General features: G+C 45.5%; 2 protein-coding genes and 1 long non-coding RNA gene across 5 annotated transcripts; all 3 read right to left on the bottom strand.

Moving 5' to 3' along the window:
* Positions 1-37,773: 37,773 nt before the first annotated feature.
* On the bottom strand, positions 37,774-49,952 carry LOC120937848. Its single transcript, XR_005748761.1, has 2 exons — positions 49,518-49,952; positions 37,774-37,967 (listed from the first exon to the last, which is right to left on the bottom strand). It is a non-coding gene; the product is annotated as an uncharacterized LOC120937848 (long non-coding RNA).
* Positions 38,524-40,575, bottom strand: LOC120937846 (neurofilament heavy polypeptide-like). Its single transcript, XM_040351360.1, has 2 exons — positions 39,357-40,575; positions 38,524-39,302 (listed from the first exon to the last, which is right to left on the bottom strand). The coding sequence occupies exons 1-2, from the start codon at positions 40,463-40,465 to the stop codon at positions 38,744-38,746; spliced, it is 1,668 nt and encodes a 555-aa protein (XP_040207294.1). The 5' UTR covers positions 40,466-40,575; the 3' UTR covers positions 38,524-38,743.
* Positions 49,953-51,162: 1,210 nt separating the features above from the next.
* Positions 51,163-71,384, bottom strand: LOC120937847 (regulator of G-protein signaling 3-like). Of its 3 annotated transcripts, none has more exons than XM_040351361.1 (2): positions 70,166-71,384; positions 51,163-51,459 (listed from the first exon to the last, which is right to left on the bottom strand). In XM_040351361.1, the coding sequence occupies exons 1-2, from the start codon at positions 71,206-71,208 to the stop codon at positions 51,192-51,194; spliced, it is 1,311 nt and encodes a 436-aa protein (XP_040207295.1). In that variant the 5' UTR covers positions 71,209-71,384; the 3' UTR covers positions 51,163-51,191. The 3 variants fall into 3 exon arrangements, with proteins under 3 accessions (XP_040207295.1, XP_040207296.1, XP_040207297.1); XM_040351362.1 differs by lacking the exon at positions 51,163-51,459 and having other exon boundaries at positions 68,522-70,626; positions 70,681-71,378; XM_040351363.1 differs by lacking the exon at positions 51,163-51,459 and having other exon boundaries at positions 68,522-70,572; positions 70,681-71,377.
* Positions 71,385-72,089: the final 705 nt, after the last annotated feature.

Below are 72,089 nucleotides of genomic sequence, written 5' to 3'. Positions count from 1 at the left end.
TAGATATTTCCCCTTCCTTCTTGTTGTAGCAGTAAAGCCCTGTACACACGGCCCGGAATCCCGTCAGGTTTTCTTGAAGGGATTCCTGGCAAGCTTGCTGTGCATACAGACGGCCATTCAAAAGAACCGCCGTTCTTTTGAATGGCAAGAACGCGGTGACGTCATCGACTACGACAAACTGTCGCCGCCATCTTGCTACACCCTACACTACCCTTGTATGCTACCGCGCATGCGTCAAAGTCTCATCGAGCATGCGCGGGTTTACCTGGGGACAGGTAAGCATACTGATGAACTGTTTTCTCGGCAGGTAACACTCTGCCGAGAGTCCCGAAGAGAAAATAGAGAGCAGGTTCTCTATGTTACTCATCGGGATTCCCGGCAGTTTTCTCGACGAGAAAAGCATACACACACACACGCACGATTTTCGTGGCAAAAAGCTCTTCCAGCAGCTTTCTTGCCGAGAAAACCGGTCGTGTGTACGAGGCTTAAGACATGAAGTAAAGGGAAAGCTCCTCAATTGGCCGAAGACAGCAAGAACTGACATATTTTAAAAGGGGTTATAAAGGTTCCTTTAAGCTAGTGCATTGTTGGTTCACTAACCTTTTCCTTTGATTTCCCTTCTAAATGTTTTTTTTCCCCACTTTGTCTGAATTTCTCGCTTCCTGTTTCTCCTCAGTAAACTTGCCCCCATCATCCGAGCAGTTCTGGGTGGGGGTTAGTCAGCCAGAACAGCTTACTGAGGAGGAACAGTAAGGGAAATCGAAGGAAAGGGTAAGTGAACCAACAATGCACTAACTTAAAGGAACCTATTTAGAAAAGAAAAAAACAAATCTTTACAACCCCTTTAACCTTTCTCTATTCTGTCTAAAAATGTGAAAATCAGTTTGGGCTATACATACACTTTAGGAAACAAATGAATTCAAACAATAAAAAAAGTGGAGTTTTCACTGCATGACATGTTAGAGAACAATGACAAAACTATAGAACTCAAGCTATATAGTTGTAATTGTATCACAAAGGGAAAGAGTTTGAAATCCAAACAAGTTTTAAACATATGTACACTGTACAGATCTACAGTGTGATTACTCTGTTATCATTCACCAGTTGGTGGACAATGCGGTTGAACATCGGCTACAACTGTTTACATTTATCCATCAATCCAAAAGGCTGAGAACATCAAAACTGTATATGTGGTCAACTTAAAATGACAGCCCCTAGAACAAGAACATAAAAACTGCTTTGGGCATTAGGCTGCTCTGGTGCCAAAAGCTTGCCTGTCCTTTCTTGGTCCCTGCACATTTCTACTGGCCAGTGAGTAGGGTCCATCAAAAGCCAATAGGAATATGAGGAAACAGGACCAAATGGTCTGACACTACAAGGAAACGCCAGAGCTTTGCTTCTGAAAACAGCCCAGTATTTGGCCAGATCTGTGCAGGAGACATTAAAGTAGAAGTTCACCCCAACACTAAAATCTGCAGCCACCCACAATCTAAGACTTACCGTATTTATCGGCGTATACCGCGCACTTTTTTGCCCTGAAAATCGTGGGTGCGCGATATATGCCGATTTCCAGCGCCGAGTTTGAACACTGCGCCGGCATATACCGAGCGCAGTACACTCGGGTATAGTCGGGCAGGCTTGGTTCCTCTCGCGCTCACGTCCTGGACATACAGGACGTCCAGGACGTGAGCGAGAGAGTAGCCGAGCCTGCCCGACTATACCCGAGTGTACTGCGCTCGGTATATGCCGGTGCAGTGTTCAAACTCGGCGCGGGAAAGCGGGGAGGACACCGCAGACGGACCCGACGAAGAGGACACCCGAAGCCGCAGACGGACCCGACGATGAACGCTGCGCAAGACACCAAAACTGTAAGTACTAAAATGTTTTTTATTACAGGAATGCGGGTCCACTTTAGGGGTGCGCGCTATACGCCGGAGCGCGCAATACCCTGATAAATACGGTACCTATATAGCCCTCTAAGTAAGAAATTGCTATACATACCTTTTCTGCAGCCGTTCTGGTCCAGTCCCATGCTGAGAAGTCAGCTGCGGCTTCACTGTGGAGGCAGGTGCAGAGGAGGCAGCCCCATAGTAAGTCTATGGGTGACGTCACTTCCCATTCATTTCCCTGACGTTGTCAGCTGTCTCATCTGCAGAGCTTCCACCGCTGGAGACCAGAACGGCTTGAAAAAATGTATGTATACCGATTTCTCCTTTACAGGGCTAAATAGGCTAGTTTTAGTGGATGCCAGTAGATTTAGAGATTTTAGCGTTAGGGTGGACTTCTACTTTAAAAGGAGGAAGTGGCAGCACTTTGCTTGTTAAAGCAGCCTGCCATTTGCCAGTATACACAGACTAATGCCCCATACACACGAGCAGAATTTCCACCAGCAAAAGTCCGATGTCAGCTTTTCATCGGAAATTACGACCGTGTGTATACTCCAGACTTTTGCTGGCGGAATTTCCGCTAAGCAAAAGTTTGAAAGCAGGTTCTCAAATTTTTCCAACGAAAAACATTGCCATCGGAAAATCCATTCATCTGTATGGAATTCCGATTGGGAAAAAAAAAAAAAAACACATGGATGCTCGTAAACAATGCGACACATGCTTGGAAGCATTGAACTTTATTCTCGTCTCATTGTAGTGTTGTACGTCACCGCGTTCTTAACGCTCAAAAGTTGAGAACTTGTGTGACCGTGTGTATGCAAGCCAAGCTTGAGCGGAATTCCGTCGGAAAAAACATCCAACCTTTTTCTGACGGAAATTACGCTTGTGTGTACAGGGCATTAAGCTGCGACAGGTCTGGTCCGGACCCTCTAGGACCCGCTTTATACCTGCTGCACTTGTTCTCATTTTTGTTTTTGCCCCCAACACTTTTAAATTCCATGTTGTACCCTTCTTTAAAAATAATTCTGTCTCTGCTTCATTTCAACAGTCACACTCTGCACGGATTCTACAATGAAATGATGAAAAAATAAAACGTTTTTTTTTTCTAAATAGTGGAAAAATAAAAGGGAAAGGAAAACCTTCCTAAATCATAAAATCAAAGTTTCTCCTATCCAAAACCCCTCCCAGAAGACATGTCAGGAAAGTGCGTGTCCAGCCAAAATTCTTTATGGATGGATTGGGGAGAAATTAGAACCGCTGTTATTCAGGACTGCATCAAAGTCTATGCTTCTGTCCCAGTGACAGCAGCTCATCCAGACAGGAAGGGAGGGGGTAATCTGAACAGCAACACAAATAAAAACCTTTTTTCTAATAGAATGAAGGTTTTTTTTATGACTATAATGCTATTGAAATTTTTTACCTCACTTCATGTCTGGTGAACACTTACTTTGAGGCTAAGGGCTCTTTCACACGGAGCGGACCGTTTCTGGGTCCGCTCCGTGTGTCCGCCAAAGCTCAGCGGGGATCCCCGCTGAGCTGTCGGCGGATAGGGCGGTCCCCGCACACAGTGCAGGGACCACCCTGTCTCTGCTCCGCTGTCCCCTATGGGCGACTGGATGCAGACGGACCGTCTGCATCCATTCCGTTCCGCCGAACAGAAGAAAAATAGGGTTTCTTCAGTTCGGAAAAGCGGATCCCGACTGATGCGGACGCTCCATCCGCTAACGGACGCGTTCCCATAGGGATTCATTACAAGTCCGTTAACGGACTTGTAATGAACGGACGAACGGTCCGCTCGTGTGAAAGGACCCTTAGTTTACACCATCGCCGCATGCAGCTTCCAGCAGGAGTTCGGTGCGTCCTGGTTCACCACTTCAGGTCCGATTTCAGCCCGAACATTTGGCTGAATTTGGAACCGAAATTAACCAAAAGACGCATAGGACTCCTGCGCAAATTCGCACCGAAGCAGCAGTGGAGCTACATGAACCAGCTCCCTGTCAAAAATCTCCTGCTACTGCGAATTGGATGTGGAGAAACCGCATCCATTTCACAATTGTGTGAACCCAGCCTGAAACAGTAAAACAAAACTAAAAAGGTGATTTTTTTTTTCCTAAGAGTAAGAGGAAACCCATCAGCTTTTCATTATTGAGTATTGCAAAATGTTTCCTCAGCTCATGACGTCTCCAGGACAGAAAGTGAGGGAACTTCACACCAACGGAGCTCCAGGTTGCAGTAAAAACATAACAGGGCTTCTAATCCCTCCCCACTCTATCCAAAATGAAAACAATCATTTGGCTGCACATGCCCTCTAAGTAATAAAGAACAATTGGATGGCCTCAAGGCTTTAGCCTGCCTGTGTCCTTCAGGTACTGAATCACACTTGGGATATTGATTCCTCGAAACGCTGGGTTCGTGGCTGCGATCTTATGAAAAACATGGACCACCTCGCCCTCCTCCATGTTTTTAATACTGTTGAAGAAGATCTCTGTGGCTGCGCTTGCGCTCGGAGGGAAAGGGCTACGGATTGGATACGAGGGCTGCCTAGGCATAGGAGCCTGGGAACCCGACGCGTACGGATCCATCCTGTTCACAGGAAAACATGGGCCCTCTTGACGATTCCAGCCCGGATAACCATAGGCAGGTTGAGCAGAATGACTCCTGGCCGAGGGTGGAGGCGGCGCTGGGACGCTTTGTATACCGTCTTCCCTCGCTTGCTGTTCACGAAACCTATACAGCGCTTCTGTGCAGTTGCGGATGATCTGCTGGATGTAGTGGGCGTCCCCGTCGCTCTCGATCTTGTAATTCCTCAGATAGTTCAAAAGGTCCTGATTCCTTCTAAATTCCAGTTCCTGTATGGACAGCGACCAGTCCGGATCTCGCTCAAACTCCCTGGACTCCGGGCGCTCGCGTTCTCTCAGGAGGGCACGCTTAGCTGCCAAAGCACCATTTCTCCTGGCGGCGACGGACAGCCGAGCCACCTTCGCCGCAGTTGCACTTTCCACTTTGTTCCTCAGCGGGGCTCTTTTGCGAGCGAGTCTCCTACGGGCCTCAGCCGCCCACGATGACTCCTCTTCCTTCTTCGGGGAACCCACGCTGTCTTTTTTCTCATTATCACTCTTGGACGGCGAATAGTCGCTTTTGTCACCACCCTCGGCATCGTCAGCGTCGTCGTCGGGATCGCGGAGGTTCGACATGTGGGCTTGGAGTCTTTTACGCCCGCTCAGCTTCAGGATCTTCTTGGAGATGTCCCTGAGAACTCGGAGGTGCTCACCCTTCCTGGAGTAGGTCTTCTCTCCCAGGGAGAGCTCGGGGTGGTGCTTATCAATGTAGCGGGTCATGTGATCCGTGTCCACAACGTGGCCCACCACCTTGCGCCAGTCGCCCTGCACTTCGCACAGGTGGCAGTTATATGCGTAGGCAGAGTCCACCAGCGTCTCCACAACGTACTCCAGACCCAAGATGGGCTCCCCCTTCATGTGCATGTCCAGAAATAACTGCATGGTGCCCAGCCTCTTCACCTGATGGGGGGCAGCGAGCATCAGCTTCATCTTATGCTTGCTCCCGGTCACATGCTCGCACAGCTGCACTATGGACGAACAGCACACGTTACAAATACGGCACTTGCGCTTGTTCTCGGCCTCCATGGCGCCCGGTGGTGCAGAGAAAAAAAAAAAAAAAGAATCTCAAATAAGCTTTCGGCGCTGACCTCGCCTGCGCTGTCTACCGGAAATAGGGGAGGCGCGCAGGCGCAGACACCTAAGAGGACCGGAAGAGTGGAAGCACGCATGCACCTCAAGCAGGGGGCGCGCTTTTTACGTCATGCGTAGTATCGCGTGATTTCTTGCACGCATGCGTTGTTATTCCAGGGTGATGTTTATGCGCATGCGCAATAGCGCCTCTGCTGCTGGCGACTTGAGCGTTGTGTTAGTGGAGGGAAACATTGTAACGTTTATATCACTTACAAGGGACGTGATTGGCTAAGAAGAAGGAGATGGCTGCAGGCGTTTAGCACCCATTCATTTCATCAAAAATTGTTTCTGGACCGTCCATCAACAGGGCACCTTAACCCTTCCATTTCCAGGCAGTCCTTTCCATTTTTTGCATGCTTATTTAACCACTTCAAGTCAATCTTTACACTTCGCTCCTACATGTAAAAAATCTACTTTTTTTCTGCTAGAAAATGACTTAGAACCCACACACATTATATATTTAGAGGCGTTGCAATTTTTTATGTCACACAGTATTTGCAAAGCGTTTTTTTAAACGAAATGTAAAAAAAAAAAAAAACACGCTCATGATTAAAAAACATAAAAAAACTTTCATGAAACAAAAGAAAAAAAAAACTTTCATGAAACAAAAGAAAAAAAAAACTTTCATGAAACAAAAGAAAAAAAAACTTTCATGAATAAAAAAAATCAGTTAAGGTAGCCCAATCTTTTCCTATATTGTGTAAGATAATATTATGCAATAAATAGAGAATGCCCAACATGCCACGCTTTAAAATTGCGTCTGCCCGTGGAATGGCGGCAAACTACGGTGCTTAAAATTCTTTATCTCACCGCTGGATGTTTTTTTTTTCTCTTCTGCATGGTAAAGCCATAATGTGCTAGTATGTATCACATACTAGCACATTATGTGAAACTTACCTTGAAACTAAGCTGTTCTAGCGGCACAATCTCAGCGCTGCCGCTGCTTTCATCTTCACCCGTCTTGCTTCCAGGGTTCGCCAGCTACGGATCTGTGACTGGCTACGATGATGTCACTCCTGTGCAGCCGCCGTTTACAGCACCAGGGCTCGGAAGGAATGGCGGAGGTGGCCGTTCCTTCAGAGCGCATGTTTAGGAGATATTTACACTACTTATAGGTAAGCCTTATTATAGGTAAAAGTCAGTAAAGGGAGTTTACTTCCCTTCATTCCCTATTTATACTTTCCTAGGTGGATGCTGCATCTGTCCCCCGGAACCTCTACACTGAGAACCGAGCGACCGAACATCACCCATCATTCGGTTTTCAGAGCTCCGTGGGGGAAAAGCGGGGCCGTCTCAAGCTCTCAGCGGCTCAGTCCAAAGCGCGGACTTCACCTCTCCTTTAACCACTTAAGGACCGGACCAATATGCTGCTAAATGACCCAAGGGTTTTTTACAATTCGGCACTCCGTCGCTTTAACAGACAATTGCGCGGTCGTGCGACGTGGCTCCCAAACAAAATTGGCGTCCTTTTTTCCCCACAAATAGAGCTTTCTTTTGGTGGTATTTGATCACCTCTGCGGTTTTTATTTTTTGCGCTATAAACAAAAATAGAGCGACAATTTTGAAAAAAATGCAATATTTTTTACTTTTTGCTATAATAAATATCCCCCAAAAACATATATAAAAAAAAATTTCCTCAGTTTAGGCCGATACATATTCTTCTACCTATTTTTGGTAAAAAAAAATCGCAATAAGCGTTTATCGATTGGTTTGCGCAAAATTTATAGCGTTTACAAAATAGGGGATAGTTTTATTATTTTTTTTTTTTTTTACTACTAATGGCGGCGATCAGCGATTTTTTTCGTGACTGCGACATTATGGCGGACACTTCGGACAATTTTGACACATTTTTGGGACCATTGTCATTTTCACAGCAAAAAATGCATTTAAATTGCATTGTTTATTGTGAAAATGACAGTTGCAGTTTGGGAGTTAACCACAAGGGGGCGCTGTAGGAGTTAGGGTTCACCTAGTGTGTGTTTACAACTGTAGGGGGGTGTGGCTGTAGGACTGACGTCATCGATCGAGTCTCCATAAAAGGGATCACTCGATCGATGCAGCCGCCACAGTGAAGCACGGGGAAGCCGTGTTTACATACGGCTCTCCCCGTTCTTCAGCTCCGGGAAACGAATAGCCGCGCCCTCGTCCCGGATCACTCGGACAGCCACAGGAACTGCCGCATGTACCGGGGGGGGGGTCCCGATCAGACCCCAGACCCACGTCTAGGCAGGGACGTACAGGTACGCCAATGTGCCTGTCCGTGCCATTCTGCCGACGTATATGTACATGCGGCGGTCCGGAAGTGGTTAAACGCCTTTACAGGTTACCAGTTTAGAGTTGCACAGGAGGTCTGGTGCTAGAATTATTGTGTTCACTCTTATGTACGCAACAATACCTTACGTGCGGTGCTATCACCGTTAACATATATGTACGGGAGTAACTTATGCATTCGCTATTGCATTTTTTTTTGTACTAACTTTATTGCTATCACAAAGGATAAACAACATCCCTTGTGACAATATGGGCCGTGACAGGTCCTCTTTATGGAGAGATTTGGGGTCTACTAGACCCATCATCCTGGTATAACCACTGAAACCCACAGATGTCCTACGAGCGGCAAGTGTTTAAAGTGGTTGTAAAGCCTCAATGTTTATCACCTTAAAGCGGAGTTCCACCCACAAGTTGAACTTCCGCTCATCTTATTCCTCTGTTTTTGACAGGTATCCTTTCCCACTTCCGGGAGTCCCTGCCGCAGAGCTGTGACGTCACCGCGGGGCTCCCTCCTCCTCCCCCGGATGCCGGGCGGAGAGGAGTGGGGCCTTGCGCATGTGCAGTAGAGTTCCCGGTGTGAAGCCGAAAAGGCTACACTGCTGGGTTCCCATACCCGCAATGGTGGCGGAGCACCCGACAGCTGATGGAAACAGCTGCAGTGTCTACATCGCTGGACTCCAGGACAGGGAAGTGTCCATTTATTAAAAGCCAGCAGCTGCAGTATTTGTATCTGCTGGCTTTTAATGTTTTTTTGGGGAGGAACCCTGCTTTAATGTATTCTATGCATTAAGGCGAAAAACCTTCTGTGCTGCAGCTCCCACCAAAACCCCCTTTTTTCTTACCTGAGCCCAATCAGATCCAGTGATGTGCACGAGCGCAGGGGCTCCAGCCGCTGTCTCTCTCCTTATTGAACAGATTGATAGCAGCAGGAGCCAATGGCTCAATCAAATCCACTGACACGGGAGCGAGGGTGGGGCCAAGTGCCGCTGTCTGTGTCAATGGGCGCAGCAGCGGGACTCGGGAGCAAGCCTGCACGGGTGCAACCAGGGAAAGCGGCACATGATGAAAAGGAGGGGCCTGGAGTGCCAGCAGGGGACCCCAGAAGAAGAGGATCGGGGCTGCTTTGTGCCAAAGAACTGCACAGAGCAGGTAAGTATAGGCATGGTTGTTATTTTTGTTACAAAAAATAATCTCTTGCCAACCCGATCACAGTAAACATAATGCTAGTGGGCGGCAGGTGCAGGCACCTGGCTTGCTTCCGGTTTGGGGCACTCATGTGCGTGCCCTCTGCTGACCCATGCTGTAATTGGACACAGCACAAGTTTGTCTCAGTTTCAGCTGCTTTGCTGTTAATTGAAATTAACAACAGGTGCACTAGATGGGCAACAATGAGACGACCTCCAAAACACGAATGGTTTTTCAGGTGGAGGTGTCTGACATTTTTTTTCCCTACTCATCTTTTGCCCTGGTTCACACTGGGTACGATTTGAGATGCGATTTGACATGTCAAATCGCATCTCAAATCGGCGGCATTTGCCGGCAATGGCACTGTCCTAATCAGTGCGACGCTGCATCTGCGATTTCAAAAAGTAGTTCCTGTACTACTTTTTGCGATTTCGGGCCGCGATTTACATTAAATTGCGGCCAAAATCGCGGCCGCGAAATCGCGGTAAAATCGCGCATTTTACCGCGATTTTGAATTCGCAGCAGTGTGAACCTAGGCTTTCTGACTGTTTTTCACTAGTTTCACATTTGGCTAGGGTCAGTGTCACTACTGGTAGCACGAGGCGATACTTGGACCCTATAAAGTTTGCACAGGCAGTCCAACGCCTCTAGGATGGCACATCAATACGGCAGGTTTGCCGTGTCTCCCAGCACAGTCTCAAGAGCATGGAGGAGATTCCAGGATACAGGCAGTTACTCTAGGAAAGCTGGACAGAGCCATAGAAGGTCCTTAACCCATCAACAGGACCGATATCTGCTCCTTTGTGCAAGGAGGAACAGGATGAGCACTGCCAGAGCCCTACAAAATGACCTCCAGCAGGCCACTGGTGTGAATGTCTCTGACCAAACAATCAGAAACAGACTTCATGAGGGTGGCCTGAGGGCCTGACGTCCTCTAGTGTGCTCTGTGCTCACTGCCGGACACTGTGGAGCTGGATTGGCATTTTCCATTGAACATCAGAATGGCAGGTCCACCATTGGTGCCCCATGCTTTTCACAGATGAGAGCAGGTTCACCCTGAGCATATGTGACAGACGTGAAAGGGTCTGGAGAAGTCGCAGAGAACTTTATGCTGCCTGTAACATCATTCTGTATGGCCGGTTTGGTGGTGGGTCAGTGATGGTCTGGGGTGGCATATCCATGGAGGGACACACAGACCTCTACAGGCTACACAATGGCACCCTGACTGCCATTAGGTATCGAGATGAAATCCTTGGACCCATTGTCAGACCCTACACTGGTGCAGTGGGTCCTGGGTTCCTCCTGGTGCACGACAATGCACAGCCTCATGTGGCGAGAGCATGCAGCCAGTTCCTGGAGGATGAAGAAATTGATACCATTGAATGGCTCCCATGCTCACCTGATCTAAATCCAAAAAAAAAACTCTGGGACATTATGTTTCAGGCCATCCGGTGCCGCCAGGTTGCACCTCAGTCTGCAAAATGGACTAGCTTGCTGCATAATTTTTTCACTTTGATTTTCGGGGTGTCTTTGAATTCAGCCCTCTGTAGGTGGATAATTTTAATTTCCATCAAATGATGTGCCATCCTTTCATTCCCAACACCTTTGAGATCTGATATGTTTTCAAATAAATGCATGCTAGGCATGTGGAAAAACCAACATTGCCAGAAATGGTGGGGGTATGACTTATGTTCCTCAGAGGTAAAGAAAGATAAAGATGAGGAGAACTGGGAGGTTGGTGGCCTTGTTAAAAGAATTTTCAGCATTGCTTGATTTGCTTAGCCCATCATTTTCTTTCTGCAGGCTGTATGTACAGCCTTTAGTACATCACTGGGGTTTTCCAGACTGCCATAGCCCTGGCCACAATCCCAAAAGAAGGGAAAGATTAGGATGATATTCCGAAGGAGACTTTGCATTGATGGTGCCTTACTAGTGGCTGTTAAAGTGAATGTAAACCCGATTCGGGAACCCTGCGAATCCACACATCGCACCCGACTCTCACGGCAGTTCACACTGCCATATGCAAACTGCTGGGGAGTGACATACAATGGTAATGACACCCCCATTTCAGATCGTATATCGCACTGACAGTTTGGACATGAATCCGATCGCATGGATTCTGATGTGGACCAAAAAAAGGGTCCTGTGCGTGTTTGGTCCAAATGAGATGCGATTTCAGCCATACAGTTTGTATGTCTGAAATCGCATCGCACAGACATCGCATGTGATCTGAACAGCAGTGCGGTGCAAATCACTTGCGATCTCGCACAGCACACTAATGTGAACCAGCCCTAAGTTCATTCAGCCTTACTGGGTGTAAGTATAAAAAGTGAGAAATCCACCCCTCCCCCACATAACACATCCTGGTAATATAGGAATGTTGCATATGTGATCATATGACCTCAGACACACACACTGCAATAGAACAATAATAAGAAGATCACTCAAGCTCTGACTAAATACATCTCCCCTAATTACTTGTCTATGTATATTCTGATGGCTGTTTACTGCAGCATACATTTCCTCGTCACACTGAACTGTGGATCACACCCCATATTATGATAAACATCCAGGCAAAACGCAAGAAAGGCAGCCAATCCTGGGAGAGCTGGAGGGGAGAGGAGGGGAGGCTAGTGCACGAGATATGTAAATAACCTGTCACTCGAAGCAAGGGGGCAGAAAGGACTTCAGTTTTTCTCTGCAAATCTTTTTATTTTCACTGAACAATAAAAGAGGATTGCTCAGAGCTGGATTAACTCTGTGTGGCAAGACTGGGCACAGGTCATAGGAAATATTATTCTCTACATTGTGACATAAAAAATAAAAAAAAAGAAATTTGGGGTTTACATCCACTTTAAGGATGTTATTCATTGGGAAGTCCCTGTGAAAAAAAAGGAAATTAGCATTTTTCTTCTTATTAACCGGTTAACGCCCGGCGCATGTACATATACGTCCACAGAATGGTACGTACAGGCATATGGGCGTACATGTACGTCCCCGCCTTTCCGCGGGTCCGATCGGGACCCCCCCCCCCGTACATGCGGCGGTCGGTAACCCGCGGGGAGCGATCCGGGACGAGGGCGCTGCTATTCGTTTCTAGCCGCTCCCCGAAGCTGAAGAACGGGGAGAGCCGTATGTAAACATGGCTTCCCCGTGCTTCACTGATCCCTTTTATAGGGAGACTCGATCGATGACGTCAGACCGACAGCCACTCCCCCTACAGTTGTAAACACACACTAGGTGAACCCTAACTCCTACAGTGCCCCCTGTGGTTAACTCCCAAACTGCAACTGTCATTTTCACAATAAACAATACAATTTAAATGCATTTTTTGCTGTGAAAATGACAATGGTCCCAAAAATGTGTCAAAATTGTCCGAAGTGTCCGCCCTAATGTCACAGTCACGAAAAAAATCGCTGATCGCCACCATTAGTAGTAAAAAAAATAATAATAATAAAACTATCCCCTATTTTGTAAACGCTATAAATTTTGCGCAAACCAATCGATAAACGCTTATTGCGTTTTTTTTAACCAAAAATAGGTAGAAGAATACGTATCGGCCTAAACTGAGGAAAAAAAATGTTTTATATATGTTTTTGGGGGATATTTATTATAGCAAAAAGTAAAAAATATTGCATTTTTTTCAAAATTGTCGCTCTATTTTTGTTTATAGCGCAAAAAATAAAAACCGCAGAGGTAATCAAATACCACCAAAAGAAAGCTCTATTTGTGGGGGGGAAAAGGACGCCAATTTTGTTTGGGAGCCACGTCGCACGACCGCGCAATTATCTGTTAAAGCGACGCAGTGCCGAATCGCAAAACCTGGCCTGGGTATTTAGCTGCCTAAAGGTCCGGGGCTTAAGTGGTTAAAGAGATAAAGGCACTAGTCCTTGAGGAGTGGAAACAAGTTCTTAAAAGAGCAGCTTTCTACTACAGACCTTCAAAGTTATATTCTTTGTTGGAAGCAGATGCGCAAATGTACGATTCCCATTCCGTTGTAGATGCATCCATAAATGAGGTCTGATCAAAATATTACAGAAAACAACGGAAGGTGCTAAACACCATATGAACACAAATGCCTGTCGAATGATTCCAAACTCGTTAGAAAAATAAAAGTAGAAATATACAGATTAAAGTCCATATGAATTATTCAAGTCCCCATGCCAGTGACCAATCAGTTCGGACCATCGGCATCATTTGCGGTACCTATTGACATCACATCCAAGCCTGAACCTCCAGCTTATTGGAACGCACGCTGGGCTCCAGTGAGTGAAGCAGTGGGGTTAAATTATGGAGAAGGCTGTACACATTGATGCCAATCTGGGGCACCAGCACATGGGAGTGGGATTTTTTGGGTTTTAAATGTGCAATGGTATAAATAAATACTACGCTATAAGATATTTTTCAGATAGATTTTCACTAGCATGTGTGACTGAATTTGGAGAATTGATAGAGTGAAGCAGTGAGAAAGAAGACCACTTGATCCTTGACAGATGACATATTTGGTTTATTGAACAGCGCTTGTAGATCTTTAAAGGGGTTGTAAAGGAAAACATTTGTTTCCCTAAATAGCTTCCTTTACCTTAGTGCAGTCCTCCTTCACTTACCACATCCTTCCATTTTGCTTTTAAATGTCCTTATTTCTTCTGAGAAATTCTCACTTCCTGTTCTTCTGTCTAACTCCACACAGTAATGCAAGGCTTTCTTCCTGGTGTGGAGAAAGCCTCTTGAGGGGGCGAGTAGGAGTGTCAGGACGCCCACTAACACACAGCTCCTTTCTCTATCTGCAAAGTAGAGAGTGTTCTGACTTGCCTGCTCGCCCCCTCCACAAGAGGCTTTCTCCACACCAGGAAGAAAGCCTTGCATTACTGTGTGGAGTTACAGACAGAAGAACAGGAAGTGAGGATTTCTCAGAAGAAATAAGGACATTTAAAAGCAAAATGGAAGGATGAGGTAAGTGAAGGAGGACTGCACTAAGGTAAAGGAAGCTATTTAAGGAAAAAAATGTTTTCCTTTACAACCCCTTTAACTTATTAGAGGTCATGGCCCTGTGGTGAGTGTGCATCTCTGTGGTGGTGGTCATTTAGTGCACAATTTGAGAAAAATATCTGGAGAGGGACTTGAATAATTCACGTGGACTTTAATCTGTATATTTATTTTATTTTTCTGATGAGTTTGGGATTATTTCACAGCCATTTGTGTACATATGGTGTTTAGCGCCTTCTTTCGTTTTTTTTTTTTGTCATTTTAATGGTGTAGCTATACTTAAAGGGGTAGCTTCATACTTTTAGTCATTAAGATTAGCATTATTTAAATATTTATTTTTTATAGGTTCTGGGTTTAAGAGAAGTGCCTTTATATAATGTATATGGATCGAAACATTACCTTATTCATAGAAGATGCGGTTTCCTTTAGAGATGTATTAGACCAGTGATGGCGAACCTTGGCACCCCAGATGTTTTGGAACTACATTTCCCATGATGCTCATGCACTCTGCAGTGTAGTTGAGCATCATGGGAAATGTAGTTCCAAAACATCTGGGGTGCCAAGGTTCGCCATCACTGTATTAGACTGTCACAGTGACTTAAATCTAAAGAAAGTGTATCAGGTTTAAAAAAATGGATTGAAAAACCTTCTGTAGTGCTGCAGCCCCCCAGTGCCCCCGTTTTACTTACCTGAACCCAGTTTTCTTCTCCCAGGGGACAAGCCCAACAGCTCTAGCTGGTGTCCTTATTGGATAGATTGATAGCAGCGCAGCCATTGGCTCCCGCTGCTGTCAATCAAATTCAATGATGCGGCCGCCGGGGGCCGAGTCCTGCTCTCTGTGTCAATAGACACAGAAGCAGGACTTGGGAGTGCGCCCACACGGGTGTCCCATAGGAAAGAGCTTTTCCGACGAGTCACTCGATGCGGGAGCTACTAGCACCGCTGAGGGACCCAGAAAAAGAGGATCAGGGCCACTCAAAACAAACTGCACAGTGGAGGCAAGTATGACATGTTTGTTATTTAAAAAAAAAAAAAAACATGAGAGTTTAGTAACCCAGTCTCCAGAGACGTACAGCATGGATAGGTAGTACAGGGGCTATTGGTGAACACAGAGGACATTCAGACAAAGGACACTATCTTAACATTGAAAAAGCTCACAGTAACCTATAATTTTATTGCAGAAACCTCTATCAAATTCATTCAATGTTCAGTCAGGGCAATGTTGTATGCAGCAACTGAAAAGAGAGCCTCGAGATCAAAGCCATGATTTGCAGTCTTTCATCCAAGCAGATATGGTGCCGTTTTCCTTTTGACGGCAAGGCCTCATTTGGTGAGAAGTTGCACACTGCTATAACCCCTGTCATGACACATAAGAGATGGACTGACACTGCAGGATAGAAGTTGGATAAGTAGATATTCATATAAACCATCCTTTAATCAAAGGAAGACAGGTGCTAGATCGTATTGCCCTGGAAAGGAATTCAGAAAAGGGTAGAAGGATTTGCAAGCTACATTAAGGTCAGAGAGAGCAAAAGCCAAAACATTTTCGCAAGATAACCCAGAAGTTCTTTTGATGGTTTGCCCATCCAAATCAGCAGAGAAGGTGCAATATTAAAGACTAGTAGCTAGATTCAGGTACATGTGTGTGTATCTTTGCGGCGGTGTAGCGTATCGTATTTACGCTACGTCGCCGTAAGTCAGAGAGGCAAGTGCTGTATTCACAAAGCACTTGCCTCCTAAGTTACGGCGGCGTAGCGTAAATGGGGCTGGCGTAAGCGCGCCTAATTCAAATGAAGATGAGGGGGCGTGTTTTATGTAAATGGATGATGACCCGACGTAATTGACATTTTTTACGAACGGCACATGCGCCGTCCGTGTACATATCCCAGTGTGCATTGCTCCAAAGTACGCCGCAAGGACGTATTGGTTTCGACGTGAACGTAAATTACGTCCAGCCCCATTCACGGACGACTTACGCAAACGACGTAAAAATTTCAAATTTCGATGCGGGAACGACGGCCATACTTAACATTGACTAGGCCAGCTATTTGTTCGACTAACTTTACGCCGGAAAAAGCCATACGCAAACGACGTAAAAAAAATGCGTACGTTCGTGATTCAGGGCGTATCTAGTCATTTACATATTCTACGCCGAACTCAACGGAAGCGCCACCTAGCGGCCAGCGTAAAAATTGCACCCTAAGATACGACGGCGTAGGAGACTTACGCCGCTCGTATTTTAGCCTAATTTAAGCGTATCTGGTTTCCAGAATACGTTTAAATTTACGCCGGCGTAGATTCAGAGTTACGACGGCGTATCTATTGATACGCCAGCGTAACCCTACCTGAATCCAGCTATAGATTAAAGGATTGTGGGTGCAAACTCTTGCTCTGGCTCCCTGCCCGTATTACTGGAAGGGTAGCCAGTTGGAGAGCTGGAAGGAGATTTAACCACTTAAGACCCGGACCTTTAGGCAGCTAAAGAACCCGGCAGTCCTTAAGTGGTTAAGGAACTGCAAGTGTGCCGATTACTGCATTAATAGAGCATTGACAACTACTAAGTCAGTGTGCCATAGTTGATTTTAAATGTGATAGCGGCTGCGGGGAGAGTAACCCCAACCCCCACCAACTGTCCAAATCATTTGGTGGAGGAGGGATTTTGATGTGGGGTTGTTTGTCAGGGGTTGGGCTTGGCCCCTTAGTTCCAGTGAAGGGAACCAGGACATTTTGGACAATTTCATGCTCCCAACTTAGTGGGAACAGTTTGGGGACGGCCCCTTCCTGTTCCAACATGACTGCACACAAGTGCATAAAGCAAGGTCCATAAACACATGGATCAGTGAGTTTGAGGTGGAGGAACTTGACTGGCCTGTGCAGAGTCCTGAACTCAACCCGATAGAACACCTTTGTGGGATGAATTAGACTGGATACTGTGAAACAGGCCTTCTTGTCCAACATCATTCCTAAACCTTGTGGACAGCCCAGAAGAGTTGAAGCTGTTATTGCTGCAAAGGGTGGGCCAACGTAATATTGACGCCTATGGACTAAGACTGGGATGCCAAGTTCATGTGCGTGTAAAGGCAGGTGTCCCAATACTTTTGACAATATAGTGTATACAGTATATACTGTTTTTATATTGATATGGGTGGGCAACAGGACAGGAAAATTACAGAAAGGTAAGTATACAATTTTCCGGTATGTATGGAGGGGCAAAGATGTTGGGTCAGCTCAGAGAGTAAAGCTGGCCATAAACTGATCAAAATTCAGCTTTTCCAGCAGCTTGACAGAAATGCTTACTTGACATCTGTTGAACGGATATGTTGAAAAATGTTCCATCAATCAGCGACTGCAGCCAATCACGTACCACTGTCATAAAATACAATATCCCGATGAAGGGGGGGGGGGGGGGATTTCTCCATCCTCCTCGCTGGCTGCATGAAAAAAAACTAGCCAGCCTACTTACAGACTTTCAGATAATGAGAGCGATATGAAAAGCAAGGAAGGAGATAGCTGAGCTAGAGAAGTGAAGTGAAGATTTTTTGCGGGACTGCAGTGGACAAATCTGACCCCAAGTGACACTTTTTGGGGACCAGTGACATTATAACAGTGAACAGTGCAAAAAAAAAAATGCACTAATCAATGTATAAATGACACTACCAGGGAAGGGCTTAACACTAGGGGGCGATCAAGGGGTTAAAGCAGAGTTCCACCCATGTTTTAGTTCAGGGGTGTCAAACTCAATTTCATCGTGGGCCGCATCAGCATTATGATTGCCCTCAAAAGGGCGGGTTGTATCTGTAAGATTAGATGTTGAGCGCATCCCCTCCCCTTATCATAGATGTCAAGAGCCACCCCATTATCAGAAGTTGAGTCCCCCACTCTCCCTTACATCAGTGTACCCCCCTTTCCTTATGCTGCTGCTGGGAAGAAGCTGGATGCATGCTTAAAAGCAGAAAGTAAGGGTCTGGAGGAGGACCAAATGAAGGCTGGAGGTGCGAGGGCCACATGAAATAGCCTGGAGGGCCGGATTCGGCCCACGGGCCTTGTGTTTGACACCTATGTTTTCGTTTATTAAAAGTCAGCAGCTACAAAAAGCATAGCTGCTGAATTTTAGTAAACCGACACTTCTTCCCCCTCCTCTCCTCGGCGCCGTCATCTAAACTGTGGGCACCCAGCTGTGACAGCTTACGTTTTCCATTTCCGGGCACGCACTGCGCATGCAAAAGACGCGCTGCTCTTCTATTGGCCAGCCGATCTTCTGGGACCCGAGTTGTGTCCCAGATCGCTGGCAGGGAGGGGGCCGCCTAGGGCGAAAGGAGGATTCGCCTAGGCGGCCCAAAAAAGGAAGAAGGAAAGGAAGTCCCACAAACGCCCCTCTCCATTGAAATGAATTGAAAGCGCTGTAAAAACACCTTGCCCTTTCACACTGAGGCACTGCAAAAACGCCCTAAAACGTTAGGGTCTTAGCGGTGCTTTACCAGCACATTGGGATTGCAGATGAGGCTTCGCTTGATTAACACTCGAAAAACGCCCCAGTGTGAAAGGGGCCTAAAAGTAAGGTAAACACTCCCCAAATGTGGCATGTCAGGGGGCGGAGAGTGTTTACACTTTTGGGTGGAACTCCACTTTAAATGTGTTCCCTGGGTGTGTTCTAACTGTGTGGGGGATGGGCTCACTGGGACAACACAGAGATTACTGTCGCTGATCACTAGGAACAACGGATCTCCATGTTGTCGTGTCAGAATGGGGATCTGTCTTCTTTACATAGGCTGATCCCCCTTCTGCCTCTCTGTGGAGTGATCATGGGCGGCCGGCGAACACAAGTATCTATTACATGAAATAACGTACAGGTACATCGTTTTGCGCAATAGAGCCGACCTGCCGCAGTATATGTACTGTGGCTGGTCAGCAAGTGGTTAATAAAGGACTTCTCAAACCATCTCTTGTTTTTTTGTAACGCTACACTTCTTTTTTGCGGGTGAATGGGCTGGGGTACAATGAACCCCATACCCATTCACATGGGGGGCCCCCCATTGTTAAAAGGCGCTTCCAGATTCCGATAAGCCCCCTGTCCGCACACCCCCACAACCACCGGCCAGGGGACAAGGTGCTTTGGGGTGAGGGAATATGGCTTGGTATGGTCCGGGGGGGGGGGGGGTCATTCACTCATCCTCCCCTCTTTCCTGACCTGCCAGTCTGCATGCTCAGATAAGGATCTGGTATGGATTGTGGGGGAACCCCCATTCCGTTTTATATATACACATTTTGGTGTGGGGGTTCCCCTTAAAATTCAGGTAAGATCAAAATAGTGCAGGAAGCATTTTCAAAGTCGGACAAGGTAAAGCATAATGAGCTACATTGTGTGTCACATACCTGAAACCAAAGCCTGCGATGTCACCGCTGTCCCCTGTTTCAGGAAGAGTCTTTCACCCTCTTCCTTCCGGGTATCGCGGCTCCGGTACTGTGATTGGCCGGAGCCATGACGTCACTCCCGCGCGTACGCGTGAGCCGCCAGTCAAGTCACGATCTCCTTTAGAAACGCCACAATCGCCGTTTCTAAAGTGCGCCTGCGCCGTTAGACATCAGCGCCCATCTCTTTTGTAAATATCTCCTAAACTGTGGAGGTTTAGGAGATATTTCAAGCACCTACAGGTAAGCCTTAAAGCGGAGGTCCACACAAAAATGGAACCTCCGCTTTTTGGAACCTCCCCCCCTCCGGTGTCACATTTGGCACCTTTCAGGGGGAGGGGGGGTGCAGATACCTGTGCAATACAGGTATTTGGGAGTCACGCCCTTTCCTGCCCCCCCCTGCTGTCTTCTGGGAAACACACAGATACCAGAAAACACCGGGGACCAGTGAAGACGTGCAGCGCTTATGCGCAGTAGGGAACCCAGGAAGTGAAGCCGCTTCGCTTCGCAATTCCCTCACCGAGGATGGCAGCGAGGGCAACTGAGAGCCGAGCGATTGATCGGCTTCGGCTGCCGACATCGTGGGCACCCTGGACAGGTATATGTCCATTTATTAAAAGTCAGAAGCTAAAGTATTTGTAGCTGCTGACTTTTAATATTATTATTTTTAGGCGGACCCCCCCTTTAATCTAGGCTTACCTGTAGGTAAAAGTGGTTGTAATGGGTTTACAATCACTTTAACATGGCTCTCATAGGGAACCCATTATTTTGACATATCATGCTGCTCTGGAAGTTGAAACGCATGTTAGACCAGTGTGATCCAGCCCTTAAAGGCTTCAACAAAGCAGCTCAAAGCTACCTTATTTATTTCAAAGTACCAACACTGAATTGCCAGTGGCTCTGTAAAGAGAATGGGATTGATCACCCCTCTGAATGAGCCCTAAGAGAACAAAAATGTACTATTCCGCTTTGGCTTTTTAAATGAGGAACGCTCAGGTGTGGGTGAAGCCAATAACAGTAATGGGGTTCTTCATCATGAGCATTGTTGCATTTCATGAATCACGCAATTAATATACTATATATGTGGACCAATGGGGGCCCTACATCCAAGATGGAAATGGTAATTACCTGTTGGTAAATAGAATGGGTTTCTGATGTCCTCCAAGGCAAAGCGCTGTGGATACAGTCTGCCTGGGGACCTAAATATGACACCAGACGCACTCACGTGGCTCATGGGATTACCACGCATGCATGGAGGAGGCCCTGGGACCAACCGAGCCTTAGAGCGCACAGTGCTTTTACAGGTAAAAAATATGTCCATTTTTTTTTTTTTTTTAAGAGCCTGTAAAGCACTGCACCTACAATCAACAGAGAGCGGGTGCAATATTCGGCTCCTGCAGACTGTAAGTGTAGCTGTCTGCCCTTACCTCCTGTATGGATAGGCAGTTACTTCAGTCCAGGAAGAATCAATGAACTACAAGAATGCTCACAAGCACTTTCCTAGTTCATTGAGAACCTCAAGCCATCAGCCGCAAAGGTTGTCAGTACCGTGAATGAAAGATTCTGCTGTTTAGGGGGAGCCCTGCACAGCCACGCTCTTTTCAAATTGTGACAGCAGGTGCGGGGAGAAGATCACTGGCCCGCTGTCACAGGAAGTGGGGTGGGGAGAGAGAAACAGGTTATATGCTCCACCCTAAAACTTCCCAATAGTGAACTTAACCAAAATAAAAATAACGTTTTAGCCTTAGATATATTTTAAAGGAAACCTGTATTGAGAGAAGTATGGAAGCAGTCACTGCTGAACTCCATCTGGAAATACGAATTGCCTGGCTTACTCTAGCTTCATTACTTTGAGTCGCTTACCCTATAAAAATAAATTAGAAAATCAGAAATACTGTTCAAGGTCAGTGCATCTTCAATATTGCAGCAAATAGATCAGAAAGTTGCAACTTATGAATTCAGATCACTGGATTTGGGGGATCCCAGAGCATTTAGGAGAATCCTTACATAGAAAAGAGAAAAGAGAAACAAAATGAATACACAGCCAACTCCCTGACTACTGTTAACAAGTAAGCTGGGTTTACAGGTTTTATGCGATAACAAGTTTATTAAAAACAAATGTATCGTTCAGCACTTCAGATGGGACTTATCAAATATAAAAAATAATCTTTATTATGAAATTAAATGTAAAATCACATCTTTATTATGAACCCAAGAAAATTAAACCAAAAACTGCTGATACATCTTATACCTGGTTTATATTATAGCAATAACTTTATGTGTGTTCCCTTAAAAGGCTCTACAAAAGCTGCTAAGAATGTATCTACCTGTAAAATAAAAGTGTGTAAATCACGTTTTTCTTCCGCCTGCTTATATTAGTGCTGCTCTAATCCTAAAAAATGGTGCTGTGGAATTCACAGGGAAACAGACACTTTCAGGAGTGTTGATTTCTTGGGTCCCCCACTGACAAATCTTGCTGAACTCCACATCCCTACATGAGACAGTGGTGACACAAAGGGCATTAGTTCCGTGAGCGCTGCGGGGGACCAAAGACATCAATTCTACTGAGTGTCGGATCCTGTGCACTTTGGGGGACAATTTTTAAGTATCCATTGTGAGATCAGCAGCAGTTGCAGCATGAAAAGTGAGAATGTACACTCCTATTTTACGCAAAGATTACTTCTTAGGACTTTTTGTGTATTGACAGGAACACTTGTGTTTTTATATACTAAAGCTAAAGTGGGAAAAAATGGCCAGATTTCTGCATAGAAACAAATCAGCTTCTAACCTCAGCTTGTTCAATTAAGCTTTGGCAATAAAACCTGGAAGCCGATTGGTTTCTATGCAGAATTGTGACTAACTTTATTAATTAAAACCTCAGTGGCTTTACAGTTTTGTGCGTTTCCCAGACAGTCCAAATTATTATTAAAATGTTTTCATGGTTTCAAGCCTGACTTGCAGCATCAACACAAAACAGGATTTGGTTCATGTTGTTCAAGTTAGAAATGTTGAGAATAATCCATCTTGGCATTTAGGTTTTTCTCCTTTATGGATCCCAGAAGCAGATAATGCACCATATTCTCCTGAATATTTAGGTTGATTATATTTGTACTTTCTCCTAGATATGGCTGTAATCAGTTACTTGGGTTAATCACCTTCAATTCTCAATAAAGCTGCCACCATTCAGAGAAAGCCATGCATCTTTTTCAATGCATGCACGGCATTTTCTGATTGGACGAGATGGAGTTTGTGACATTACCACCCGAATCTAATGTCATCCAGTCAAAACACCCTGTATTCATTAAAAAGAAATGCAAGGATTTCTCCGAATGGGGGTAGTACTGAGTAAGCAACCACCTGTGGTTACTATAAAGAAGGGCAGCCGCTTGGTACCGGACCTAGAAGACAGCATTGTAACAGTAGTGATTAAAATACTTTACAGTTCTCACAGAGGTCAGTCGGGTATGAGATCTGCATACTTACTAACATTGCTCTAAGTTGAATAAATATAACTATGCAACAAAAACCATACCTAAAATTTAGCTTTAAATTGTTACACAATATCCTCCCTTAAAGTGAACCTCCGCTTTTTGGATCCCTCATCCCTCCGGTGTCACATTTGGCACCTTGCAGGGGGGGTGCAGATACCTGTCCGTGTCAGGTATTTGCACCACTTCCGGGTTCTGACTCCCGCGGGAATCCAGTCTCGTCACCCCCCGCTGTCTTCTGGGAAACACTGTTTCCAGGAAAGAGTGGGGACCAGTGACGATGCACCGCGATCCTCGTGCATGCGCAGTAGGGAATCGGGCAGTGAAGCCACAAGGCTTTACTTCCCGATTCCCTCAACGAGGATGGCGGCAGAAGCAGCCGAGGAACGAGCGATTGCTCAGCCTCGTCTGCTGACATCGCGGGCGTGCTGGACAGGCAAGTGTCCATTTTTTAAAAGTCAGCAGCTGCAGTATTTGTAGCTGCTGGCTTTAAAAAAAAAAAAGAAAATTAAAAGTAGAAGTAAATCCAAACTAGTTTGACTGTTCTTCTCCTGTGGCTCACAGGAGTGCTATTTGTTTTGCACACCTGTGACCCGTTTTCAGAAGACAGTAAGCTGAATTCCACTCTCTGCTGACGTCAGAGACGGTCAAGGCTCCGCGTCATTATAACCACAGAGTCGGGATCTGCCAGATCCCTGGACCGACATCCATCTCTGGCTCTCAGCGAGTCGGGGGCAGGGCAGAGAGCCGCTGACCGTTACCAGCTCTCTGCTCAGGGAGCTGTGAGAACTGAGTGATCGTCAGTGTTCGTTCGCTCGGTTCTCAGTGCAGAGGCGCCGGGGGACAGATACAGCATCCACCTAGGTAAGTATATATCTGCAATAACCCTGATTCCCATACTTCTCTTTTAAAACTTTTTTTCTTGTTAAAGTCTATTACCACCCAAACTTTTTGTAAGTTTTGCACAAGTGGCAAAGTGTATTAGATAAGAAACACACAGTTTTTTTTCTTAACTGCTTTGTTTGCTTCTTTTACAGAGTGTTCCCCTTCACTTCTTGTCCTACTATGAAAAGTCTCAAAAAACAGGAAGTGAAGGGAAAATAAAAAAAAATTAAAAGAATCAGTTTAAGTAAAGTAGAACCCCTGTCAAACTTGTATTCCTGTGTCCCTGCTGCACATTATTCCTCACTTCCTGTTCAGGGAAACCATCGCCACTAGGGCAGACGGTACAGAAAGTATTGCCACCCGAGTTCTAGTGAATGGTTAAAGCTTGAAAGGGAGTCTAAGATGTCCCCCTACCAAAAAAAAAAAATTGTGGCAGAAAACTGTATGAACAGCTGAGGTAGGAAAAGAGAACAAACATTGATAAACACATGCCGAACAAGTTTCAAGTTATTCTGTCTCAAACCTTTTCAGGAAAATAAAACAGCAGTAATTGAGGACAGCATCAGGACTTCTTTAACCTGCCAGAATACTTCAAGAATCTGATAACAGAAGGTATGTTCATTTCTTGATATTCAGGATTCATGGCAGCAATTTTCTGGAAAATGCCGACCACCTCGGACTCATTCATGTCTTTAATACTGTCGAAAAATAAGTCGGTGGCTTTATTTTTAGGGATGGAGTCTGACAGGGGATTTGAGTTGTCTTTGAGCAATGAAGTTTCAGAATTTGATAAATGCGACTTTGTTTCATCCTCTAATGTAACCGGGATCTCTTGGGCAGTCCTGCTTGTGTCCTCCAATGAAGCCTCAGGCTGATGACCAGTCTTCTGCCTCTCTGCATCTTCTTCCTGAAAGCTTGTCAATGCCTTAATGCAGTTTTGGGTAATTGTCCGAATAAAGACAACATCTTCATCATTAGAGATCACAAAATTAGCAAAATATTCAAAAAATTCATCATTTGTTTTGAACTCTAATTCCTGGGTAGCTGTCCAATCCCTTCTAATGGCATGGCTCTTATTATAGTGTGAGCTCCCATGCTTTGAAATTTGCGCTGTTGAGGGTAAGGCATCTCGGTCACCGCCAGGGGAACGCCTGCTCCTCTTGGCCAAAGGTGGGTCATTGCTACTAGATTTTTGGAGCATCTTATTGTAGCGGTAACTTTCATGGCTCTCATCCAAACCCGTCTCCCGATATGGTAATGGTCTACATTTTGAGTGAGAACGATTTCCACTTTCAGGTTTAGATGGTGGGGTGTCCTTGGAGGCTCCACTTGTTTTATCATCACTCTCCGGTTTGGATGGTGGGGTGTCCTCAGAGGCTCCCCGTGTTTTACCGTCACTCTCAGGTTTGGATGGTGGAGCGTCCTCTGAGGCTTCCCGTGTTTTACCGTCACTCTCAGGTTTGGATTTTGGGGTGTCCTCTGAGGCTCCACTTGTTTTACTGTCACTCTCAGGTTTGGAAGGTGGTGTGTCCTCGGAAGCTTCCTGTGTTTTACTGTCACTCTCAGGTTTGGAAGGTGGTGTGTCCTCGGAAGCTTCCTGTGTTTTACTGTCACTCTCAGGTTTGGAAGGTGGTGTGTCCTCGGAAGCTTCCCGTGTATTACCGTCACTCTCCGGTTTGGATGGTGGTGGGGTGTCCTCAGAGGCTTCCCTCATTTTACCGTCACTCTCCGGTTTGGATGGTGGGGTGTCCTCGGAGGCTTCCTGCGTATTCCCGTCACTCTCAGGGAGCACGACCTGAGTTTCTTTCTTATTCCCCTGCAGTTCCAAAATCATTACGGCAGCATCTCTCAGACTTTTCATATAATCACGTTTGTTGGAAGTTTTGCTGAATTGGGGAAATAAGTACAAAAAATGTTTCTTAATATAACATTCAGTGTGTGATGGATCGATGAGATGGGCGACTATGGTCGGCAAGTGGCAAATCGGCAAGCCGCACAGCTGGCAGGTATATGTATATATAGAGTCCTTCTTCTTCTCTATGATATATTCCAGGCCCACAATGGGCTCTTCTTTCATGTGGGTCTTCAGGAAGGAGCTCAATCGGATTCCATCGTTCTGCTCCTGGGGTCCAACTGACTGCAGATAACGTTTATGCTTGTTGCCCAGGAGGTGTTGAGCCAGCTTATCTGCTGTAGTGCAACTTGTATTGCAGAGATCACAGTAATAATTCCGAAGCTTGTCCCTTCGTGTGTTCTCTCCGATAACCTGTGGGGTGCAGAGCGCCATTTTTCTATCCGCTTTCCTTAGGGGACAAATCAGCTCCACATGTCCTGCTTACAGATATCGCGGATACGTTCCACTTCCGGCGCTGGCGGAGTGACGTCACACAGTTTCGTCAGATCAGGCGACCCATAGCATGTGTAACGGAAGTGACGTTCCGTCGCCGCCATCTTGCTACACCCTGAACTACTCCATAGTAAGTATACACTGAGAAGGCAAGCGGACATCTTGTTACACCCACCGGAGTTTTGCAGTTTACGCTTATGTTGAACAGTAAAGTGAGTATATATACTGAAATACAGTATTTAGAACTCTGTATGAGTGTTTAGATGTTGAATTTTTAAAGCAGTGAACTTCTGTCAGATTACCAAACCTATGACATCAGCAGGCTTTCCGCTTCTTTTAAAATGCAACATCTTAGCAGTCAGACAGTTCTATTTCACCTCCGTTACACATTCTGATGGGTCGCAGATGTTCCGTCAGATTAGGTGACCGGCCAGAATTGGTAACAGAAGTAATGTTCCGTCGCCGCCATATTGCTACACCCTGCACTCCTCCACAGTAACGATACACCGAGAAGGGGGCAAGCGACATCTTGTTACACCCACCGGAGTTTTGCTTTTCACAGGTATTTTTAACAGGAAACTGAGCTTATAAGGTGAAATACACTATTTAAAAATCCATCGGACTGTTTATATGTTGAATTATAAAAGCAGCGTTGTTCTGTCACATTAGCAAACCTGTGAGGTTAGCAGGTTTGCCGCTGTTTTTAAAATTCAACATCTAAACAGTCTGTCGGATGTTTAATTACTGTATTTCACCTTTTAAACTCAGTTTCCTATTAAAAATAACTGTGGTATGCAAAACTCCGGTGGGTGTAACAAGATGTCTGCTTGCCCCTTCTTAGTGTATCCTTACAATGGAGGAGCGCGGGGTGTAGCAAGATGGCGGCGATGGAACGTCACCTCTTTTACACATTCTGACGGGTCACCTATGTTCCGTCAGATTAGGTGACTCATCAGAATTGGTAACAGAAGTGACGTTCCATCGCCGCCATCTTGCTTCACCCCGCACTCCTCCACAGTAAAGATACACAGAGAAGGGGGGCAAGCGACATCTTGTTACACCCACCGGAGTTTTGCTTTTCCCTCTTATTTTTAACAGGAAATGGAGCTTATAAGGTGTATTTAGAAATCCATCAGACTGTTTAGATGTTGAATTATAAAAGCAGCGTTGTTCTGTCACATTAGCAAACCTGTGAGCTCAGCAGGTTTGCCGCTGCTTTTAAAATTTAACATCTAAAAAGTCAGTCGGATGTTTAATTACTGTATTTGACCTTATAAGCTCAGTTTCCTGTTAAAAATAACTGTGGAATGCAAAACTCTGGTGGGTGTAACAAGATGTCTGCTTGCCCCCTTCTCGGAGTATCGCTACTGTGGAGAAGTGTGGGGTGTAGCAAGATGGGGGCGACAGAACGTCACTTCCGGTACTAAATCTAACGGGTCGCCATATCTAGCGGAATACCGAATCTCTAGCGGGGGTTAAAAGCGCCCCGCTAGTGGCCAAAATCCACCCATAGCGTCGGCTGTAAAAATAGCTGCGTTTTACTGCCGACGCTATGGGTGGCTCAGTGTGAAAGGGGTCTAAGTGGTTAAACCTACAGCTTCTTAAAAATCATATAAGTTCTGGTGCAAATATTATCCACTTAACCACTTTAGTCCCAAAGGATTTGGCTGCCCAATGGCCGGGCCATTTTTTGCAATTCGGCACTGCGTCGCTTTAACTGACAATTACGCAGTTGTACGATGTGGCTCCCAAACAAAATTGACGTCCTTTTTTTCCCCATAAATAGAGCTTTCTTTTGGTGGTATTTTATCACCTCTGCGTTTTTTTTTTTTTTGCGCTATAAACAAAAAAGAGCCGCAATTTTGAAAAAAAAACAATATTTTTTACTTTTTGCTATAATAAATATCCCCAAAAAATATATAAAAAAACAAATTTCTTTCTCGGTTTAGGCCGATACGTATTCTTCTACATATTTTTTGGCAAAAAAAATAAAAAATCGCAATAAATATATATTGATTGGATTGTGCAAAAGTTAAAGCAAAACAGGGAATAGTTTTATTACATTTTTATTATAATTTTTTTTTTATTAGTAATGGCGGTCATCTGCCGTGACTGGGACATTATGGCGGACACTTTTAACACTATTTTGGGACCATTGTCATTTATACAGCGATCAGTGCTATAAATATGCACTGATTACTGTGTAAATGACACTGGCACTGAAGGGGATAACTAGTAGGGGGCGAGGAAGGGGTTCAGCGTGTCCTAGGGAGTGATTCTAACTGTGGGAGGGGCTGGGCTACCTGTGACATGACACTGATCGCTGCTTCCAATGACAGGGAAGATCAGTGTCTTGTCACTAGGCAGAACAGCGAAATGCTTGTTTACAATGGCATCCCCCCGTTCTGCAACTTCATGACACGATCACGGGACACCAGCGGACATCGAGTCCCTACGGCGCATGCGCGAGTCACGCAGCGCCGTCCTCACTGGTCCCCGTTGTTTTCTGGGAGCCGTGTGTTTCCCAGAACACAACGGGCGGGGTGGGAAGTGACGCACTCCCCGCAGAGAGGACTCTCGGAAGTGGGTGCAAATACCTGTCTTAGACAGGTATCTGCACCCCCCTCCCCCTGAAAGGTGTCAAATGTGACACTGGAGGGGAGGGAGGCTTCAGATGAGCGGAAGTTATACTTTAGGGTGGAGCTCCGCTAAAAAAAATGCACACTGAGAAAGTTGTATGAAATGCTTATATTAAATTTTTATGTTATTTCTATTACAGACAAAATCTTATGCCAGTGCAAACTTCCATGCCAGCCAGTGGGACATTATCACTGCCACCTTTGTAAAAGAACAATTATACGCAGGGTGGATATGGAAAGGCATTTATTGTTGTGTGAAGTTTCTGCAGTGCCAAAATTGCCACCCCCTTCAGCCTTTCCAGTGCCGATCCCATCATCCACTGCACCCTCTTCAGTGCTGATCCAATCATCCACTGAACCCTGTCCAGTGCCGAACCCATCATCCACTGCACCCTGTCCAGTGCCGATCCCATCATCCACTACACCCTCTCCAGTGCCAATCCCATCATCCACTGCACCCTCTCCAGTGCCAATCCCATCATCCACTGCACCCTCTCCAGTGCCAATCCCATCATCCACTGCACCCTCTCCAGTGCCAATCCCATCATCCACTGCACCCTCTCCAGTGCTGATCCGATCATCCACTGCACCCTGTCCAGTGCCGATCCCATCATCCACTGCACCCTCTTCTGTGCCGATCCGATCATCCACTGCACCCTGTCCAGTGCCGATCCCATCATCCACTGCACCCTGTCCAGTGCCGATCCCATCATCCACTGCACCCTCTCCAGTGCCAATCCCATCATCCACTGCACCCTCTTCAGTGCCAATCCCATCATCCACTGCACCCTCTCCAGTGCCAATCCCATCATCCACTGCACCCTCTCCAGTGCCAATCCCATCATCCACTGCACCCTCTCCAGTGCCAATCCCATCATCCACTGCACCCTCTCCAGTGCTGATACCACCACCTGCTACATCCTGTCCAGTGTCAAATTCACTGTCCTCTACATCTTTGCTATAACACACATATGCACTGCCATCTATACTGGCCACAGTCTAAGTATATTGGCAATTTGTGAAATGCCGTTAGTGTAGCATTCGCCTTCTTAGGAAAAACTTGAAAGTATACATGTTGAGAAAGCATACAGATACAGCAAAAGATATTGCCCAGGCCTCCATGAGTCTTCCCCCAGTTATTCCTCTGCACATGTACTGGCACAGAGCAAATATGCCATTTGTCTCATCAACATTTACACTCTGTAAATGACAGGCCAGTGTAATATCTTGTGCCACATCAGCATGCTTTCTTAACCTATACTTTCAGATTTTTCCTGAGAAGACAAAGGCTACACTAACGGCATTTCACAAATTTCCCATATACTTTGACTGTGGCCGGTACAGATGGCAGTGCATATGTGTGTTATAGCAAAGATGTGGAGGACAGTGCACTTGACATTGGACAGGATGCAGCAGGTGGTGGTATCAGCACTGGAGAGGGTCTTGCTATTGGCACTGGAGAGGGTGGTGGTATCAGGACTTGAGAGGGTGCAGTGGATGATGGGATCGGCACTGGAGAGGGTGCAATGTCTGTAATAGAAATAACATATTAAACTGAAAATAAAATATAATAAATTCATACAACTCTCTCTATATGCACATTTGTAGACTATGGGGCAGATTCACGTACAGCGGCGTAAAATTGTGCGGGCGTAACGTATCTGATTTACGTTACGCCTCCGCAACTTACACGGGCAAGTGCTGTATTCTCAAAGCACTTGCTCCGTAAGTTGCGGCGGCGTAGCGTAAATTGGCCGGCGTAAGCCCGCCTAATTCAAATGTGGAAGGGGGGGGCGTGTTTTATGTTAAACTACTGTGACCCGACTTGATTGACGTTTTGCGGAACGGTGCATGCGCCGTCCGTGGAATTTCCCAGTGTGCATTGCTCCAAAGTACGCCGCAAGGACGTCATTGGTTTCGACGTGAACATAAATAACGTCCAGCCCCATTCATGGACGACTTACGCAAACGACGTAACGTTTTCAAATTTCGACGCGGGAACGACGGCCATACTTAACATTGGCTGCACCTCATATAGCAGGGGCAACTATACGCCGGGAAAAGCCTAACGTAAACGTCGTAACTTTACTGCATCGGCCGCGCGTACGTTTGGGAATTTGCGTATCTAGCTAATTTGCATACTCGACAAGGAATTCGACAGAAGCGCCACATAGCTGTCAAAAAAAAAATGCAGTTAAGATCCAACGACGTAAGAGACTTAAGCCTGTCGGATCTAATGGATATCTATGCGTAACTGATTCTAAGAATCAGACGCATAGATACGACGGGTCGGATTAGGACTTACAACGGCGTAAATGGCGCTGCGCTGTCTTAAGTCCTTTCTGAATCTGGGCCTGTAACTTTAAAAATCTACCTTACTATCCCATGTAAAAAAAAATAAAAAATACTTTCTGCTAAACAACAACCAAAAAAATTATAATAATTTGATTCACAAATATTGTCCTAAATGTATTCTTCTACATGTTTTTGATACAAAGAAAAATCCTAATAAGTGTATTGATTGGTTTGCATGAAAGTTACAAACTATGGGATATGTACTGGAATTTTTTTTTTTATATTCTACAAATGGCGGAGATAAACAACTTATCGTGGCACTGACACTAACTGCTGCTGGGGGGAACTGGCTAATTGCCACTGATATCACCAGTGACACTAATACAGTGAATCAGTGCTATAGATATGACACTGACTGGGAAGAGGTTTACATCTAGGGCGACAAAGGGGTTAAATATGGTCCTTAACTAGGTGTAATGTGTGCTGCTTTATGCTAATGAGCTCCCAATTTCTCCTCACTGACAGATCACTCCCTCTGTACAGAACCCTGGGTTGAATTTTAACACAGAGCTCTGAGCTGTGATTGGACACAGCCGATCAGTGTGAATCATTGGCCGGATCCTGCGGACAGCTGTAATTGTACACAGCGGGAGCATGGTGGGGCCGAACATGCGCGCGCCCTACACCTGGGAGTAGGCAGTGACGTACCAGCACATCGCTTTACCTACAGCGGCCACTCGCCCACAGTACAATGCGGCCGGGCAGTCATTATGTGGATAATATTTGCACCAGAACATATGATTTTTCAAGAATATGTAGGTGTAATGCTGACATATCCCTTGAACTTTTTTTGCTTGGATATCCGTGTGTGTCTCAATCTTGGCTCTGTTAGCATAAAGGTGTGTCTAGACCCCACCCAGATTTTGTTAAACTTCTGTGGGCAGTTACGGCCCATATAAGTGATTTTATATAGTGGTAACACAGCGTTTATTTGGGCTCCCCAGGCCGAAAGCATGGGAGGATCCAAGAGTTTCCATTTGGATAGGATTGTCTTCCTGGCGTAATAGGCTGCATAGAACACAAGCAGCTTAACATGTTTAGAAGTTGTCAGTAACACCTAGGAGAAAGATAAGCGGATCAACATCTAGGCGCAGGCCAGCTACTCTGTTAAAGTCAGATACCACTGCCTGCCAGTACGTCTCAAGGATAGGGCACGACCGAACCATGCGAAGAAAGGTCCCCACCGACTGCTTGCATTTTGGGCACTTATCCTCCGCCCCCCGGTAAATAATGGACAGTCTGTGCAGAGTATAATACACTCTGTGCAAAAACTTCAATTGCACAAAGTGACCTTTAGCTGAAATCATAAGTGGAATGTATAGTTGCGGACCCTCAGACCAGTTCTCCTCCGGGGAGGCTGGTATATCTTGTTTCCACACATTAAATAATTTGAGAATTTTAGAGGTGTCTCTACACCTAAGTCTGAGTTAAATAGAGGACAACGTCCGATCAATGTTAGTGGCCATGAGGAGGGACCCGACCGAGTGAGTAGCAAGAGCCACCCCATCAGGAAATTGGCCACAGCAGCATGCTGAAGCTGCAGGTATCTAAAGAACATCCAAGGGGGAGCTAATACCTACGTTTCATTTTTGCAAATGAGAGAAGGCGCCCCTCACTGAAAATGTGGCGCAGCGTACGAATCTCATATCATGCCCAGCCCTGTGGATCCAGAACAAATCTGAAATGCGGCAGGGAGGGGTTGCCCCATAGAGGAATATAGGGGGGAAGCAGTGCCCCGGTCATTAAGATACAGGGAAACCTGTCTCCATACGGCCACCGTTGCTTTCATGGGTTTAGTGACTTGGGGGCTATATCTCAGACCTCTGTAAACCAGATTACTGAGTTCTGAGTAGGAGCCCAAGAATGCTGCTTCCAGATTGACCGCCGGGTTAGAGATATCCTAGGTGAACCACCACCGCACAATAACCAACACTGCTGCCCAATAGTACTTCTTAAAGTTGGGCAGGGAGAATCCCTCTTCTGTAAGTGAGAGCTGCAGTGTATTCCTAGCCACTCTAGGGGTTGTACCTGCCCAGATAAAAGAGGTGATAGCTTGATCAAGTTTAGCAAAAAGGCATTAGGAATAGGGACCGAGGTGTGGCAGAAGACATATAGGAATTTTGGGAGGAAGGATATTTTAATTAAGATCACCCTTTCTACCGGGGTTAGTGGGAGAGCCTTCCATACCGAACAACGCTGAATAAACTTCTGGAGAATAGGATACACATTATCCTCTAGGTAACGCTTTGGATATGTATTCCCAGGTATTTAAAGGGACAATACCCACTTGAGAGGAACCAGTGGATCCGCTGTTGGGGGGTACATCAGTCAAGGAGAACAGGAGCAATTTGTCCCAGTTCACCCTAACTCCCGAAAAGGAGCCAATGCGGTCTACAATAGCGAGAGCCACTGTCAAGGACTGCTGAGCATCCCAAAGATATAAGTGTGTCATCGGTTTTCAACCAGTGGGGGAATGAAATACCCTTAACCTCCTCTGAAGTTCTCAGGGGAGGGGAAAATAGGCAGATAAAATGCCATTCGTATGGATCCTGGCTGACGGGGCCGAATACAGTAGGCGCAGCCAAGAAATATAATTAGGCCCCAGTCCAAATTTGTGTGGAATGAGCCATAGGTACTCCCACTCCACAAAGTCAAATGCCTTCTCGGCATCAAGGGAAGCCACAACTCCAGCGGCCGAACCCACAATAACAGTATGTAGACACCTTAGGTTGATGTCAGTTCTCCTGCCTGGCATGAACCCAGTTTGGTCACTGTGTATCAAGGAAAGGATGACTTTATTGAGGCGGTCCGTCAGGACCTTTGCAAGGATTTTTGCTTCCACATTAAGGAGCGAGATGGGTCTATATGAAGAGCACAAATCTAGATCCTTGCCAGGTTTGGGACCCACCACAATAATAGCCCTAGACATAGAGGGGGGCAGAAAAGACCTACAATAGTCTACTAGCCAGGGTTTCTGTGTGGGCCTTATAGAATTCTGCAGGGAACGCATCATCTCCCGGGGTCTTTCCTGACTGGAGGGAACTAATATCGCACTGGAGCTCTTTCAGGGTGAGCGGAGCGTTAAGCCGCCTCAGCAGCCCATTCATTTTAATAGGCAGCTCTAAGCGCAAAAAAATATAGAAAAGAACACTCTGACCCTTTTCCAAAACCGTAGCACTATGCAGTTAGCAGATGTGCAGGATTGCCATTAATATTTAGGATTGGTTCACACCAATAGGGATGAGCCCAATGTTCAACTCGAACATTGGGCGTTCGCCAAATTTAGAACCTTATGGGGCGTTTGCTGGAAATACGAGTGCCCGCGGAACGCCCCATAATGCACTGCGAAATCGCAGTGCATTAATGGCTGCTGATTAGCTAAAGCATGCCCCTGACCTGCATTCTTTGGCTAATCACAGAGTGCTCTGCTGTGAGAGCCATGACTGGCCAAAGTCCAAAACACAAACTATGTAAGGCTGCTTCATAGCGGCCGTACATAGTGTAATGAATGAGAGCAGCAAAATTACATTTCTAAAAAGCGTGAGTCTCCCCCCCCCCCCCTCCATTACCAAGCCCTTCAGATCCGGTATGGATATTAAGGGGAACCCCACACCAAAAAAAATGGTGTGGGGGTCCCCCCCAAAATACATTCCAGACCCTTATCCGAGCACACAACCTGGCAGGCCGCAGGAAAGGGAGGGGGGCGAGAGAGCGGCCTAAACTGTACTAGGCTAAATAAAGGGTGCTTTGGGGTCTCCCCCAAAACACATTGTCCACATGTTGATGGGGACAAGGTCCTCTTCCCCACAACCCTTGCCCGGTGGTTGTGGGGGTCTGCGGGCGGGGGGCTAATTGGAAACTGGAAGCCCCCTTTAACAAGGGGGCCTCCAAATCCCGGCCTCCCCATGTGAATGGGTATTGGGTACATTGTACCCCTACTCATTCACTAAAAAAAGTAAAAATGACAGAAGACAGTTTTGGACAATTCCTTTAAAAAAAAAAAAAAGGGGGAAGTGTCCCATCTACAATCACGGTGTCCTCCGACGGTCCAGAGAAAATTAAAATGGACTGCAGACTGTTCGCGATGACAGCTGTTATATAACCGAGGGCGGATCCATCCGGTGACGTAAACTGGTGACCCTGCCCCCCTCTGATGTCACGCCCCGCCCTCAGCTATATAACAGCTGTAATCGCAAAAAGGCAGCAGTCGGCGGGACGCCTCCCATGGAGGCAGAGTTTTTACGTTTTTTTTCTGGTCCATCAGAAGCCATGATTGAAGATGGATGAACATCGCGGAACACTTTTTTTTTAATAAAGGAATTGTCAAAAACTGTCTCCTGTCATTTTTACTTTTTTGATACTTTTTGGTAAATGAGTAGGGGTACAATGTACCGATACCCATTCACAAATGGGTGGGTTCTGGTGGCCTACTTTTTAAAGGGGGCTTCCAGATTCCGATAGACCCCCACAACCACCGGGTGCCCCAAAGTCCCCATGTTGAGGCAATGTGTGTCCCCCACCACCATTTCCTGTAGCCTGATTACATACCACCAAAAGAAAGCTGTATTTGTGTGAATTTTTTTTTTAAACATTTCATTTGCGTACAGTGTTGCGTGACCGCGCAATTGTCATTTAGAGAGCGAAAGCACTGAAAGCTAAAAACTGGTTTGGGCAGGAAGGGGGTTTAAGTGCCCCCCTCCAGGCTGGAATGCATGAGATCGTGAAAAAAAATTCACAATCTCATGCAGACAGCCGCAATTGTGGCTTTGCTTACTTCCCGGTACCCGGGCATGATGTCATAACGCTGCGCCCGGGCCTCCGATGGCCATAGAGATGACTGGTGACCATCTGATCACCAGTCATCTCTATGCTTCCCATCCGGCGCTGGCCGATTGTTTCTCCGGGTCCCCAATGGCACGGGAGAGCCTGGAGAAGCACCAGATGGCGGCGGGAGGGGGGGGGGGATGTGCCCTCCCTTCACCTATAAGCACAATCAAGCGGCGGAACTGCTGCTATGATTGTTCCTATGGTGCACTGAGTCACCGGCTGAAAATAGTGATATCTGAATGATGCCTGTAGCTGCAGGCATCATTCAGATATCCCCACTAAAAGTCCAGGACGTCATATGACGTCCTTGGGTGAGAAGTGGTTAATCCTACCCTACTCTATTCAAAAATAATAAAAAATAAATAAATTATAGCCTTAGATATGAAGGATAAATTCACCTTTTAAAAAATAAAAATAATAAATGAAAACAATAAGTGCACTTTTTTACAGGTAAAAAAAAAAATGTGCATTTACAATTTTTTTTTTTTAAGAGCCTGTAAAGCACTGCACCTACAATCAACAGAGAGCGGGTGCAATATTCGGCTCCTGCAGACTGTAAGTGTAGCTGTCTGCCCTTACCTCCTGTATGGATAGGCAGTTACTTCAGTCCAGAAGGAATCAATGAACTACGAGAATGCTCAAAAGCACTTTCCTAGTTCATTGAGAACCTCAAGCCATCAGCCGCAAAGGTTGTCAATACTATGAATTAGGGCTGGGGAAAAAAATCGCTTTGAATTTTGAATCGAGTTGGGAGGTCAAATCGATTCAGATTTTGACCAAATCGCCTAAAAAATACTGCCAGCAGCTCGCCGCAATCCTGGGAAAAGGCCCACGAGGCCGGACGCCACGGTCTAGGCTGAAGCCGCGGCCTTTTCCCAGGATCGCGGGCGAGCTGTGGGTAGGATTTTTTTAGGCGAGGCCACGGCTTTGGACTAGTCCGTGGCCTTTTCCCGGGATCGCAGTGAGCTGCGGAGCAGGATTTTTTAGGCAAGGCCGCGGCTTCAGACTAGTCCGCGGATTTTTCCCAGGATCGCGGCGGACTAGGCCGAAGCCGCGGCCTCGCCAAAAAACTCCTGCACGCAGCTCATTAGGACCGGTGCGGTGTCCATTAGAAAAAAAAACTTAATTCGAATCGTGAATCAAGTTTTTTTTTTTTTAAATTGCAGATTTTTTGGGGGGCCAAAATCGCCCAGCTCTACTATGAATGAAAGACTCTGCTGTTTAGGCGGAGTCCTGCACAGCCACGCTCTTTTCAAATTGTGACAGCAGGTGCGGAGAGAAGATCACTGGCCCACTGTCACAGGAAGTGGAGGGGGGGGTGGTGGAGAAACAGGTTATATGCTCCACCCTAAAACGGGGTGTAACAAGGTGTAAGATTTTCCCAATAGTGAACTTAACCAAAAATAAAAAAAGTTATAGCCTTAGATATATTTTAAAGGAAACCTGTATTGACAGAAGTATGGAAGCAGTCACTGCTGAACTCCATCTGGAAATACGAATTTCCTGGCATACTACTCTAGCTTCAGTACTTTGAGTCACTTACCCTAAAAAAATTAATTAGAAAATCAGAAATACTGTCCAAGGTCAGTGCATCTTCAATATTGCAGCAAATAGATCAGAACGTTGCAACTTATGAATTCAGATCACTGGATTTGGGGGATCCCAGAGCATTTAGGAGCATCCTTACATAGAAAAAAAAATTAATATACAGCCAACTCCCTGACTACTGTTAACAAGTAAGCTGGGTTTACAGGATTTAGGCGATAACAAGTTTATTACAAACAAATGTATTGTTCAGCACTTCAGACGGGACTTATGAAATATAAAAGTGCATCTTTGTTATGAAATTAAATGTAAAGTCACATCTTTATTATGAACCCAAGAAAATTAAACCAAAAACTGCCGATACGTCTTATACCTGGTCTATATTATAGCAATAACTTTTTTGTGTGTGTTCCCTTAAAAGGCTCTACAAAAGCTGCTAAGAATGTATCTACCTATAAAAGTTTGTAAATCACCTTTTTCTTCCGCCTGCTCATATTAGTGCTGCTCTAATCCTAAAAAATTGTGCTGTGGAATTCACAGGGAAACAGACACTTTCAGGAGTGTTGATTTCCTGGGTCCCCCACTGACAAATCTTGCTGAACTCCACATCCCTACATGAGACAGTGGTGACACAAAGGGCATTAGTTCAGTGAGCGCTGCGGGGGACCAAAGACATCAATTCTACTGAGTATGTCAGAGCCAGAACAATTTCTCAGTATCCAAGGTGAGTTCAGCAGCAGTTGCAGCATGAAAATTGAGAATGTACACTTCTATTTTATGGGTAGATTTCTTAGGACTTTTTGTGTGATGACAGGCACACTCCGCATCATTATGACCACAGAGTTGGGATCTGCCCGATCCCTGGACTGACACCTAGCCCTGGCTCTCAGCGAGCCGCTCCGCCCCTTCCATAGCTCATTATGCCTTTGTGTTGCTGTTTTTTTTGGGGGGGGGGGGGGGGGGGGTTCCATTTTTCAAAGGTTTATAACCACTTAAATACTGTTGAAAAATAAGTTGGTGGCTTAATTTTTAGGGATGGGGTCCGATGGGGGATTTGAGTGGTCTTTGAGCAACGAAGTTTCAGAATTTGATGAATGCGATTGTGTTTCGTCCTCTAAAATACCCGGATTTCTCGGGCAGTCCTGCTTGTGTCCTCCAATGGAGCCTCAGGCTAATGACTGGTCTTCCGCCTCTCTATTTCTTCTTGCTTAAAGCGTGTCAATGCCTTAATGCAGTTTTGGGTAATCGTCCGAATAAAGACGACATCTTCATCATTAGAGATCACAAAATTAGCAAAATATTCAAAAAATTCATCATTTGTTCTGAACTCTAATTCCTGTGGAGCTGGACAATCCCTTCTAATGGCATGGCTCTTATTATAGTGTGAGCTCTCATGCTTTGAAGTGTGCGCTGTTGAGGGTAAGACATCCCAGTCACCGCCAGGGCAACGCCTGCTCCTCTTGGCTAAAGGTGGGTCATTGCTATTAAATTTTTGGAGCACCTTATTGTAGCGATAACTTTTACGTTTCTCCTGATATGGTAATGGACTCAATTTTAATTGAGAAAGATTTCCACTCTTAGGTTTGGATGGTGGGGTGTCCTTGATGGCTTCCCTCATTTTACCGTCATTCCTAGATTTGGATGGTGGAGTGTCCTTGGAGGCTCCCCGTGTTTTACCATCACTCTCAGGTTTGGATGGTGGGGTGTCCTTGATGGCTACCCTCATTTTAACGTCACTCTCAGGTTTGGGTGGTCGAGTGTCCTTGGAGGCTCCCCGTGTTTTACCGTCACTCTCAGGTTTGGATGGTGGAGGGTCCTTGATGGCTACCCTCATTTTAACGTCACTCTCAGGTTTGGATGGTGGAGTGTCCTTGGAGGCTCCCCGTGTTTTACCGTCACTCTCAGGTTTGGATGGTGGAGGGTCCTTGATGGCTACCCTCATTTTAACGTCACTCTCAGGTTTGGGTGGTCGAGTGTCCTTGGAGGCTCCCCGTGTTTTACCGTCACTCTCAGGTTTGGATGGTGGAGGGTCCTTGATGGCTACCCTCATTTTACCGTCACTCCTAGATTTGGATGGTGGAGGGTCCTTGGAGGCTCCCTGTGTTTTACCGTCACTCTCAGGTTTGGATGGTGGAGGGTCCTTGGAGGCTCCCTGTGTTTTACCGTCACTCTCCGGTTTGGATGGTGGTGTGTCCTCCGAGGCTTCCCTCATTTTACCGTCACTCTCCGGTTTGGATGGTGGTGGGGTGTCCTCGGAGGCTTCCCTCATTTTACCGTCACTCTCCGGTTTGGATGGTGGGGTGTCCTCGGAGGCTTCCCTCATTTTACCGTCACTCTCCGGTTTGGATGGTGGGGTGTCCTCAGAGGCTTCCCTCATTTTACCGTCATTCTCAGGAAGCACTTCCTGAATTTCTTTCTTATTCCCCTGCAGTTCCAGAATCGTTACTGCAGCATCTCTCACACTTTTCACATTATCTTTTTTGGGGAATTTTTCGAATTGGGGTAATAAGTGAGGAAAATGTTTACTAATATAACATTTAGTGTGTTTTGAATGACTGATATGGGCGACTATGGTCGGCAAGGGGCAAATCAGCAAGCCGCACAGCTGGCAGGTATATGTATATGATGAGTCCTTCTTGCTCTCTATGATATATTCCAGGCCCACAATGGGGTCTTCGTTCATGTGGGCCTTCATGAAGGAGCTCAATCGGTTTGCAACGTTCGGCTCCTGGGATTTACTTAACTTCAGCTGATGTCTATGTTTTTTGCTCAGGAGGTGTTGAGCCAGCGAACCTGGTGTAACGCATTTATTACGGCAGATATCACAGGAATATTTCTGAAGCTTGTCACTTTCTGTGTTCTCTTCGATAACCTGTGGACTGGAGAGCGCCATTGTTCTGTTTTATTTAGGCGACAAATCGGCTCTACAATCGGGTCTCAGACGTCTTATCGCGAACACTTCATGTTTCCCTTCCGGCGCTGGCGGAGTGACGTCACGCAGTGCGAGCCGAGAACGTTCAACTGAAGCGACCAAATAGTTGAAGAGCGCATGCCCAGTGACGTTACGTCGCCGCCATCTTGCTACACCCCGCACCCTTCCACAGTAGGTATACACTCAGAAGGGGGGAAAGCGGTCATCTTGTTACACCCACTAGAGTTTTGAATTGTACACTTATTTTTAACAGGAAACTGAGGCTATATAGGGAAATACAATACTCCGTATGAATTTTTAGATGTTGAATTTTAAAATCAGAGAACTTCTGTCAGATTAGCAAATCTATGAGATCAGCAGGCTTGCCGCTACTAAAATTCAACATCTAAACATTCAGACGGTGTTCTAAGTACTGTAATTTCACTATATAACCTCAGTTTACTGTTAAAAAAAAAGTGTAAAATGCAAAACTCTGGTGGGTGTAACAAGATGTCCGCTTGCCCCCTTCTCAGTGTATCCTTACTATGGAGGAGTGCGGGGTGTAGCAAGATGACGGCGACGAAACATCTTTTCCGTTACACATTATGATGGGTCGCATAACATGACGAAACAACAGAACACCTGTAATCTGATAAACCACAGTTTCTCCGCCCCTGTTTCGTCAGATTAGGCGACCTGTCAGAGTGTGTAACGAAAGTAACATTTCGTCACAGCCTTCTTGCTACACTCCGCACTCCTCCATAGTAAGGATACATGGAGAAGGGGGTGTTTCGACACATATGGCTAGCCATCACATTTGGCTATCTGCTGGAGTGCGCATGCTGCACCCCGCCATATGCGTTCCAACACTTTTACAAATGTGATGGGTAGCCGAATGTGAAGAAGAATATAGCTAAAAAATTTAGCTGAAAGGAATTTGTTGACGTTTTAGTAATTGCTTTTTGATGAGAATTTAGCATTTGTAAAAGTGTTAAAATGCATATGGCGGCGTCGCGCATGCGCACTCCAGCAGGTAGCCAAATGTGATGGGTCGCTATATGTGACGAAACAGGGGCAAGCGGACATCTTGTTACACCCACGGGAGATTTGCATTTTACACTTTTTTTTAAGGCCCCTTTCACATTGAGGCGTTTTTCATGCGGTACAGCGCTAAAAATAGCGCTGCTATACCGCATGAAAAAACCTGCCCTGTAGTGTTCAATGTGAAAGCCCGAAGGCTTTCACATTGAAGCGGTGTGCTAGCAGGAGCGCTCCAAAAGTCCTGCTAGCCGCATCTTTACCGCGGTATAGGAGCGGTGTGTTCACCGCTCCTATACCGCGCCTTCCCATTGAAATCAATGGGAAAGTGCGGTAATACCGCCCACAACGTGGGCGGTATTAACCCTTTTTCGGCCGCTAGCGGGGGTTAAAACCTCACCGCTAGCGCCCGAATATCGCAGTAAATACGACGGTATAGCCGCGCTACAAATAGTGCGGCTATACCGTCACCGCGGCTCCACGCCTCAATGTGAAAGAGGCCTAACAGTAAACTGAGGTTATATAATGAAATACAGTGCTTAGAACTCCGTCTGACATGTCGCCTAATCTGAGGAAAAACTGTCAGAATCCAAGGGTCGGTCGAGAGGGGTCTGGCTGCAAAGTGGAGCTCCACCGTTCACAGGAAGCATGTGGCCTCCACTCTACTTTACTTTTTTTTACTGAACTTTATTGTGAATCGTTGCAGCTGGAGCTCTACAGTCACCAGGAAACATGTGGCCTCCACAAAACCGCTTTTGTTATTTTTTTTTTAAATGAACTTTAATGAAACAGCCAACAAATAAACAATACTACAGGAAGTGGAGGCCAGATGGTTCCTGTACATGATTTCTGTGTAGAGTGGAGCTCCAGTAACTGCAGTCTGTAGCACATACTGAGCCATTCTGTTGTTATTATTTATTGAGCCTGGGATTTGCAGAATCACAAGATATGTTTGGTAGGTTTTGTACTTTCTGTTAAAGTGATAGTAAAGCTTCGTTATATATTTTTTTTAAATAACAAACATATCATACTTACCTCCACTGTGCAGTTCGTTTTGCACAGAGTGGCCCCGATCCTCCTCTTTTGGGAGCCCTCGGCGGCTCTTATGACTCCTCCTCACATTAGATAACCCCCTAGAAGAAGCGCTCTCCCGGGGGGTTACCTTGCGGGCACTCTCACGTTTGGCTCAGCCTCGCCTCCCGCGTCATTGGATTTGATTGACAGCAGCTGGAGCCAATCGCTGCGCTACTATCAATCTATCCAATCAAGGCCAGGACTCCATGAAAAGATGGAGGGACGGGGACGCGCCCACGGAAATGCTCAGGTAAGTAAAATGGGGGGGGGCTGGGGGGCCGAACACCACAAGGTGTTTTTTCACCTCAATGCATAGGATGCATTGAGGTGAAAAAACACGAAGGTTTACAACACCTTTAAGTTAAAGTGCATCCTATGCATTGAGGTGAAAAAACTTCATCGTCCCCCTCAGCCCCCCCGTTTTCGTTTTACTTACCTGAGCCCTGGAATTCATTTGGCAGTGATTTGCTGTCCCTCTCTCCACTGTTCCCAGCCCTTGACTGAATAGATTGATAGCAGCGCAGCCAATGGCGCGGGGGTGGGGTCAAGTCATACATTCGGTTGCTATGGACGCCGAATGATGGCACGGTAACCCCCCGGGAGAGCACTTCTCCTAGGGGGTTATCTGACGTGGGGAGGAGCCGCCGGGGGACCCCAGAACACAGTGTTCAGGGCCACTCTGTACAAAACGAGCACAGTGGAGGCAAGTATGACATGTTTTTTTATTTAAAAAAACAAAAACAAAGCTTTACAATCACTTTAAGGACCAAGACTCTTTCCTTTTTTTGCTAGAAAATTACTTAGAACCCCAAAATATTATATATATTTTTTTTCTAACACCCTAGAGAATAAAATGGCGGTACTTTCACACCGTATTTGCGCAGCGGTCTAACAAGCGCACATTTTTTTGAAAAAAAAAAATGTAAATAAAAAAATAAGACAACAGTAAAGTTAGCCCATGTCACGCTTCAAAATTGCGCCCGCTCGTGTAATGGTAACAAACTTTTACCCTTAAAAATCTCCATAGGCGACATTTAAAAAATTCTACAGGTTACATGTTTTGAGTTGCAGAGGAAGTCTAGGGCTAGGATTATTGCTCTTGCTTTACCGATCGCGGCGATACCACACATGTGTGGTTTGAACACCGTTTTCATATGCGGGTGCTGCTCACGTATTCGTTTGCTTCTGCACGCAAGCTCGGTGGGATGGGACGTGTTTAAAAAAAATGTTTTTTACTTATTTATTTTACCTTTTGTTTTTACACTGTTCTTTACAAAAAAATAATAATAATTGGGTCACTTGTAAACATCCCTTGTAATAGAAAAAAGCATGACAGGACCTCCTAAATATGAGATCTGGGGTCAAAAATACCTCAGATCTCATATTTACACTACAATGCAAAATGCCATCTTCCCCTCACTCGTCTCCATACCAAGCCAGGGAGCAGACCCGGCTCCGGTAAGCGGCGGAGGGCACCGGGAAGCGAATCCGCTGCAGAGACCACTTTTATTTGAAACCGGACCACTCACTGAAGAAGAGGACACCATGGTAATGGCAGCTAGCTTCTGCCATAACAACAATATCCCATTGGCTCCCGCTGCTGTCAATCAAATCCAATGACGCAAGGGGCGGGGCTGAGTCTGGTATTCGTGTCTATGGATGCAAATGCTGGACTCTGGAGAGCGCGCCCACAAGGTAACCCCCTAAAATACAAAGCTTTACAACCACTTTAACTTTGTAAACTGTCTTTGTTTGTAAACGCAATTGTTTAACATTTACCAATTTATATTTTTGGTGATCATGGAAGTTCATGTTTATGTTGGAAGAAGAATACAATCCATGTTTCTAATAACAATTTCATTGTCCTTTTTTTCCCCACCTTCATGCCAACTAACAGGGCCAAGACTGAGACACACACGGATCTCCACGCAAAAAAAGTTCTACCGTTCAAAGGTATGTCGGCGATATAGGGGATATATTTATGGCATTTTTATTATAATTTTTTTGCTTTATTAGTAATGGCGGCGATCGGTGATTTTTAGCGGGACTGCAACATTGCGGCGGACAGATCGGACACTTTTTTGGGACAAGTGACATTTATACAGCGATCAGAGCTAAAAATAGCCACTGATAACCCCCTTCCTGCCAGTGACATTTAGACAGTTAACAGGGGGTGATCAAAGGGTTAAATGTGTTACATAGGGAGTGTTTCTAACTGTGGGTGGATGGGACTGACTGTAAGAGACAGATCGCTGTTCCTCATCAGTAGGAACAGCAGATCTATCTTTCCTTCCCTGACAGAACGGAGATCTGTCTATGTACATTGACATAACTCCGTTCTGTCTCTGTCAGAAGCCTCCGACGTACCATGACGCCGATTCGTCCAGGGGAGCCAACCTGCCGCAGTACAACTGTGGCGACTGGTCCTTAAGTGGTTAAACATCTTCTTGAAAATCATATATGTTCTGGCGCAAATATTATCCACTTAATACCCTGCCAGGCCGCATTGTACTGACAGCTGTAATTGTACAGCAGGAGCAGGGTAGGGCCGAATATGCACGCACCCTAAACCTGGGAGTAGGCAGCGACGTACCAGCACATCGCTTTGCCTACAGTGGCCACCCATCCACAGGGTGGTCATTAAAGCGGTTGTAAACCCCCAATTTAAAATTGGCCGGAGCGGTGATGACGTCACTCCCCGCATGCGAGCGGGAGCCGTCAAAGCCGGCATTCTCCATTCAGACAACCGGCATTCTCAGTGTGCCTGCGCCGTTGTCTACGGCACGCATGCGCCGTAAACAACGGTGCATTTTTTTTTGAAAATATCTCCTAAACCGTGTAGGTTCAGGAGATATTGCAAACACCTACAGGTAAGCCTTAATCTAGGCTTAAAAAAGAAAGAAAAATTGCGCCAACCAATATTAGATTAATGTAGACAGTGAAGTCCTTTGTGCCTTCTAACAGTGAGGCACAGAAAGAGTGTGCACTCAAAAAGTGCATAAATAATAAACAAATGGTGAACAAAGAGTCCAATAATAAAGTCCATAAACTGAATTCCGATCCAAACAGCACCCAGTGTGAAGATGAAACAGTTGTGACCCGCCACCGTATGGACTGAGGCTTACCACAAAGTAATTTGATAACAGCGTTAATCAAATTGTTGCAGGATATTTCCAGAACATCGGATAATGGCTAAACATACGCCGGGTCACGCTCCCTTTAAGGAATCCACGATGGGGTGCAGCAGCATACAATAGCGAATAGCGTCCTCACACCATGTCACAGCCCAGTCAGTGTCAGCATAAAAGGAAGGAGACCGCACATAGGGTAGTATGCACTTAACAGGTTTTAATTAAAAGAAGATTAAAACTACTTACAGACAAATGTAAATAGAAAGCGAATAAACAATTGCCGGCCGGCATCTAACAGGAGCCCTTCCTGTACGCGGTGACGTCACTGCAGAGCCCATTCCCATTGAAAACGTCAGATTGTGACGAAACGCGTCTGGGACGGAGTGCAGTGACGTCACCGCGTACAGGAAGGGCTCCTGTTAGATGCCGGCCGGCAATTGTTTATTCGCTTTCTATTTACATTTGTCTGTAAGTAGTTTTAATCTTCTTTTAATTAAAACCTGTTAAGTGCATACTACCCTATGTGCGGTCTCCTTCCTTTTATGCTGACACTGACTGGGCTGTGACATGGTGTGAGGACGCTATTCGCTATTGTATGCTGCTGCACCCCATCGTGGATTCCTTAAAGGGAGCGTGACCCGGCGTATGTTTAGCCATTATCCGATGTTCTGGAAATATCCTGCAACAATTTGATTAACGCTGTTATCAAATTACTTTGTGGTAAGCCTCAGTCCATACGGTGGCGGGTCACAACTGTTTCATCTTCACACTGGGTGCTGTTTGGATCGGAATTCAGTTTATGGACTTTATTATTGGACTCTTTGTTCACCATTTGTTTATTATTTATGCACTTTTTGAGTGCACACTCTTTCTGTGCCTCACTGTTAGAAGGCACAAAGGACTTCACTGTCTACATTAATCTAATATTGGTTGGCGCAATTTTTCTTTCTTTTTTATTTGTTTTGTGTTAGTTCACGCTATTGCAGCCTCCTCATTAATTCACTTAATTTACAATTGATTAGCGCAATTTTTCTTTTTCTTAATCTAGGCTTACCTGTAGGTGAAAATGGTAATGGAGGGTTTACTTCCATTTTAAGTGGATAATATTTGCACCAGAACATATATGATTTTCAAGAAGATGTAGGTGGTTGTAAACCCTATGAGAAAAAAAAAAAAAGCAGCAAGACAAAGGCATAATGAGCTAGTATGTACGTCCTCGTACACCTCTCCGGTGGCCGACATCGCTCCCGGGGGTCACTTCCGGTCATCACTGCTCCAGCGCTGTGATTGGCTGGAGCCGCAATGACGTCACTCCTGTGCATGTGTGCCATTGCTTCAGTGAGGATCTCCTAGGGGGTTATCTAATGCGGGGAGGAGCTGCTGAGGGACCCCAGAAAACGAACTGCACAGTGGAGGGAAGTATGACATGTTTGTTATTTAAAAAAAAAAAAAGGAAGCCTTACAATCACTTTAATATATGTTCAGGTTTAAAGGGATGAGGTGGCAACCCTAGATGGGTCTCTATTACAATTGTCATTGGTATGCGCTCCTGCTGCAGCTCGCCCCGCTTGGGCATGCAGAGTGGTCCAAATCTGCTGTGTATTCCATCAGACGCTACCCACCAGATTATACAGTGTGTGGAATGCATCACACATGCGCAGTAAGCCGAAACATCACTTGCGTTGCGTTTTCTAATGGGTAGCAGTGTTCTGATAGAAACATCGGCGACCCGTCAGATTATATAACAGAAGTGACGTTCCATCACCTGCGCATGCGTCCACCACTTCCAGGTTTGCTAATGTGATAGAACACCTGCAGTCAGAAGAAGGCAGTGGACATCTTACTACACCCAGCTACGTCTTGAATTTAATAGTAATTATAGCAATAAAGTGAGCGTATATAAATATAGTATATCCACTCACTTTATTGCTGAAATTACTGTTAAATTCAAGACGTAGCTGGGTGTAGTAAGATGTCCGCTGCTGCTTTCTTCTGACTGCAGATGTTCTGTCAGATTAGCAAACTTGTTACCTAATCCGATGGGTCGCCGATTCTGATGGAACACCGGCGACCCGTCGGATTATAAATATTTACTATTTACATGGGGGGGGGGGCTCCCGTGATGCGGGTAGAGAAACTCCAGCCCTACAGAAAATCTCCCCAAAGGAAACAAAAACAAAAAAACCTGACAGATGTTTAATCCTCCTCTATTAAAAAAAAAAAAAAAAAAATCAGATCACTGGATTTGGGGGATCCCAGAGCATTTAGGAGCATCCTTACATAGAAAAGCGATAACAAGTTTATTACAAATGTATTGTTCAGCACTTCAGATGGGACTTATAAAATATAAAAATTCATCTTTATTATGAAATTAAATGTAAAGTCACATCTTTATTATGAAAATTAAACCAAAAACTGCTGATGCGTCTTATACCTGGTCTATACTATAGCCAGCCCTCAAAATTTGTGCTCGCCTGCTCGCATTTTGCGAGTGAAAAAATGAGGAGGGCGAGTATGGACAGTGCTGTGCTGTCCCAGAAGTGCATAGCCAGTGCCCCCCGCCTCGCTACGAGCCTTGCAGCGTGGGCATTTCAATAGGAATGCACAGTCAGCCGCCTAGGACCGCCCCTCTCCACCTCCATCCCCGCCCCACACAGGCACACAGAAAGCTCTTCCATAGACGTGAATGAGCCGCCCAGGACCGCCCCTCTCCACCTCCCCGCCCCACACAGGCACACAGAGTGCTCTTGTGAATGAGCCGCCCGAGACCGCCCCTCTCCACCTGCCAGACCTCCCTGCCCCACACAGGCACACAGAGTGAACTTCCCTAGACGTGAAAGAAGATGGCCGGGACCGCCCTTCTCTGCCTTCCACCTGCCGCACATCTAAGGAGTGGGGCGGTAAATGTCTCTGCAAGGCAGTCCTAAGTGGGCAGGCTCAAACCCTCTCGGTCCTCCCTCAGTGTGCACCCTCGTGGCTGCAGAAGACTGGTAAATATGACAGTGTGCTGGAGGCATTGGTACAATGGAGGATTAAATGAGATGTGTGCTGGAAGGAAGTGGGGACCGGGGTGTTACTTTGAGCACAGGTCACGCTGCATTAATAGGCACTGGTTACGCTGCATTGATGGGCACTGGTTACTCTGCATTGATGGGCACTGGTCACGCTGCATTGATGGGCACTGGTCACGCTGCATTGATGGGCACTGGTCACGCTGCATTGATGGGCACTGGTTATGTTGCATTGATGGGCACAGGTTATGCTGCATTGATGGGCACAGGTTATGCTGCATTGATGGGCACAGGTTATGCTGCATTGATGGGCAAAGGTTATGTTGCATTGATGGGCACTGGTCACGCTGCATTGATGGGCACTGGTCACGCTGCATTGATAGGCACTGGTCACGCTGCATTGATGGGCAAAGGTTATGCTGCATTGATGGGCACTGGACACGCTGCATTGCTGGGCACTGGACACGCTGCATTGCTGGGCACTGGACACGCTGCATTGCTGGGCACTGGTCAGGCTGCATTGCTGGGCACTGGTCAGGCTGCATTGCTGGGCACTGGTCAGGCTGCACCGAAAGACAGCACTGATAAATGTGTTAATATGTATTTTTGTAACTTAATTCTGCATAAAACATTTAAGTGTCATTTCATGAGATAATTTATGAGGGCGGGATTAGGGATGGGGCATGGTAGGAGTTGGGCGGGGCAACTGGTGGCGCGTAACCCTTGTGGCCTGGCTAGTAGCTCAGGACTTGAAATTTTTAGCCCTGCTATAGCAATAACTTTTTTTTTGTGTGCTCCCTAAAAAGGCTCTACAAAAGCTGCTAAGAATGTATCTACCTGTAAAATAAAAGTGTGTACTCACCTTTTTCTTCCGCCTGCTCATATTAGTGCTGCTCTAATCCTAAAACTTTGTGCTGTGGAATTCACAGGGAAACAGACACTTTCAGGAGTGTTGATTTCCTGGGTCCCCCACTGACAAATCTTGCTGAACTCCAAATCCCTACATGAGACAGTGGTGACACAAAGGGCATTAGTTCAGTGAGCGCTGCGGGGGACCAAAGACATCAATTCTACTGAGAGTGTCGGATCCTGTGCACTTTGGGGGAGAATTTTTCAGCATCCAAGGTGATTTCAGCAGCAGTTGCAGCATGAAAAGTGAGAATGTACACTCCTATTTTAGGAGAGTAGATTACTTCTTAGGACTTTTGTGTGATGACAGGGACACTCCGCGTCATTAGGACCGAAGAGTCAAGATATGCCAGATCCCTGGACTGACACCTGGCCCTGGCTCTCAGCGCGCCGCTCCGCCCCCTCCACAGCCATAGCTCATTATGCCTTGGTCTTGCAGGATTTTTTTTTTTTGTTTGTTTTTTCGAGGGTTTATAACCACTTTAATATAAATGATATTAGGCTTGCACTACCCTAGCAGGTGTCCTGTCTATGTGGTCTAAACCAACAAGACCTTATACAACATACCTGTGAACATACAAAACTATTTATCACCTATGGAAGTCCCCCTGTGCATCCAAAAGAGTATACACACGTGTATAAAACCGTGAGACCGTATATAATGCAGAAAAAATAAATAAATAAAATGACAAAACACCCCTTATATTTTTAACAAGTGCACTGTGTGGATTTCCCTAGAGGTCAAAAAATGCATGTGCTTATAAAGTTTCAAAATAGTGGTTTTACGGATCCACAAAGATATTACAGATTCAAAAAAATATTATGTCTCAAAGCCAAATGTGCTCAAACTTTGTGCCAGCCGCCAAATAAAACACAGATCTTTGTGGATCTGTAAAAGCACTATTTTGAAACTTTATAAGCACAGGCATTTTTTTGACCTTCTAGGGAAAATACCAACACAGTGCACTTGTTAAAAATATAAGGGGTGTTTTGTCATTTATTATTAAAAAAAAAAAAAATTGCATTATATACAGTCTCACGGTTTTATACACGTGTGTATACTCTTGTGGATGCACAGGGGGACATCCATAGGTGATAAATAGTTTTGTACATTCACAGGTATGTTGTATAATGTCTTGTTGGTTTAGACCACATAGACAGGACACCTGCTAGGGTAGTGCAATCCTCATATCATTTATATTAAAGTGGTTATAAACACTCGGAAAAAAAAAAAAAAAACCTGCAAGACAAAGGCATAATGAGCTATGGCTGTAGAGGGGGCGGAGCGGCCCGCTGAGAGCCAGGTGTCAGTCCTCATATCATTTATATCTTTGGCATGTCACCATAGAGTGACTCGCACCCTTTGATTGCAGCAAACCATATAACACAGCACAAACTTAGCAAATATTTGTATTCTTTCCGATTTGCGCCAGTTTCATTTATAACCACTTTATTACTGTTGAAAAATAAGTTGGTGGCTTCTTTTTTATGGATGGGGTCTGATGGGGGATTTGAGTGGTCTTTGAGCAATGAAGTTTCAGAATTCTATAAATGCCATTGTGTTTCGTCCTCTAAAATCCCCGGGATCTTGTGGACAGTCCTGCTTGTGTCCTCCAATGAAGCCTCAGGCTGATGACCGGTCTTCTGACCCTCCACATCTTCTTCCGGAAAGCGTGTCAATGCCTTAATGAAGTTTTGGGTAATTGTCCGAATAAAGAGGACATCTTCATCATTAGAGATCACAAAATTAGCAAAATATTCAAAAAATTCAACATTTGTTCTGAACTCCAATTCCTGTGTAGCTGTACAATCCCTTCTAATGGCATGGCTCTTATTATAGTGTGACATTTGCGCTGTTGAGGGTAAGGCATCCTGGTCAACGCCAGGGGAACGCCTGCTCCTCTTGGCTAAAGGTGGGTCATTGCTAATATATTTTTGGAGCATCTTATTGTAGCGGTAACTTTCACGGCTCTCCTGATTTGGTAATAGCCTCAATTTTGATTGAGAAAGATTTCCACTCTCCGGTTTGGATGGTGGGGTGTCCTCGGAGGCTTCCCTCACATTACCGTCACTCTCCGGTTTGGATGGTGGGGTGTCCTCGGAGGCTTCCCTCATTTTACCGTCACTATCAGGGAGCACGACCTGAATTTCTTTCTTATTCCCCTGCACTTTCAGAATAATTACTGCAGCATCTCTCACACTTTTCAAAATATCACATTTGGTGCGGGCTTTGCTGAATTTGGGAATTAAGTAGGGAAAATGTTTCTTAATATAACATTTATTGTGTGATGGATTCATGAGATGGCCAACTATGATCGACAAGTGGCAAATCGGCAAGCCGCACAGCTGGCAGGAATATGCATATGATGAATCCTTCTTCTTCTCCATGATATATTCCAGGCCCACAATGGGGTCTTCTTTCACATGGGCTTTCAGGAAGGAGCTCAATCGGATTGCATCGTTCTCCTCCTGGGGTCTAACTGACCGCAGTTTACGTTTATGCTTGTTGCCCAGCAGGTGATCAGCCAGCGTATTTGCCGAATCGCAGTTTCTACAGCAGATATCACAGTAATATTTCTTAAGCTTGTCCTTTTGTGTGTTCTCTCCGATAACCTGTGGACTGGAGAGCGCCATTCTTCTATCCGTTATACTTAGGGGACAAATCGGCTCCACATCCAGGTCTCAGACGTCTTATTGCGAATACTTGATGTTCCCCTTCCGGCGCAGGCGGAGCGACGTCACGCAGTGCGAGCCGAGAACGTTCAATTGAAGCGACCTTAAGATTGCTGAATAGTTGAGGAGCGCATGCCCAGTGAACACGCGCATGGGATGTTTCGTCAGTTTAGGCGATCAGTCGGAATGTGTAACGGAAGTGACGTTCTATCGCCTCCGTCTTGCTACACCCCGCAGTCTTCCACAGTAAGTATACACTGAGAAAGGAGAAAGCGGTGTTTTGTCACATTCGATTACGCAAATGACGTTCCGTCGCCGCCATCTTGCTACACCCCGCGCACTCCTACACAGTAATGATAGAGAAGGGGCAAGCGAACATCTTGTTACACCCACCGAAGTTTAAAGGGGAGGTTCACCCTAAAAACGACTCTCTCTTATTACACTGGCCCCCCACATTACAATACGATTATGCCTGTTAGTTTTTTTTTTTATGCTGTACATACCTTCGTACAGCTAATTCACCCATGGCTTCCGGGTTGCGAGTCCCACGGGAGTGGGCGTTCCTAACATGCTGGTGATTGACGTTTTGACAAAAAACGAGCTCCCCCCGTCGCATAAGCCGCGTCACGATTGGCGAAAGGAGCCGAACGGCGAGTCGGCGCTATACTGCGCCTGCGCATCGCTGTTCGGCTCCTTTCGGCAATCGTGACGCGCCTTACGCGACGGGGGGGAGCTCGTTTTTTGTCAAAATGTCAATCACCAGCATGTTAGGAACACCCACTCCCGCGGGACTCGATAGCCACGGGTGAATATGCTGTACGAAGGTATGTACAGCATCAAAAAAAAACTAATAGGCATAATCGTATTGTAATGTGGGGGGCCAGTGTAATAAGAAAAAGTCGTTTTTAGGGTGAACCTCCCCTTTAAATACAGTATTTGTAAATCCGACGGACTGTTTACATGTTAAATGTGAAAATCAGAGGTGTTCTGTCACCTTACCAAACATGTATGGTCAGCAGGTTTGCTGCTGCTTTTAAAATTTAACATCTAAACAGTCCGTCGGATTTCCAAAAACTGTATTTAGGGACATAAGCTCTGTTTCCTGTTAATAATAACTGTGGAATGCAATGAAGATGTCTGCTTACCCCCTTCTCGGTGTATCATTACTATGGAGAAGTGCAGGGTTTAGCAAGATGGCGGCGACAGAACGTCACTTCCGTAACCAAATGTGCCGGGTCGCCATATGTGACGAAACAGGGGAAATCTTGTTACACCCACAGGAGTTTTTCATTTTACACTTATTTCTAACAGTAAACTGAGGTTATATAGTGAAATTACAGTACTTAGAACGCCGTCTGAATGTTTAGAATTTTAAAAGCAGCGGCAAGCCTGCTGATCTCATAGATTTGCTAATCTGACAGAAGTTCTCTGATTTTAAAATTCAACATCTAAAAACATTCATATGGAGTTCCACGTATTGTATTTCCCTATAGTATCAGTTTATCCTTAGTATGGCGGAGTGCGGGGTGTAGCAAGACGGCGGTGACGAAACCTCACTTCCGTTACACATTCTGACAGGTCGCCTAATCTGACGAAACAACAGAACACCTGTAATCTGATAAAACACTGTTTCTCTGCCCCTGTTTCGTCAGATTAGGCGACCCGTCAGAGTGTGTAACAGAAGTGACGTTTCATCACCGCCATCTTGCTACACCCCGCACTCCTCCATAGTAAGGATACACTGAGAATGGGGCAAGCTGACATCTTGTTACACCCACCGGAGTTTTGAATTTTACACTTTTTTTAACAATAAACTGAGGTTATATAGTAAATTACAGAACTCCATATGATGTGTCGCCTAATCTGACGAAACACTGTCAGAATCCAAGGAGGCGGAGAGGGGTCTGGCTGCAGAGTGGAGCTCCACCATTGACAGGAAGCATGTGGCCTCCACTTTTCTTTTTTTTACTGAACTTTATTGTGAATCATTGCAGCTGGAGCTCTACAGTCACCAGTAAACATGTGGCCTCCACAACACCACTTTTTTTATTTTTAAATTAACTTTAATGAAACAACCAATGAAACAACCAACAAATAGACAATACTACAGGAAGTGAAGGTCATGGTTCCTGTACATGATTTCTGTGTAGAGTGGAGCTCCAGTAACTGCAGTCTGTAGCACATACTGAGCCATTCTGTTAGTATTAATTGAGCCTGGAATTAGCAGAAATACAAGATATGTTTGAAAGGTTTTGTACTTTTTGTTAAAGTGACACTAAAGCTTTTTTTTAATAACAAACATATCATACTTACCTCCACTGTGAAGTTAATTTTGCACAGAGTGGCCCGGATCCTCCTCTTCTGGGGGCTCTAGCAGCTCTTTCCCGCATTAGATAACCCCCTAGGAGAAGCAATCTCCCGGGGGGTTACCTTGCGCGCTCCTTAGTCATACATTCCGCGTCCATAGACGCCGAGTGTATGACTTGGCCCCGCCCACGGGTCATTGAATTTGATTGACAGCAGCGGGAGCCAATGGCTGCGCTGCTATCAATCAATCCAATCAAAGCCGGGACTCTGTGGAGAGGACAGCGGAAATTCGGGGCTCAGGTAAGTAAAATGCTGGAGGGCCGGACACCGAAAGGTGTTTTTTCACCTGAACTTAAAGGGGTTGTAAAGGTTCGTGTTTTTTCACCTTAATGCATCCTATGCCTATTATCCTAGGCTTACCTATAGGTAGAAGTCCAACAAATGTGTTTACAACCCCTTAAATATGAGATCTGGGGTCAAAAAGATGTCATTTAAAAACCAAATCAATAAAATGTCTCTTTAAAAGCCATGTGACGTTTTGACATTGCTTCCACCCTGCAATGGTATGGAGACAGGTGGGGGCCATCTTCCCCTCACTCGTCTCCATACCAAGCCAGGGAGCAGACCCGATCACCTCCACCACTACCAACAGCTCCGGTAAGGAGGGGAGCTTTCCCGTCACCAATAAAAAAGTGATCTTGCAGCGAATCCACCACAGAGACCACTTTTATTTGAAACCGGACCACTCACTGAAGAAGAGGATACCTGGATTATGGCAGCTAGCTGCTGCCATAGCAACAATATCCCTCTTCAAGGTGCCGACGTATATCGGCGTGAGCCGGTCCGGAAGTGGTTAATGCATTCTATGCATTAAGGTGAAAAAAATAGTAAGTAGTTTACACTTGTAACACACTTGTATCCTCATAACATTGTTTACCAAGTATCGATAGCGTCACTCTTGTCAAGAAAACTGCATATACATCAAAAAACAGGGTTGTCCTTATCAAGATTGTAAGGAACCAGAGGACCAAATGATTGACATTTGACTTACCTGAGCCCCTTCATCCCCTCGACAGAGACGCCCTCTTCCTCTCTGCACAGGGTCCCGGCTCGATTGGATAGATTGATAGCAGTGCAGCCATTGACTCCCGCTGTCGTCAATCAAATCCAATGATGCGTGGGGCGTGAGTCCGGCATTCATGTCTATGGACGCAAATGCTGGAATTAGGAGCACACCCGCAAGGTAACCCCTCGAGAGAGAGCTTCTTCTAGGGGGTTATCTGATTTGAGGAGGAGCCGCGGAGGAACCCCAGAAGAGGATGATTCGGGCCACTTTGTGCAATACGAGCTGCGCAGTGAGGTAAGTATGATATTTTTGTTATTTAAAAAAAAATAAAACACAAAGCTTTAGAGCCCATTCACACAGGTCTGACTTTGGCTCGGACTTCAAGTCGCGCTGCATGAAGAAATTAATGTAAGTGAATGGAGCCATCCTAATGCACACTACTGCAGTTTCTCTGACTTCAAAAAAGGTTCCTGTACTACTTCAACCCATGCTGTTTTTTTATTTAAAATTTGGCATGGAGTTCCCCCTCCTGGAGGCAACTTCAAGTCACGTTGTGATTGACGCTCAAGTCGTGTCTAAGTCGCCTCACAAAGTTCTACCGTTCAAAGGTATGTCGGCATTAACTACTTAAGGACTGGAAGGATTTGCCCTCTTCATGACCAAGCCATTTTTTTGCAATACGGCACTACGTCGCTTTAACTGACAATTGCGAGGACATGCGACACTGTACCCTAATAAATTTGATGTCCTTTTTCCCCCCACAAATAGAGCTTTCTTTTGGTGGTATTTGATCAGCTCTGCGATTTTTATTGTTGGCGCTATAGACAAAAAAGACAGACAATTTTGAAAAAAAAAACAATATTGTTTTATTTTTTGCTATAATACATATCCAAACAAAAAAAAACATTTTTTCATCAGTTTAGGCCAATATGTATTCTACATATTTTTGGTAAAAAAAATCGCAATAAGTGTATAGTGATTGGTTTGCGCAAAATAGGGGATATATTTATGGCATTTTTATTATAATTTTTTTTTTTTTTTTTACTAGTAATGGTGGCGATCAGCGGGACTGTGACATTGCGGTGGAGAGATCGGACACTTTTTTTTGGGACCAGTGACATTTATACAGCGAGCAGAGCTAAAAATAGCCACTGATTACTGTATAAATGTCACTGGCAAGGAAGGGGTTAACACTAGGGGGCGCTCAAGGGGTTAAATGTGTTACCTAGAGAGTATTTCTAACTGTGGGTGGATGGGAGTGACTGGAGGAGGAAACAGATCGCTTTTCCTAATCAGTAGGAACAGCAGATCTGTCTTTCCTCCACTGACAGAACAGAGATCTATTTACATTGACAGATCTCCGTTCTGTCTCTGTCAGAATCGATCACTGATGGCACGCATGCTCCCTAGTGGTCTTAAAGGCTCTGACATACCATGACGCCGATTCGTCCAGGGGAGCCACCCTGCCGCAATACAACTGCTGTGGTTAAACCTACATCTTCTTAAAAATCATATATTTTCTGGTGCAAATATTATCCACTTAATGACCGCCCAGCCGCATTGTACGGACAGCTGTAATTGTACAGCGGGAGCCGAACATGCGCACGCTCTAAACCTGGGAGTAGGCAGTGACGTACCAGCACATCGCTTTACCTACAGTGGCCACCCATCCACAGGGCGGTCATTAAGTGGATAATATTTGCACCAGAACATATATGATTTTCCAGATGATGTAGGTTTAAAGTGGTTGTAAACCCTATGAGAAAAAAAACAAAACAAGAAAAAAAACCTGCAAGACAAAGGCATAATGAGCTAGTATGTACGCCCTTGCACACCACTCCGGCAGCCGACATCACTCCCGGGTATAGCGGCTCCATCGCTGTGATTGGCCGGAGCTGCAATGACATCACTCCCACGCATGCGCACAGTAGCCGCCGGTAACGGCACACTTACTGAAGCAACGGCACATACGTGCCATTGCTTCTTTTTGTTTCAGTGCGCATCTCCTAGGGGGTTATCTAATGCGAGGAGGAGCTGCGAGAGCCGCTGAGGGACCCAAGAAGAGGATGATCAGGGCCACTCTGTGCAAAACGAACTGCACAGTGGAGGTAAGTATAACATGTTTGTTATTTTTTTTAAAAAGGAAGCCTTACAATCACTTTAATATATGTTCAGGTTTAAAGGGATGAGGTGGCAACCCTAGATGAGTCTCTATTACAATTGTCATTGGTATGCGCTCCTGCTGCAGCTCGCCCCACTTGGGCATGCAGAGTGGTCCAAATCTGCTGTGTATTCTATCAGAATGCCGCTACCCATCAGATTATACAGTGTGTGGAACGCATGCGCAGTAAGCCGAAACATCACTTCCGTTGCATTTTCTGATGGGTAGCAGTGTTCTGATAAAACATTGGCGACCTGTCAGATTAGATAACGGAAGTGACGTTCCGTCACCTGCGCATGCGTCCACCACTACCAGGTTTGCTAATGTGATAGAACACCTGCAGTCAGAAGAAGGCAGTGGACATCTTACTACACCCAGCTACGTCTTGAATTTAACAGTAATTTCAGCAAAAAAGTGAGTGTATATAAATATAGTATATCCACTCCCCTTATAGCTGAAATTACCGTTAAGTTCAAGACATAGCTGGGTGTAGTAAGATGTCCGCTGCTGCTTTCTTCTGACTGCAGATGTTCTGTCAGATTAGCAAACCTGTTACCTAATTCGATGGGTCACAGATTCTGATGGAGCACCGGCGACCCGTCAGGTTAGGTAACGGAAGTGAAGTTCTGTCAGTCGAATACTTACTACGCATGCGTAGCAGGTTTGCAAATGTGTCAAAACACCTGCAGTCGGAAGGCGGCATTGGACATCTTACTACACCCAGCTGCGTCTGGAATTTCACAGTCATTTTAGCAATAAACTGAGTGGATATAAAGAAATATAGTATATTGAAATCTGTGATGCTGTTTTGAATGTTACATTTTGAAAGAAGCTGGACACCAGCACTGGTCAGCGCTAAACCTTTAGGCTTTGAAAATGTAACATGAAAACAGTATAAAAAATCTCAATATACTATATTGATTTATATACGCTCACTTTATTCGTTAAATTACTCTGAAATTCATGACTTGGCTGGCGCCCTATGACTGCAGGTGTTCTGTCAGATTAGCAAACCAGTACACGCACAGTAAGAATTCTGCTGATAGGAAAGTCACTTCCGTTACCTAATCTGGCGGGTCACCTATTCTGACAGAACACTGTAGGATGCCGGGGCAGTGGGCGGGGCGTTAAGGCGCACGCACGCTCATGGAGTTGTGTCAAAAACAAAGAAACAACTCTGCGTGGCGGAATAGCTGGAGAAACGTCTTCATTCGGCTTTATTCACACTGTGTTACACTATATATGGCACACAAAACGCCTGATGCTTGTAAGGGCCCTTTCACACGGAACACAGTTGGATGCATTTTGAACTGCAATCCAACTGTATAGACAGCCCCAAATCAAGGTAATCCTATGGGCATAGTTCCCATCATTGCAGCGCTTTGCCATTCACACCTCGGAGCTTTGAAATCGCAGAAAATCTGCCTGTGATTCAAAATGCAGAGGTGTGAATGCAGCTTTAGGTAAGTCAAGCTTTAGGAAGTTAATTCATTTCATTGGCCAAAATAATAATTTATTCTGGCTATTGAAATAAATTAACGCTTTACATGGGCTTACAGACATCAAGCATTTTATCTTTCACAACCCCACTGCTTCTCGATGTGCCGTTTTTTTTTTCCTGCCTCTAAAACCCTATGTATGTGTAGCACCCTGCTACTGTTCATAGCCGGTGCTGCTGTAAATTTAAAGGGTGGTCAGAGAGTTAGTTGCCTCTGACCGTGATTATTTGGATAAATTCAGGGCTCCTGTTCCAGCTTTGGCTATACTGTATGTGTCCACTGTCGTTGTCTGGGGAGCTGGTTCCACTCCAGGCCGACAGGTGGCAGCAGTAGGGTCAAGGTAGTGTGTATATTCTTCTCCGGCGGCCAATCAGTGGGGGTTGATTGCCTCTCTGTGCATGCTGGGGAGGGGTATTTAGGGGGCAGACGCCATTGGTTCGGGGTCATCGTCGTCGCAGCCATCTGCCTGGGCACCACCACCCCCTTGTGTAGCACTCCTGGCCAGGGTGTGTGTTTCAGTGTTCCTGGCTCCGGGACCACGTTGGTCCGGAGCAAATAATCTGCCTTGTGGACTCAGTGGGTAGACTAAGTCCGCGGTTGCAGAGTTGTCCTGTGCTGTCCATCCCGAGGGAGGAAGCCGACCGATGAAGAACCTGTCTGAGAGAATACCGAGCACGAGGCTGGTATCTCAGGCGAAGCCTACAGCTTCATCGAAAGACACATCGTTTCTGAGAGGCTGAATGATGGTCGCCTATCAGTTCTGAAAGGGAGATCCAGGTGCTTAATCCAGTGTTGAGAAGTATTTTGGACCGAGAATATCTCCACCTTTGGGAAGGTCTGTGGCAGAGGCTTTGCTAAAGTTCTGAGTGACACTCTGGCTGCTAGGCTGGTGAGAGCGGCCTATCCAGATGCACTATACCCACTCTGGCTAGAGTGGCGACGAAAGCTAACATACACGGCTGAAAAAAATAAATACATTTAAAAAAAAAGTCCAGACGCCCCTAGGAACAGCTGAAAATTGTTGTGTGCATGAGGCCTTAGATACTCCAAACGTGGCTAGTAAACGCAACCAAACATAACAAAACTGCTTGAGGCTCACAGCCCAAAAAAGGTGCATGGGCTACTTTGGTGCATTTGTTAAGCAATGGCAGCCTTTTCAAATGAATAGACTGCCCTATGCTGTTTCCTGACAAACATGCAAAAAAAAAACATGACCACGCCACACAGGTGTGAATGGGGCCTTAATGGCACTCCTGCAGCAGCCACGTTTTTATTAAAGGGACCCTTTTCCTGAAATGAATGGGCTGCTATGTCCATGCAAAGCCGCACCACCCACACAACCGTGAACCTATCCAAGATGATCAAGTGTGCGCATTTCCTGCATGTTGTATTTTTATTTGAAGAGACTATCTTCATCATAAAGGTATAATTATATAAATATATACACACATGTTAACACCATGGCCACTAGGCCTCTTATGAGGTTTTGGTAGAGGGGGGGGGGGGAGGATAAATAAACTACAAGGGAAGTAGATGAGGAGATTACCCCTCTCTTCATTTTCTAGGGGTAAAACTCAATTTTTTTTTTGCACTATGTTATGTTAGTTGGGAAAAAGGCCAAGAGGACCGACACACATAAACACGAGAGACTAATAACCAAACACAGGCACTAGGTCAACAATTATTATGTATTTATTATTTAAATTTGTCCTTTTCTTTTTTTTTTTAATGCCACTTCCTTTTTTCCTCGATCCAATCAGAAGGGATGGAGGGTGTAGGGACAAAGCAGACATAGGCCAATGCAGCGAGGGGTGAAGAAGATTATACTTCAAAACATTTAAAAAACAATAAAAATCTTAGATTTCTCATGCAATGTTTAAGTTATTTGTGTAGTAGGTAAATGATGGAACACAAGAATGTACAATGCTGTATGGAATATGTTAAACAAAAAAAATAATAATTTGATTATAAAAAAAAAGTGTGCGCATTTCCTGCATGTGGTGTGTAGAGAAGCCCATTCATTTATTTTTTTTATTTTTTAGCAGAAGGAATGTTTATTGAAGCAATAGCAGAGTACACCTGTGAATAAAAGCACATATACAGCAGGGCTCGACAAATCCCGGTCTCCAGGTCGCCATGGCGACTAGAAATAGTGTCCTGGCGACTTGGCTTGGAAGGTGGGCAAAAAATTTATTTTTTTTGTGTGAAGTCCCCAGCTCCTCCTTGTGTGAGCTGGCGCCATCTGGTGGTGGCCCTTGGTATTACAAGTTAAGCATTACAAGTTAAACAGCAATTCTAATGTCATTTTTCACTGCCATCTTCTTCCCTCTAATTAGAACCCCCAAACATTATATATATTTTTTATCCTAACACCCTAGAGAATAAAATGGCGATCGTTGCAATACTTTCTGTCACGCCGTATTTGCGCAGCGGTCTTACAAGCGCACTTTTTTGGGAAAAAATTACACTTTTTTTAATTAAAAAAAAAAAAAAAACACGCCGAGTAAATTCATACCCAACATGTCACGCTTCAAAATTGCGTCCACTCGTGGAATGCCGACAAACTTTTACCCTTTAAAATCTTCATAGGCGACGTTTAAAAAAATCTACAGGTTGCATGTTTTGAGTTAGAGGAGGTCTAGGGCTAGAATTATTGCTCTAGCAATCGCGGCGATACCTCACATGTGTGGTTTGAACACCGTTTACATATGCGGGCGCTGTTCACGTATGTGTTCGCTTCTGCGCGCAAGCTCGACGGGACGGGGTGCGTTTTCTGGCTCCTAACTTTTTTAGCTGGCTCTTAGATTTCAAGCAAAATTGTCAAACCCTGATATACAGTATACAGAAGCTTAAATGAGCAGGTTTTACAAGTCAGATTGGTGCAGAGATAGAGAACAAATAAATCAGTAAAGCAACAATACCAGCTAACTACTTGTGTTTGCAGTGTTGGGACTAAGCAATTTATCAGAGAGCAGACAGCAGACCTCATATAAACCAATAAAACATATGTACATGTGAGGCTGTCACAAGCTACAGGGTCTCATTGCAGAGGTAAAGGGTGGGGGGGGGAGAGAGAGGAGGGGCAGCAACCTAACAGGGAACCAGCACAGGAACAACATCAGGCGTACAGGGGGAGAAGGGAGAGGGGGGGGGGAGGGAGAGGAAGGTGAGGGAGAATCAGGGCCCACAATCAGCAAAAAGGAGTCGCCCGCAGCTCTGAGGGAAAGGGGTAAAATCAACCTGTCTTAGATCCACATAGCCACAGAGGAAAAATCCAGGAGCTTTTCAGATTGTAAGGTGTCTAGCCTCCGCCCATGCCGCCCAGATTAAACTTCTGTGGGCAGTTACGGCCCATATAAGTGATTTTATATAGTGGTAACACAGCGTTTATTTGGGCTCCCCAGGCCGAAAGCACGGGAGGATCCAAGATTTTCCATTTGGATAGGATTGTCTTCCAGGCGTAATTGGCTGCATAGAACACAAACAGCTTAACATGTTTAGTGATTGTCATGAACACCTAGGAGAAAGATAAGCAGATCAACATCTAGGTGCAGGCCAGCCACTCTGGTAACGTCAGATACCACTGCCCGCCAGTGCACAAAGTGATCTTTAGCTGAAATCATAAGTGGAATGTATAGTTGCAGACCCTCAGACCAGTCCTCCTCCGTCAAGGCCAGTATATCTTGTTTCCACGCATTAAAAATTATTTGAGCATTTTAGAGGTGTCTCTACACGGAAGTCTGAGGTAAATAGAGGACAACGTCCAATCAATGTTAGTGGCCGTGAGGAGGGACTCGACCGAGTAGCAAGATCCACCTCATCAATGAGAGACGGCGCCCCCTTACTGAAAATGTGGCACATCGTCGAAATCTCATATCTAGCCCAGACCAGTGGATCCAAAACAGTCCCCCGGTCATTAAGATGCAGGGAAACCTGTCTCCATACGGCCACCATCGCTTTCATGGGTTTAGTGACTTGGGGGGCTATATCTCGGACCTCTTTAAACCAGATAATTGAGTTCCGAGTAAGAGCCCAAGCGTGCCGCTTCCAGATTGACCGCCGGGTTAGAGATATTCTGGGCGAACCACCACCGCACAATAACCATCACTGCTGCCCAATAATACTTCTTAAAGTTGGGCAGGGAGAGTCCCCCTTCCGTAAGTGAGAGCTGCAGTGTATTCCTAGCCACTCTAGGGGTTGTACCTGCCCAGATAAAAGAGGTGACAGCTTGATAAAGTTCAGCAAAAAAAGTCATTAGGAATAGGGACCGGGGTGTGGCGGAAGACATATAGGAATTTTGGGAAGAAGGACATTTTAATTAGGTTCACCCTTCCTACCGTGGTTAGTGGGAGAGCCTTCCATACCAAACAATGCTGATTAAACTGCTGGAGAATAGGATACACATTATCCTCTAAGTAACGCTTTGGATATGTATCCCCAGGTATTTAAAGCGCGAGACCCACTTGAGGGGAACCAGTGGATCTGCTGTTGGGGGTACATCAGTCAAGGAGAACAGGAGCGATTTGTCCCAGTTCACCCTGACTCCCAAAAAGGAGCCAAAGCGGTCTATAATAGCGAGAGCCGCCGTCAAGGACTGCTGGGCATCCCGGAGATAAAAGCGTGTCGTCGGCGTACAGGGATACTTTTTAAACCAGTGGGGGGAATTAAATACCCTTACCTCCTCTGAAGTTCTCAGGAGCACCACCAGCGGTTCAATAGCCAGAGCAAAGAGGGAGCAACCCTGCTCCTCTGTGCCCACCAGTGCCACCCAAATTTTCCCACCAACAGCACTGCCAATCAATGCCACCGATCATTGCTGCCTATCAGTGTCACCTACCAGTGCCAACCATCAGTGCCCATTGCCAACCTATCAGTGCAGCCTCATCAGCGCACATCAGTGAGGGAGAAAAAATACCTGTTTTCAAAATTGTTTCATAGTTTGCTATATTTTTTTTTCAAAGATTTCAGTCAATAAAAAAACAGCAGTGATTAAATACCATCAAAAGAAAGTGCCATTTGTGTGAAAAAAAATGTCAAATATTTCATTTGGGTAAAGTGTTGCGTGACCGCGCAATTGTAATTCAAAGCGTGACAGCACTGAAAGCTGAAAATTGGTCTGGGTAGGAAGGGGGTTCAAGTGCCCAGTAAGCAAGTGGCTAATGGTCACAAAAAGAAGGCAGAGCTGAAACTCAGATGCAGAGAGCCAAGACCTGTGTCATACAAGAGAGTGTCAGCGACATCTTGCCAGCAACAGAACTGCAAACACTTTAATTTCTTTGTGACGATCAATCAGTGTAATTCTGTGCCTACCCCTTCACTAGTGTTCGCGATTCAACAGTGTTTGGGCTAACAGGTGAGTTTCCATTATGGCGCAAGTACAGGAGCTTTTATCAGAACTGATTTTTTTCCCCCCAAACGTCAATAGAAATGTAAAAAGCGGTTTGATGCGGCTTTAAAGGGTCAGAAGCCAATCAGAATAAACTCAAAAGCATTTGATCCTAAATTCAAGCTGAATGTACCTGAAAGCATTTGGCCATCTAAACAAGTCTTTAGGATCGTGTCCTACTGGTCATTCTGTCACCGGCAGCTACTCCCCAGTAGAGAAAAGAGAGTCACCGCTCTAAACAGGAGATGCAAATGATGAACCTCTTCACCAGATCCGAAGCCACAGGTGCTGGCAATGCATATAGCAAACAAGAGGAAAAATCTGGACAGCCTCACTCCGAAAATGTTACCTTTATTTGTAAAGCAGGGTCACAAGATACATGCCACAGCAAACAGGATCACAGCTGACGCGTTTCACACTATTGCTTAACCACTTGAGATCCGCGCTATAGACGAAATACGTCCGCAGCGCGGCTCTCAAGTGCCAAGTGGCCGTTTAAACACGGCCTTTTATGTGCATTACTGGGTGGCGCGCGGCGGGTAAAAACTGTCCCGGCGCATCGCCGAAGACCCGATGCGTGTACCTGGCGGCCGCGATGTCCGCCGGGTACACGCGATCGTCGGTGACACGGCAGGTGACAGCAGGGACGTGGAGCTCTGTGTGTAAACACAGAGCTCCACGTCCTGTCAGGGAGAGAGGAGACCGATCTGTGTCTCTTGTACATAGAGACACGGCATCGGTCACCTCCCCCAGTCACCCCCCACACAGTTATAACACACCCAGGCTACACAGTTAACCCCTTCCTCACCCCCTAGTGTTAACCCCTTCACTGCCAGTCACATTTATACAGTAATTCGTGCATTTTTATAGCACTGATCGCTGTATAAATGTGAATGGCGCCAAATTTGTGTCAAAAGTGTCCGATACGTCCGCCGCAATATCCCAGTCCCAATAAAAATCGCAGATCGCCGCCATTACTAGTAAAAAAAAAAATAATAAAAAAAATCATAATTCTGTTCCCCATTTTGTAGGCGCTATAACTTTTGCGCAAACCAGTCGCTTATTGCGATTTTTTTTTTTTTTTTTTACAAAAATACGTCGAAAAATACGTATCGGCCTTAACTGAGAAAAAAAATAGTTTTTTAAAAAAAAAAATTGGGATATTTATTATAGCAACAAGTAAAAAAAATATATCTTTTTTTTAAATTGTTGCTCTTTTTTTGTTTATAGCGCAAAAAATAAAAACCGCAGAGGTGATCAAATACCACCAAAAGAAAGCTCTATTTGTGGGGGAAAAAGGACGCCAATTTTGTTTGGGAGCCACGTCGCACGACCGCGCAATTGTCAGTTAAAGCGACGCAGTGCCGGACGCTGAGATTTCGCCTGGGAACGAAGGGGGTTTATGTGCCCAGTAAGCAAGTGGTTAAAGGGGTTGTAAAGGTTTGTTTTTTATTCTCTAAATAGGTTCCTTTAAGCTAGTGCATTGTTGGTTCACTTACCTTTTCCTTCGATTTCCCTTCTAAATTTTTTATTCCCCCCCCCCCCCCCTTGTCTGAATTTCTCACTTCCTGTTCCTCCTCAGTAAGCTTGCCCCCATCAATCGAGCAGTGGTTAGTCAGCCAGAACAGCTTACTGAGGAGGAACAGGAAGTGAGAAATTCAGACAAAGAAAACAAAGGAAAAAAACATTTAGAAGGGAAAAATCGAAGGAAAAGGTAAGTAAACCAAAATCAGTGATCCATCAGGGATGCCAATTGGTGCCTCCTAATAAGTGCTGCCTATCAGTGCAATCTATCAGCACCCAACAGTGCTGCCTACCAGTGGCACCTATGAGTGCCCATCAGTGCCTTTCAGTGCTGCATATTAGTGCCTCGTCATCAGTGCTGCCTCATCAGTGAAGGAGAAAAATGTACTTATTTACAACATTTTAGAACAGAAAACAAAGAAAAATTATTTTTTTTCAAAATTGTCGGGACTTTTATTTTTTTTGTTTAGCAAAAAACTATTTGGGGGGGGGTTATAAAAATGTCGTTTGATTACAGTGTTGCATGACCGTGCAATTGAGACAGCGCTGAAAGCTGAATATTGGCCTGGGCAGGAAGGGGGTGAAAGTGTGCAGTATTGAAGTGGTTAAGTCACATAGATTAGTATGTGATGGCAAGTTTTAAAGTACCATCACTGAATTAAACCTGCCTGCAGCTCTGTACAGAGAAAGGGACAGATCACCCCTCTGAATGAGTAAAAATGTACAATTATGCCCCCAAAAAACTGCTTTTTCAAATGAGGAATGCTCAGGTGTGGGTGGGACCATTGACAGTAATGGGATTCTTCATCATGAGCGTTGGTGCGTTTCATGAATCACACAATCAATATACTATACATGTGGACCATGGGACCCTACATGAAAGATGGAAATGGTATTACATTACTAGAGGTCGGCCGATATGTGTTTTTCTCTGGCCGATATTTAGAAATCAGGGCGGCCGATATATGATGCAGATTTTTGATTTATTTTGTAAACACCCCCACTCCACTCCCCCCTGCTTGCTCCTGTCACTCTACCATACACTTGATGTCCTCAGTACAGAAGACACTGACAGGTGGCACTTGCAAGCACTGGCAGATGGCACTTTTACACTGAGCGTAACTGCGTGAAACTGACAAATAACTGAATGTAGAGAGAGGAGCTGTCAAAATTCAGCTGTGATGTCAGGGGTGGGCGGGACCCAAAATCTATCAAACACCAGCCAATGATTGAGCTGCTTAAGAAAGGGAGTGGGGCCACATACACGCAGCAGCCCTCCCAGATCCCATCCCTTTGGCTGGTGCTTGATAGCTGCTGGGTCCTGCCCATCCCCGACATCAATGCTCAATTTTCTCTCTGCATTCAGTTAGGTGTCAGTTTCACACACTCAACGGCTCTGGCAAGCTTCAAGTGTCGTTCTGCCAGTGAAGTGTGGAGAAGAAAGGAACAATTGTGGGCATGGAGTTAAATATCGCCCTAATTTGGATAATAATCGGCGATGACGATTTATCAAAAATGGCCAAATATCGGCCAGCCTCTAGTAATTACCTGTTGGTAAACAGAAGTGGTTTCTACTGATGTCCTCCAAGGCAAAGCGCTGTGGATATAGCCTGCCTGGGGACCTAAATATGTCGCCAGACACATGCACGTGGTTTAGGGGATTACTGCGCATGCATGGAGGATGCCCTAGGACCAACTGAGCCTGGAGCGCACAGCGCTGCCCCGACAGCTTTGCGAGGCGGTGCCATACATTCCAAGCCCACTGATGCACGTGTGCAGCCCCACCAGTCTACGGGCAGAATCCCCCAAAAGGGAGGCTCTATCCGGCACCAATGACACCATACAATGGGCCTCACGTGGGCTATTCACATGGGGGGGGGGGGTGCTCCTATGCAGCGGGTAGAGAAACTCCAGCACTACAGAAAATCTCCCCAATGGAAACAAAAAAACATGGCAGATGTTAAATCCTACTTTATTCAAAAATTATGATAATACATAAAAGATTAGCCTTAGATATACTTTTAAAGGATAAATTCACATTTAAAAAAATAAATAAGATAATAATAAATGCACTTTTTTACAGGTAACAAATATGTGCATTTCCCTCCCCCCCCTAAGAGCCTGTAAAAGCACTGCACCTGCGATCAGTAGATCGCAGGTGCAATATTTGTCTCCTGCAGACTGTAAGTGTAGCTGTCTGCCCTTACCTCCTGTATGGGTAGGCAGTTACTTCAGCCCGGGAAGAATCAATGAATGACAAGAATGCTCAAACACGTTCCTAGTTCATCGAGAACCTCAAGCCATTAGCCACAAAGGTTGTCAATACTGTGAATGAAAGATCCTGTTGTGTAGGCGGAGCCCTGCACAGCCACGCTCTTTTCAAATTGTGACAGCAGGTGCAGGGAGAAGATCACTGGCCCACTGTCACAGGAAGGGGAGGGGGGGTGGATAGGTTATATGCTCCACCCTAAAACTGGGTGTAACAAGGTGTAAGATGTTCCCAATAGTGAACTTGACCAAAAAAAGTTTTAGCCTTAGATATATTTTAAACGAAACCTGTATTGAGAGAAGGTTGGAAGCAGTCACTGCTGAACTCCATCTGGAAATACGAATTGCCTGGCTTACTCTAGCTTCAGTACTTTGAGTCACTTACCCTAAAAAACAAAATTAGAAAATCAGAAATACTGTTCAAGGTCAGTGCATCATCAATATTGCAGCAAATAGATCAGAAAGTTGCAACTTATATATCCAGTGCACTGCATTTGGGGGATCCCAGAGCATTTAGAAACACCCTTACAAAGAAAAGAGAAAAAAGAAATGAATATACAGCCAACTCCCTGACTACTGTTAACAAGTAAGCTGGGTTTACAGGTTTTAGGTGAAAACAAGTTTATTACAAACAAATGTATCGTTCAGCACTTCAGACGGGACATATAAAAATTCATCTTTGTTATGAAATTAAATATAAAGTTACATCTTTATTATGATCCCAAGAAAATTAAACCAAAAACTGGTAATGCGTCTTATACCTGGTCTGTATATTATAGCAATAACTTTTTTTTGTGTGCTCCCTAAAAAGACTCTACAAAAGCTGCTAAGAATGTATCTACCTGTAAAATAAAAGTGTGTACTCACGTTTTTCTTCCGCCTGCTCATATTAGTGCTGCTCTAATCCTAACAAATTGTGCTGTGGAATTCACAGGGAAACAGACACTTTCAGGAGTGTTGATTTCCTGGGTCCCCCACTGACAAATCTTGCTGAACTCCACATCCCTACATGAGACAGTGGTGACACAAAGGGCATTAGTTCAGTGAGCGCTGCGGGGGACCAAAGACATCAATTCTACTGAGAGTGTCAGATGCAGAACAATTTCTCAGTATCCAAGGTGAGTTCAGCAGCAGTTGCAGCATGAAAAGTGAGAATGTACACTCCTATTTTACGGGTAGATTACTTCTTAGGACTTTTTGTGTGATGACAGGGACACTCCGCATCATTATGACCACAGAGTTGGGATCTGCCCGATCCCTGGACTGACACCTGGTCAGGCTTTCAGCGAGCCGCTCCGCCCCCTCCACAGCCTAGCTCATTATGCCTTTGTCTTGCAGTGTTCTTTGAACAACGACGTTTCAAAATGTGATAAATGCGATTCTGTTTCATCCTCTAAAATCCCCGGGATCTTGTGGGCAGTCCTGCTTGTGTCCTCCAATGGAGCCTCAGGTTGCTGACCGGTCTTCCGCCTCTCTATTTCTTCTTGCTTAAAGCGTGTCAATGCCTTAATGCAGTTTTGGGTAATTGTCCGAATAAAGACGACATCTTCATCATCAGAGATCACAAAATTAGCAAAATATTCAAAAAATTCATTATTTGTTCTGAACTCTAATTCCTGTATAGCTGTACAATCCCTTCTAATGGCATGGCTCTTATTATAGTGTGAGCTCCCACGCTTTGAACTATGCGATGTTGAGGGTAAGACATCCTGGTTACCGCCAGGGGAACGCCTGCTCCTCTTGGCCAAAGGTGGGTCATTTCTATTAGATTTTTGGAGCATCTTATTGTAGCGATAACTTTTACGGCTCTCCTGATTTGGTAATGGACTTAATTTTAAGTGAGAAATATTTCCACTCTTAGGTTTGGATGGTGGGGTGTCCTTGGAGGCTTCCCTCGTTTTACCGTCACTCTTCGGTTTGGATGGTGGGGCGTCCTTGGAGGCTTCCCTCGTTTTACCGTCACTCTTCGGTTTGGATGGTGGGGCGTCCTTGGAGGCTTCCCTCGTTTTACCGTCACTCTTCGGTTTGGATGGTGGGGTGTCCTCGGAGGCTTCCCTCATTTTACCGTCACTCTTAGGTTTGGATGGTGGGGTGTCCTCGGAGGCTTCCCTCATTTTACCGTCACTCTTCGATTTGGATGGTGGGGTGTCCTCGGAGGCTTCCCTCACATTACCGCCACTCTCAAGAAGCACAACCTGAATTTGTTTCTTATTCCCCTGCAGTTCCAAAATTGTTACTAGAACATCTCTCATAATTTCCACACTATGTTGTTTGGTTGGGGATTTGGGCATTAAGTGCGGAAAATGTTTCTTGATATAACATCTAGTGTGTGATGAACTGAGGAGATGGATGACTATGGTCGGCAAGTTGCAAATCGGCAAGCCGCACAGCTGGCAGGTATATGTATATATAGAGTCCTTCTTCCTCTCTATGATATATTCCAGGCCCACAATGGGCTCTTCTTTCATGTGGGTCTTCAGGAAGGAGCTCAATCGGGATTCATCTTTCTGCTCCTGGGATTTAATTGTCTTCAGTTTATGTTGATGCTTTCTGCCCAGGAGGTGTCCAGCCAGATGATTTGCTGAATCGCACGTTTTACTGCAGAGATCACAGTAATAATTCCGAAGCTTGTCCCCTTCTGTGTTCTCTCCAATAACCTGTGGACTGGAGAGCGCCATTTTTACATCTGTTTTACTTAGGGGACAAATAGGCTCCACATTCAGGTCTCAGACGTCTCATCGCTAATACTTGATGTTCCCCTTCCGGCGCAGGCGGAGTGACGTCACGCAGTGTGAGCCGAGAACGTTCACGACCTAAAGAGAGCTAGATAGTTGAGAAGCGCATGCCCAGTGAACACGCACAGGGGTGTTTCGTCAGATTACGCGACCCGTGTAACGGAAGCGACGTTCTGTCGCCGCCATCTTGCTACACCCCGCACTCCTCCACAATAAGTATACACTGAGAAGGGGGAAAGCGGACATCTTTTTACACCCACCGGAGTTGTGAATTTTACACTTATTTTTAACAGTAAACTAAGGTTATATAATGAAATACAGTACTTAGAACCCTTTTGTATGTTTAGATGTTGAATTGTAAAATCAGCGAACTTCTGTCAGATTAGCAAACCTATGAGATCAGCAGGCTTGCCGCTGGTTCGCCACTTATGGCGACCCATCACATTTGGCTACCCGCTGGAGTGCGCATGCGTGACGCCGCCATAAGCGTTCCAACACTTTTACGACAAAAGAGCACACTAAAACCGTGATGGGTAGCCAATTGTGACGAAACACTGTGCTGTTTAGTCGTAAAAGTGTTGAAACGCATATGGCGCCGTCGCACATGCGCACTCCAGCGGGTAGCCAAATGTGATGGGTCGCCATATATGACGAAACACAGCTGCTTTTTAAATTCAACATCTAAACATTCAGATGGAGTTTTAAGTACTGTATTTATACTATATAAAAGTGTAAAATGCAAAACTCCGGTGGATGTAACAAGATGTCCGCTTGCCCCGTCTCAGTTTATCCTTACTATGGCGGAGTGCGGGGTGTAGCAAGAT

This window comes from Rana temporaria, chromosome 4, assembly GCF_905171775.1.
Source record: "Rana temporaria chromosome 4, aRanTem1.1, whole genome shotgun sequence".
Taxonomy (NCBI): domain Eukaryota; kingdom Metazoa; phylum Chordata; class Amphibia; order Anura; family Ranidae; genus Rana; species Rana temporaria.
The sequence above is the reverse complement of the archived record's forward strand: the minus strand, read 5'-3'. Positions and strand labels throughout refer to the sequence as shown.

Bases quoted from the DNA above. Each gene is read 5' to 3' on its own strand.
- LOC120937846 (XM_040351360.1), bottom strand. From the start codon at position 40,465: ATGGCGCTCTCCAGTCCACAGGTTATCGAAGAGAACACAGAAAGTGAC. The intron at 39,303-39,356 runs TAAAACACGGGG...TGAGAGTGACGT, and splicing joins TCCAAACCTGAGAGTGACGG to TAAAATGAGGGTAGCCATCA.
- LOC120937847 (XM_040351361.1), bottom strand. From the start codon at position 71,208: ATGGCGCTCTCCAGTCCACAGGTTATTGGAGAGAACACAGAAGGGGAC. The intron at 51,460-70,165 runs GGATTGTACAGC...TGCCATTAGAAG, and splicing joins AAGAGCCATGCCATTAGAAG to GGATTGTACAGCTACACAGG.